Source organism: Cricetulus griseus, chromosome 9, assembly GCF_003668045.3.
Source record: "Cricetulus griseus strain 17A/GY chromosome 9, alternate assembly CriGri-PICRH-1.0, whole genome shotgun sequence".
Classification (NCBI taxonomy): Eukaryota; Metazoa; Chordata; class Mammalia; order Rodentia; family Cricetidae; genus Cricetulus; species Cricetulus griseus.
Window position 1 is genome coordinate 18124040 of NC_048602.1, and position 68472 is coordinate 18192511.

Genomic DNA, 68472 nt, shown 5'->3' on the forward strand with positions numbered 1-68472 from the left:
TAATTTCTTTTTTTAAAGTCTCAAAGTTCTTATTGTACAGGTCTTTCACTTCTTTGGTTAGTGTTACCCCAAGATATTTTATGTTGCTTGTGGATATTGTGAAAGGTGATGTTTCCCTGATTTCTTTCTCATTGGATTTATCATCTGTATATAGTAGGGCTACTGATTTTTTTGAGTTAATTTTGTATCCTGCTACCTTGCTGAAGGTGTTTATCAGCCGTAGGAGTTCCCTGGTAGAGTTTTTCGGGTCACTAATGTAGACTATCATGTCTCTGCAAATAGTGAAAGTTTACTTCATCCTTTCCAATTTGTATCCCTTTGATCCCCTGTTCTTGTCTTATTGCTCTAGCCAGAACTTCAAGTACAATATTGAAGAGATATGGAGAGAGTGGACAGCCTTGTCTTGTTCCTGATTTTAGAGGAAACGCTTTGAGTTTCTCTCCATTTACTTTGATGTTGGCTATTGGTTTGGTGTATATTGCGTTTATCATGTTTAGATATGTTCCTGTTATTCCTGTTCTCTCCAAGATCTTTATCATGAAGGGATGTTGGATTTTGTCAAAGGCTTTTTCAGCATCTAGTGAGATGATCATGTGGTTTTTCTTTTTCAGTTTGTTTATATGGTGGATTACATTGATGGATTTTCGTATGTTGAACCATCCTTGCATCCCTGGGATGAAGCCTACTTGATCATGGTGGATGATTTTTCTGATATGTTCTTGGATTCAATTTGCCAATATTTTATTGAGTATTTTAGCATCGATGTTCATGAGGGATATCGGTCTGTAGTTCTCTTTCTTAGTCATATCTTTGTGTGGCTTGGGTATCAAAGTGATTGTAGCCTCATAGAAAGAGTTTGGCAATATCCCATCTGCTTCTATTGTGCGGAACAGTTTGAGGAGTACTGGTATCAGCTCTTGTTTGAATTTCTGGTAGAATTCTGCAGTGAAGCCATCTGGCCCTGGGCTTTTTTTGGTTGGGAGGCTTTTGATGACTGCTTCTATTTCATTAGGGGTTATAGGTCGATTTAAACTGTTTATCTGATCTTGATTTAATTTTGGTAAGTGATATTTATCCAGAAAGCTGTCCATTTCCTTTAGATTTTCCAATTTTGTGGAGTACAGTTTTTCAAAGTATGACCTGAAGAGTCTCTGGATTTCCTCAGTGTCCATTGTTATATCCCCCTTTTCATTTCTGATTTTGTTAATTAGTATGCTCTCTCTTGCCTTTTGTTTAGTTTGGCTAGAGGTTTGTCTATCTTATTGATCTTCTCAAAGAACCAACTCTTTGTTTCATTGATTCTTTGTACTGTTTTCCTAGTTTCTACTTTGTTGATTTCGGCTCTCAGGTTGATTATTTCCTGGCGTCTACTCCTCCTTGGTGTGTTTGCTTCTTTTCGCTCTAAAGCTTTTAGTTGTTGTGTCAATTCTCTAATGTGACTTTCCTCCAGTTTCTTCATGTGGGTACTTAGTGCTGGGAACTTCCCTCTTAGCACTGCTTTCAGAGTGTCCCATAAGTTTGGATATGTTGTGTCTACATTCTCATTTAATTCTAGGAAGTCTTTAATTTCTTTTTTTTTCTTCCTCAACCCAGGAATGGTGCAATTGGGTGTTATCCATTTTCCACGCGAATGTAGGTTTTCTGCAATTCGTATTGCTGTTGAATTCTAGCTTTAATGCATGGTGGTCTGATAAGATACAGGGGTTATTTCAATTCTTTTGTAACTGTGGAGGTTTGCTTTGCTGCCAACTATGTGGTCAATTTTTGAGAAGGTTCCATGTGGCGCTGAGAAGAAGGTATATTCTTTTGTTTTTGGATGGAATGTTGTATAGATATCTGTTAAACCCAGTTAGGTCATAACTTCTGTCAGATCCTTTGTTTCTTTGTTACACAGTTTCTGTCTAGTGGCGAAAGGGGGGTGTTGAAGTCTCCTACTATAAGTGTGTGTGGTTTTATGTGTGTTTTGAGCTTTAGTAATGTTTCTTTTACAAATGTGGGTGCTTTTGTATTAGGGGCATAGATGTTCAGGATTGAGACTTCATCTTGATGGACTTTTCCTGTGATGAGTATGAAATGCCCTTCTTCATCTCTTTTGATTGCTTTCAGTTTAAAGTCTAATTTGTTAGATATTAGGATTGCTACACCAGCTTGTTTCTTGAGCCCATTTGATTGGAAATTTTTTCCCATCCTTTTACTCTGAGGTATCGCCTGTCTTTGAAATTGAGGTGTGTTTCTTGTAAACAGCAGAAGGATGGATTCTGTCTTCGTATCCATTCTGTTAGCCTATATCTTTTTATGGGTAAGTTAAGACCATTGACATTTAGGGATATTAATGTCCATTGTTCATTGGTTCTTCTTTGTTTTGGATTTATTGTTGGTGGTGTCATTGCATGTGGATTTTGCCCTCCTGTTTCTTTTTGTGTTTGGTAAAATTAGATTATCTATTGCCAGTGTTTTTTTGAGTGTAATTATGTTCTTTGGGTTTGAGTTTTCCTTCCAGAACCTTCTGTAGTGCTGGATTTGTGGATATGTATTGTTTAAATCTGTTTTTGTCATGGAATATCTTGTTTTCTCCATCTATAGTGATTGAAAGTTTTGCTGGGTACAGTAGTCTGGGTTGACATCCATGTTCCCTTAGTGCTTGTAGGGTATCTATCCAAGACCTTCTGGCTTTCAGAGTTTCCATTGAGAAGTCGGGTGTGATTCTGATTGGTTTGCCTTTATATGTTACTTGGCCTTTTTCCTTTGCTGCTCTTAATATTTTCTCTTTATTCTGTAGATTTGGTGTTTTGATTATTATGTGTCGGGGGGACTTCTTTTTGTGGTCCAGTCTGTTTGGTGTCCTGTAAGCTTCTTGTACTTTCATAGGCATATCCTTCTGTAGGTTGGGGAAGTTTTCTTCTATGATTTTGTTGAATATGTTTTCTGTACCTTTGAGCAGTGTTTCTTCACCTTCTTCTACACCTATTATTCTTAGGTTTGGCCTTTTCACGGTGTCCCATATTTCCTGGATATTTTGTGTTAGGGATTTGTTGGACTTGAGGTTTTCTTTGGTTGATGAATGTATATCCTCTAGCGAGTCTTCAGTAGCTGAGATTCTCTCTTCCATCTCTTGAATTCTATTGGTTATAGTCACATCTTTAGTTCCTGATCATTTATCCAACCTTTCCATTTCCAGCATGGTCTCGTTCTGTGTTTTCTTTATTGTGTCTATTTCAACTTTCATGCTTTGAACTGTTTCAAGAGCTTCCTTCACTTGTTTGGATGTTTTTTCTTGGCTTTCTTTAGATTCTTTAAGAGATTTATTTATTTCTTGAATTTTTTGGTTTTTCTTTTCCTCCATTTCGTGTAATTTTTTGTTTGCTTTTTCTTCTATTTCTTTAAGGGATTTTCTTGTTTCCTCTTTAAAGGTCTCTATCAAATTGCTGAAATAATTTTTGAGGTCCATCTCATCTTCATGCTCTGGTTGGGCTTTTCAGATCTTGCTGGAGTGGAGTCCCTAGATTCTGGTGGTGTCATATTGGCCTTTCTGTTGTTGAGTGAAATCTTATTCTGTCTTCTACCCATATCTTCTTTTAGTGGGTGCAGGTGGAGTCTCTCTGTCTCCTCTTGTGACGCAGTGGTGTGTGGGGGCCAGGAATTCAATGTCCACAACTCTGGATGGTCTTTACTCTCCTGGTAGTCTCCTCACTAGTTCGGGTCGGTTGGCGGAATGGACGAGTGGGGTGCTAGCAGCTTCAGGGAGCAGGGAGTTCTTCCCTGCCTGGGTGGGTTTACCTCAAGCCCACAGGCCGGGGGGGGGGTGTCTGGGTGAGTGATGTTCTGGGCGGGAGTTGGTTAAGGCCAGAGACTCACCTAGTTCCTGGGTGGATCTCGGAAAGGCTTGTGTATGGTCTTTTAGTGCCTGGGCTTCTAGTGTTGAATTCACTTCATTTTATGGTTAACTTCCCCTTTGATCACCTTCTTTTCTCTCAGACTTACACTCCGTGAAGGTGGGTGTAACATTTTAATACATACACTCTTGTCTTCCCAGCCCCTGGCATTAAGTGCCCCGAAATGACAGATACTTAAGTAAACATAGTTGAGTCATCTAGTTGTTCAGTTTTTTTTTTTTTCACTTAATTGTCTGGTTGAAAAAACAGCATTTTGAGGTATAAGGATAAAAAATGTTGAGCAAAAGAATGAGGTTTTTATGATCCTAGTGTTCTCAGCAAGGGAGCTAGGATGATCTATGAAGTCTAAAGAACATCAGTGCCATGGTGCCTATGCTGTAGGCCTCTCATCCCTCCAATAGAAGTATCAGTGTCATATATATTTAAACACATGTATACACACTCATTCACACACAGATGTACATACACCTGTGCACACTCACTATCGGTTGACACACATACACTCATACATATATACTCACACACATCCTCTCATACATTCACACATTCACATGTAGACACACACATCTGTGCTCCCCGTTGAACGTCAGTGCTAGTGGACAGAATCTTCGGTTGGCAGTTCCCATTCTGCACTTTAGGACAAGGTGATACATACCAGCTGATGAATGAATGATTGCTGTTCTCTAGACAGGGAAGTTAAGAGTGCTTTTGTCGTTTCTGTCTGCTCAGTTCTGAAAACCTGGAAGGGCTGGATGTTTACATGCACATCTTACAGCTACTTACCACAGTGGATGACGGAGTTCAAGCAATTGGTAAGCTGGTTTCTTAGAATACACTGTAGTTGCTGATTGAAGTGTTCACTATTTTTAAATTGCTACTTTTAAAAAATATTTCTTAAGTGCAGTGTCCTGATACTGGAAAAGACACGTGGGATTTACTTTTTGACCTCGTATGCCATGAATTCTGCCAAGCTGGTGACCCGCCCATCATACTGCAGGAGCAGAAGACAGTGCTAGCCTCTGTCTTCTCAGTGCTGTCTGTCATCAGGGCTTCATGGATGGGACAGGAACACCTGAAGACAGAAGAAGGCAAGTGTACTTTCCGTTCACAAATGAAACTGGCACCCACCAGATTACAAGTGCCAGGCCAGTGTGTACTCTTCATTGGACTTCTTTTTTGTTTTTCCCCATTTAAAAAGAAAATACCCTTATTCCCCTACTAACATAATATATTAAATGCTTAATACAAAAATATTGTAAAGTTTATTAAAAGGCATCAAATAGTTGGTGCCCCTGGTTCAGTCCCTAGCACCAAAAAGAAAGCAGTGCCAAACAGCATGTCTCTGCCCTGAGGTGCCGCCCTGCTTTTATTAGGAACACTCCCTAGAGTTGTACTCAGGATCAGTCAGCAGATCGAGTTATGTGTTTCAGTTCCCAGAGAGGACGGACAGTCTCTCTTCAGTTGGATGTCTCCCCATGTGGTTCCTGATACTTTCCTTGGGATTTTGTTCAATGTGGCACATCTAGGAATGCATTGTGTGGGCCTGTTTCAGAAGTGGCTTGAGGCTTTTTATCATACAGATCTTGCATTCTTACTAGGTTTATTCCTACACATTTTATCTTTTGAATTGCTGTCTCTGTCAAATACTTTATTCCACTGATGATTGTTGAACTTCATGGAGGCTGTGGATTTTTGGTTAATTTTGATTGCAGCATCTCTATTTACTGACTTGCCTGTAGTTTGTTTTTGCTGTGCTTGGGGTTGGATCCAGGGCCTTGCACATGCAGGTAGGAATTCTGTCACCAAACTATATCCACATTCCTGTTGTATTGTTTTTAAATTTATTTATTTATTTATTTATTTATTCATTTATTTATTTTATTTGATGTGTATGGCTGTTTTGCCTAAATGCACACATGTACACCAGATGCTTGGTGCCTGTGGAAATCAGAAGAAGAAGCTGTTGGGTGCCCTGGAATGGGGATTATAAAGGGTTGTGAGCTAACATATGGATGGTGGGATTTGAACCCAGGTCCTCTGGAAGAGTAGCCAGTACTCCTAACCACTGAGCCATCTCCAGCTTTTGTGTTGTTGTTCTTAGTAGTAGTTCCCATGATAATCTTGAACTTTATCTGCTATTAAATCACATCTGCTTGTGTCATTTTTCTATCTGTGACTTCTTTTTCTTATCTAATTGGATTGCTTAGTGTCTGCTGTTTTAAATAACTGCTGGAGACTCCTTTGTCTTCTTCCTGACTGGGGAATGGTGCTAGAGTTTCACCATTTAGTGTTACGGGGCATAAGGTGTTGTTTTTACCTCTCAATGATGTTTTGATCTCTACCCTTTTTTGAGTGTTTTGTTTTGTTTTGTTTTGTTTTGTAAATAAGCACTGTTTCTGAGTGTCAATTCTGTACTTATGGAGAGTTACCTCACTGACAAGGTGACACTGAGTACACTAAGCCTGAGGGACTTAGTGGAGGCTGCCATGTGAATACTTGGGAGGAAACACTGATGGAGACTAGCACACATAAAAGCACTGGGCACTGTAGGAGCAGGGGTGAGGCTCTGTATGGCGAGGGTGGCCTATGAGAGAAAGGAAGAAAAGCAGTGCAGCTGCCAGGACCTATGTGACGTGGACAGGTTGGACAGATAGAGCTGGCTATGGAAGGCCATGGGCTAGTAAATGTAGAGAGCCGTGGGTAAGAGGAAGAAGAGGCTGTGTGGCGCTCAAGACAAGCAGTGCTCTGGCTTTGATCACGGGATTCTACCAGACTGCTCATTTTAGAGACTGGGAGAGTGGCTGGGTAAAAGGGAAGGATCTCTGGTGTACTTGTCCAAAGCAGCTGCCACTTAACTGAGATAAGGACAACTGGCTTTAAATGTGCTACCTAGGGGTGTCCAAGTGGAGGTGATGAGGGGCGGTTTAAGTCAGGAGCTAGAGCGAGGTAATGGTGTCAGCTGTTAAGCTGCTCATCTCCTAAACCTCAGAGAATTCTTGGACTTGCTTTGATGTGAAAAAATGAGGGAGTCCTTATCTCTTACTGCAGATGTGTTTATCTTGTTCTTGGTTTTTATGCAGTTTGGCCAGTGAGTACTGCCATGCTGTTGTGTGTGTTATCTTTCTAGTAACCCATGGGGAGCTCGTCTGCGTGGGGCCAGGAGCATCCTTTTGTTGCTGTTGCAGGACTAGTTCTTACTGCTGCCTGCTGTGCCTCCCAGACTTGGTGTAGTTTTTATGCTAGGGCAGAATATGGACATCTTTGTTAACTCCTCTCACAGTTAGCTCTCTCTCTCCTTGCCTGCTTCAAGCCTTTCAGAAGAGCTCTGTGGATTATTTCAGCTCTGTGTGTGGCTATGACACAACACTGACCAAAACCATCTTGGATGTGGGGAAACATTTGACCATATAGGTTACAGACCATCACTGGTGGAAGTCAAAGTGGGAACTAGAAGCAGAAACCACTCTACCTATGGTCCCTAAAGCATAGGTAACACTAGTTCAGTGTGAGTAGATGGATAAATGAATGAATACTTATCTGGCTGGTTTCATTCTCTTGATTTGGTGCAGTGGATCTTCCACTAATTGACAGCCTAATTCGGGTGTTACAAAATATGGGCCATTGTCAGAAGAAACTAGCAAACTCTACAGAAGAGCCTACAAACTGTGGTTCAACTCAAGATGACTTCCATATGAAGATCCTGAAGGATATTTCATGTGAATTCCTTTCTAATATTTTTCAGGCATTAACAAAGGTACGAAACAAGTATTGGGGGTTTCTTTTTTTTTTCTTTGGCTGTCTTGGAAATCACATTGTAGACCAGGCTGGTCTTGAACTCACAAGCATCTGGCTGCCTCTGCCTCCCCAGTACTGGGTTCAGAGGCATGCACCACCGCCTGGCCATAAAACGTATGGATTATGGATTGCTTGACATAACTTCTAAGGAAGGGGCAACTGTGCTGCGATACAACTGAGAGCCCAGTCCATGGTGGAGAGACGACCAGGATTCAGTGGCCAGGCAAAGTGTACCACTTTTCTCCTCCCTTCTCCTCTCCTGTCTTGTATGATGATAGGCCAGTGCTATCCCTCTGAACTGCAGCATCAGCCCTGCTTTTGGTTTTTTGTTTTAAATGGAGACTGGTGCACATGTGTGGAAGTCAGAGGACAACTGGAAAGAGTTGATTCTTCCTTCTACCTGTTATTTTTTTATACATAAAAGTAATAGGACTACTTTACTCAATGTGGGAAAATTTTATGTTATTACTTGCAGTCTTAAAGTAACTGGTTCTGTATGTGTGCGCGCACACATGCAATAGGCATATCAACAGACTAAATTACTAAAATTTATATTGATAATTTCTGATGTGTGAAAATGTTAGTTTTGTTTCTTATTAGTGGATATTATAATTTTATATTGAATTCAGTGGGTGAAAATTTGTGCCCTATTTTGATTTACATTTTTTATTAGTGGGCTGGATTATCTTTCCATATATTTGTGTATTTTCCTGTTCCCTCTTTATAAAGATCTGGTTTTAAAATTTTGCAGTTTTGTGATGCTTAAAGTCAAACCTAGGGCTTCTCACCTGCTAGGCAATTGCTTCCCCATTGAGCTACATCCCTAGCCTCATGGATTCACTTTGACATGGATTTTTTTGGGTGATACTTATGTCTTAGTCAGTATTTTGTTGCTGTGAAGAGGAGCCATGACCAAGGCCACTCTTACAAAAGAAAGCATTCAATTGGGGACTTGCTTACAGTTTCAGAGGCTAGTCCATTATCATGAAGGGGACATGGCAGCAGGCAGACATGGTGCTGGAGAAATAGCTGAAAGCTACATCCTGAGCTGCAGAGAGAGGGAGACACTGGGCCTGGTATAGGGTTTTTTTTGTTTGTTTGTTTGTTTTGATTTGTTTCTTAGTTTTTGGGGTTTTTTTTGGGGGGGGGGCTTGTTTTTGTTTTTGCTTCTGTGGGGTTTGTTTTGTTTTGCTTGTTTTTTTGTTTTTTGTTTTATTATTTTTTGAGACAGGGTTTCTCTGTGTAGCTCTGTAGACCAGGCTGGCCTTGAACTCACAGAGATCTGCCTGACTCTGCCTCCCTAGCTCTGGGATTAAAGGTGTGCGCCACCAATGCTCAGCACCTGGTATAGGTTTTTGAAACCTCAAAGCCCACAGTGACACATTTCTTCCAACAAGGCCACATCTACTTCAGCAATGCCACATCTCCTAATCCTAATCCTGTCAAATAGAGCCACTCCCTGGTGACTGAGCATTCACATCTACGAGCCTGTGAGGGCCAGCCCCATTCATTCTACCACGGCATCTTTTTTATTTCACCTTAAGATATTTTTTAGATTATTTGTCATTGCTTTAGGTTTGGGAGGAAATGACAAATATGTTCCTTTGACTTTAAGTTAAAAGAAGATAGCAGGAAGGTGGGTTGATTAAAGACCCAAGGACATATCATGAAACTTCTAGGAATTTGGGGTTAATCTCAAGGAAACTGGGGTGCAGTTAAAGCTTTCTTTTTTTAAACAAGTGATAGGATCAGTCTGAAAAGATTCTTCCAAAACCAACAGGCATAAAGGAATGGAGTTGAGGGCTAGAGGCTAGGGGCCAGTGAATTGGCTCAAGGGTGGTGATCTACAGGAATAGTCTGGAAATGAGAGCCTGAGGGAGGGAGGGAGGGAGGGAGGGAGGGAAGGAGGAGGGAGGGAGGGAGGGAGGGAGGGAGGGAGGAGGGAGGGAGGCTGGCATGATAGGTGTGTGGGAGGAGTCAGCAGGAAAACAGGCCTAGTGGCCCTGTGTCTTGGCTTCCCACTCAGGCAGCTAGATGAGTAGTGTCCTTCACTGAGATTAGCTGTGTGAAGGTACACGAGGCTCTTCATGGCAGCTCAGTGCAGGGCGTTTGAAGTGCTGATGGGGCCAATTGTGATTGTATATACTAATGTTGATCTTTTTGCTAGATGACATTTTCCTTTTCTGCTATTACATTTTCTTTTGTTTGTCATAGGAAACCATGACTAAGGGACTGAAGGAGGGCCAGTTAAGTAAAAAGAAATGTTCTTGTGCATTTCAAAGCCTCCTGCCTCTCTACAGCCCTGTGGTGAGTAGGGTGAATGTATAGCTCAATCGATTGTCAAAAATGATGGTATACCTTATAGGATTTAATGTCCTGTGAGAATTTGGCTGGTGTATGTGTAATTCTAATTATGGACCTATGCATAATTTAATTCTAATCTCAAGAGGAAGGAATCAACATGGTTTATAGTGGCCCTTCCTGCTATGAAGTACACAGCCCATATAGTAAGTGAAAGCCTAAATGTTTTTAATTAAATTTTTTTTGTGATTTTATTTTTTTCTGTGTGTGTATATGAGTGTTTTCCCTGGATATATATCTGTGCACCATATGTGTACAATTGCCTACAAAGGCCAAAAGAGGGTATTGGATCCCCTGCAACTGGAGTTACAGATGTTTGGGAGCTGCCATGTTGGTGCTGGGAATTAAACCCAGGTCCTCTACAAGTTCTTTTAACTGATGAGCTTAAATTTTTCTTCTGTTTCTCTCTCCTGTGGGATAGGGCCTTACTGTTTATCCTTGACTGGGCTGTAACTGGCTCTGTAGATCAGGCTAGCCTTGAACTCACAGAGATCTGCCTGCCTCTGCCTCCTGAGTGCTGGGATTAAAAGTATGCACCACCATGCCTGGCTCACAAGCCTGATTTTTATGAATACATTTTATGGTTCTTCACATAACAATATTTATTACCATTGGAGATAATTTCAAAATAATAGTTTTTAGGAAAATGAGCTGTAGAGTGGAAGCATAAGGGGACCTGCCAGCAAAGAGGATTATAATAAAATGTTAGTATGCTGCCCTAAAAGGAGAGCAGCAGGATCTGACAGCTCAGGAGTGAAAGGAACTGGTCAGGGTCTGTCACTTGTAGAGTCACTACTAGAGTATTTTCAGGTGTCTCTGAGGCACATACTTTGGCTGACACCTGTGAATCTGCTACATGTCTGTTGCCTTTGAAAACCTCAGGAGGAACATTTTCATAGGTAACAATCAATGTCTTTAAACTGCCTTTTCCTCCACTACAGTGATTTGTTTCTTTGTGTGGTTCACAGGTGGAAGACTTCATTAAAGTCCTACATGAGGTTGATAAGGCTCTGGCTGAGGACCTGGAAGAAAGCTTCCCGAGTGTGAAGGCTCAGCTTAAAACCCAAGTTTGAGTTTCTGCTGTCCAGGGAATAAACTCTGTTTTCTATGTTTTGAAGTTGGCATTTAGGAGGTAATTTACATGAACTTTGTATTTCATAGACCATGATTTCTTCAGGCTTCCCTGATATTTCTTCCCACCCCCACCCCACCCCACCCCACTCCCATTTATCCCACTTTCATTTGCACTGGTCACTAGAGTTTCACCATTGTCACCTCCCTCCCCTTTGCACTGATTGTATGGTGCTAAAGTTTAGTTGAGAAAGAGGAAATTCAAGCTTGTCAAAACCGAGGTTCTTTTTTGAGTATTAGAGTAGGTAAGGATTGTCTTCATAACTGTTCTTTTGGCTTCTATTTGAGAACTTTGTGTTCTTTGGAAGTATATTTAGCTGCAGCAACAGAAACCCCTAATACGGTAGCTTCTCCAGTATCTTTGTGTATCTTATGCATAAGTGCAGACTGTCCCCTTTCCTGTCCCAGTGGCCCGCTCCGAAGGTCTTTGCACATACTTATTTGTAACAGTGAGAGCCGTGCTGTGTCTTCAATCCAGGGGTGAAAAGGAAGAGGCAAAAAGGCATTCTAGAAAGTTCTGCTAGCTTTTTCTGACCTCTGTTCTGTGTTAAATTTAATGTCCCAATCCTCCCTGCACTCTGTAAGAGGTAAAACATGTGACTAGCTTGACGAGCCAACCTGCTGATTAGCTGTAGTGGTTTTGTGAGAATCTAACAAGCTGTGTAGACTTCTCTAGATTGTTAGTGACAATGTGGAAACATTAGTTACTGTCTTAATTCAGATTTCTATTGATGTGAAGAAACACCATGACCACACAACTCTTATAAAGAAAAACATTTCATTATGGCAGCTCACTTACAGTTCAGAGATTCAGTCCATTTTCATGGTGGGACATGATAGTGTGCAGGCCAACAGGGTGCTGAAGAAGTAACTAGAGTCCTACATCTTGCAGGCAACAGGAAGTTTTGACTGAAACACTGGAATAGCTTGATCATAGGAGACCTCAAAGCCCAACACTGCAGTGACACACTTCCTTCAACAAGGCCACACTTCCCAATAGTGTCACTTCCTTTGGAGACCATTTTCTTTCAAATTACCACAGTTACTTTACCTTTGTTCCACTTGAGAGTTAGTCTAGTTCACAGATGGAGGTAGAAATGCTGGCGTTGAGTATAACTGCATGTGCTTGTGCCTCAGAACAGATTTGCTTGCGTAGATTTTAAATAAGATCACCTCTGCAGTCTGACTCCCTGGTGCTTCATCCCTCTAACCATTGCTTCCTGATGAGGATATTCGCACAGTCAACCAGGCACTTAGCATTCAGTCTGTATCACCTCAGATGCTAACTGGAGTTCTTGATTGTTTTTAAAGACAATCTCAGCTATGTACAATGAGGCCAGCTCTATAAACCCATCCCACTTTTCATCAGAGAATTTGAATTTAAGGGGCTGCTCTTACTTTGTACCTACTTCTACTTGAGGATCTGTGTTGATAAAGCACAGAGGATACTGTATGTGGGTAAGAGAACACAGTTTCCAGTCTAGAGATGTGTTTGGTGGTGAGTGTCACTGCTGAAAAGGATTGTCCTCACAGTTCAGCTGACTGACTTTACATCTGCCTGTCTTCAGGGTTAACTGTTATAGTAGACTGTAAGGTCATGTGCTTATTCAGTAGCAACCAGCTCTCACATAGTCCAGGCTGGACTTGGATTCCTAATCCTCTGTCTCCTTCAGTAACTGTTTAACCTCAGGCTTCAGCAGCACATCGAAGTCAGTCGCTAATGGTAAAGACTGGGCGTTGTTTCTCAAGGTGTAGGAAGAGGAGACGGATGCTGCACATGGAACACTTGGACCTATTGCTTTTGTTCACCATTGTGCTTGCACATTTCATGCTTTTGTAAAGGATATCTCGTACTCCACAACTGAAGTACAATTCTACTCTGATGGGATCTTTATTTTTGTTTTTTGTTTGTTTGTTTGTTTTGTTGTTGTTTTTTTCCTTTGTCTTCTCTAGCTCCTCAGATTGAAAAGGGTTTTTCTCTCTATCTTGGTATTTCCTATTGCTTTAACTTTGAGTTTCTGACCTTGAAAATGCTGGCATAAATGGGGAAAAGTTTAAAAGTTACCCCTCAGTGTGTGTGTGTGTGTGTGTGTGTGTGTGTGTATATATATATATATATATATATATATGATGGAGTACATGCAGAAACCAGCCATAGACATTGAGAATAACCTGATTCTGGGGCTCAGCACATCTTAAGTGAACATGTTTTCTGCTCTTTAGAGTTGAGCTGCGTGTATGCTGGCACAGAAGGAACCAAAGTGAAGGAAGAGGAAACTAAGGGCACGAGGCCTGCTTTAACCAGGGTTCTCAAAGCTTGTTAGCCTAGTTCTTCAAAGGGCAGACATTTCAGCAAAAGGAAAATAGGTAGACATTTCTTTGAACTAGCCTTTTCCTATATTTTTCTTGTTGCTAGTCTGCAATTAAAAGGGAAAACTGTCATGAACACCTGTGAGTCTGCAGTGAGTGCTCTGGCATCTTTGATGTGTTCAGAGAAAGGAAGTGGCTAAAGGCAGTGATGGATGGGTTGCTGTCAGTTGAGATCATATAGAGGTCTGATCACAGTCCCTGTTCTTGTGTGTTTATGATTTCCTACTGAAATTTTTTAAAAGCAAATAAATCACATAGAACTGTAAGCTTGAACTTAAATTATGACTTTTTCTATGTCAACAAAACTCAGGGTATCATAATTGCCACCAATTTGTACTCAAGACATTGAAACAACACAGATACTTCATACCAAGATTTTTATAACTATAAAACAAATATGTAAAAATTAGCTTCATTATCCCAGCTAAACTCAGCATGGAGGCTCTTGCCATGAGGAATGTTGGTGGCTTCTCACTATGGGAACTGAGCATGTGGTTAGCACCAGATAGGTATTCTTATTAACACAGTCATACTGGTGGTCTTTAATGGCTTTGTGGTACAGTACTTAGGGAAAGAAACAATCAGAATCTCAAACATGAAAGGTTTTTAAGATAAAACCTACAAACTGGTCAGACATCATCCTCATGACAAGACCTGACTTAGAATAGTGGGAACCACGAGAAGCCAGTGGACCCCTTTGTGGAGACGCTGCTAGCCTTTGTTCTGTGGTTCATTTGTTAACCTGCCTGCACTGATAAAATTCTTCTTAGAATCCAAGGCCTGCACTGATAAAATCACGTAGTATACCCTAGTTTCGTTTTTATGGAGTCAGATTTGCTTAGATCTCATCTTGGACAGCCCAGGGAGCATCTGTGATGCCAAGGCATCTAGATTTCTAGTACATTTCACAGCCAAAGGTGTGGGCAGACCTATGTGACGGAGCACCACAAAGCAACCAGGTTCACTCTGAGTTTTTATACCTTAGAGTTCTGGCAAGGGGCACAGTCTGAGAAAGGCTATGTGACTCTAGTCCCAGACCTGGAGGGATCTGTACTGGCTGACCTACAAGCCATGGCTACTCTGAACAAGTGTCTCAAGTACAGTCCACTAAACAGAACTTAATTGAACCTGTTACAGAATTGTATAAGGATGAAGAAGTGTGGCTGACACAGGTCTTAAGATTCATGATAGACGTGGTCCCCATTGGTTCAGGCTGTACCGTGCACCACCGTTCTACAATCATCTTTGTTATTCTACAATGATTCTAGAAGGTAACACTTGCCGTCTTATAGACGGGGAAAATGATGATGTAGAGTGTCTAGACACTTGCCTAGCGTCACAGTTAGCAAATAGCTACCTACTCTAGACCGGCCTGGCCCTGAAGCCAGCCCTCTTCATCACTGTACAATAAGGCAGCCTCTAGGTAGGCATGATTAGATCATGAAGGGTTTTTAAAGGTATCTGCCTATCCGTGTCCCCTTCTCTGTCACCAAGCTGCCTACGTTCTTCCTTACTGCCACGCCTGACTGAGAAAAGGAATGATGTCTGAGCAAAGCTTGGCAAATGAGGCTGGCTCAGGAGTGCTAGACTCAACATCATGAAACTTGTAAGGCTTGAGGTAAGGTCCAGGGCAGCCAGGCAGCCATTTATTGTCCACTGTGTGTGTATTTTGGTACTAGGAAGACAGATGAACAAAACACAGAGGCAGCATTCTGAAAATGCATAGCAGACAGAAGTCTTGCCCCAGTGAGGCTTGTACTCTTAGAGACGTGTAAAGACGCAGGAAGATGCTTCAGACTGCACAAGGGGACAGAAGAGGGTAGGCAGCTGGTGGCAGGTCCTTTCACTCATCTTGCCTCTGTATCTGTGTCCTTGCTATGCCTCCTTAGTGAATGGAGCATGCGTTCCTATCACTAGGCAACATAATGTTAGGATAGGATGCTTCAGGGCATTCAGCCTCTTGCGTTCCTGTCATTCACTGTGAGGAGAGCATGTCCTGGGTGACTGTTAGTCACTGCAGGGTGAGAAATAAATGGAGTAAATATGAACTTCGGTGTGTGGCCAAGAGTCCAGTGGTCCAGTGGTCCTCCATCTTCCTAACACTGTGATGCTTTAATACAGTTCCTCTTGTTGTGGTGACCCCCAACATAACATTATTTTGTTGCTGCTTTATAACTGCAGTTTTGCTGCTGCTGTGAATTGTAATGTGAACATCCGATATGCAGGGTATCTGATACTCAAGCCCCGCAGGGGTCATGACCCACAGGGTGAGAACCACGGCTGTGGTCCACCCTGACCCACATGCAGATGAACGAGAACTAAAACTCTTATTTTGAGGCAGTGAGTTTTGCAGTGGCTTCTTACTCAGTATTGATGAAGTGGCTTTCTGACACAGCCGGAGGGAGAAGCTGCCTTGGTGTTCTGCTGCTCTCTGGCTTCATATCCCAGCTTAGGTCATCAAAGAAGTTCCTGATTATGTGAGTATGAGGGGTCCCTGGTGTAGACTTCACTTGGGATGCGTTCTGTTCTAGACAGTTGTTTGCTTCCTTCCTTTTCTTTTTCTCTTTAGCCCAGTGCTTTGGCACAAAGCTATATAGTCCCAGCCCTCAGGAGGCTAAGGCAGGAGGGTCATGAGTTCAAGTTGAGCCTGGGTTATAAAGCAATAAGACCCCATCGCAAACAAAGTATACACACACATAATCGTATGTATTTATGAGGTACAGCATGGTTGTGATACATTTACATAAACTGTGCAACATAAAGAGTAATTGTTGTGTCTCAAATTATCATTGCTTCCTCTTGAGAATATTAAGGGAAAAATCCTTTTGATTAGCTAATTTGAAATAGGTAACTAAGTAGTTACCTTGCTGTGTCCCAGAACATTAGACATCTGTTCTACCTAATTGCACCCATCCATGAACCCTCTCTACTCCTTGCACCCAGCTTCCATCACCTCTGAGCACCAGTATTCCCTCTTTATTCATGTGTCCTTTGAGAGCTTGTGGTGTTTGCTTTTCTGTGTCTTGTTTATCCTAATGGCCTACACTCCATTCTTGATAGATACAGGAAATATCAGTAACAAAAAACCACCTTGGGAATGAGAAGGCAGTAGGGAGAGACCCCCAGTTCTGGATAAGATGCTACCGGACTATGATTCAGGTTCTGAAGAGCCACCACAGGCCTCAGGAGTCCCTTGTCCTCAGTGACACATCACTTCAATGGGTTTGACTGAAGCCTGACATCTCCATCACACCCTGGAAACTTTAGAGACAGATGTGAACCAACAGGATTTGGTCACTGACTTTGAGGCAAGGCAGACTGAACAGGCAATTCCAGATTTGTGTTTGGGTGACTAAGGAGGAGTTGGTTTCATGAACTGTGATGGGGCAGTAACTCCAGAAGGGCAGATATGGGAGTCAGCAGGAGAGGTTCCGTTTCGGGCATGTTGGGCTTCAAGTATCTGTTGGACATCAGGTGGACAATCCAGTTTCCACTTGGGCCTGGAACTCTGGTGGGAGAATGAGCAGGGCTCCTGAAGGACTAGGCCTTGAAACAAAGCCCAGAGAACACAGCCAGTTAAGGATTAACAATTTTAACAAAAGATATAAGTTGGAAACAGTGGACTAAATCAAGAGAGACATGTAGCTTGCCAGTGACTAAGGAGGCCTCAATAAAATGGTATTTGATGTTCATTAAAATAAGATCTGAAAAATCTCAAAAACCTGACTATTCTCCTGCCGTGTTTATTTTACACCAGAGAGGAACTAAGAGAAAGTATATTATAGTCCATATTTCATTGCGGAACACCTAGAGCTCCTTGACTGTGGTCTCAATGTATTTCTCTATGGCCCTACACGCTTTGCCTTGTGAGATGGCTTGAAGGAACCTTTAACACCAGCTTCGTGTTCCACTGCTCAGGAGGCAGTATATGTCATGAAAATGCCCCTGCTTGAGAGGGAGAAGTGATGAGCAAAGGGGTCAAGACCAGACTGGAGAAACCCACAGAAACAGCAGACCTGAACAAGGGGGAGCTCATGGACCCCAGACTGATAGCTGGGAAACCAGCATGGGACTGATCCAGACCCCCTGAATGTGGGTGTCAGTTAGGAGGCCTGGGCCATCTGTGAGGCCTCTGGTAGTGGATCAGTGTTTGTTCCTGGTGTACGAATGTACTTTGGAAGCCCATTCCACATAGAGGGATACTCTCTCAGCCTAGACACACAGGGGAGGGCCTAGGCCCTGCTCCAAATGATATGACAGACTTTGAAGGTCCCCCATGGAAGGCTTTACCCTTCCCCGGGAAGCAGAGAGGGGATGTGATTGGGGGGGTTGGTGGGGGACAAGGGAGGGAGGGACATGTGGGACAAGCTTGTTTCTGATTTAAAATTTAAAAAAAAAGTCTGCTTACAAAAGAAAGAAAGAAAGAAAGAAAGAAAGAAAGAAAGAAAGAAAGAAAGAAAGAAAGAAAGAAAGAGAAAGAAAGGAAAACTCCCCTGCTTGCTAGGCACCCATTGATTACTTACCAGCCTTGTATCAATATTGAGCCTGTTGACCTGCAGGCTCTTTGGAAGTGGAAGACCATCTGCCCAACACTGTCTCTGGGAAGGCTTTCCCTCCAACCTTAATGAAATCACTAAAATCATTTCCTGCTCTCAGCCCTTATTCTAAGCCTCTATCTACTGTCAATAAGAGGATATTAAAATGCTCAGTAAAGTCCACATGTCCTTTTCATCCTGTCCCACAAAGCTTTGTGTTCTAGTGATGGAAACAATAAATAACAGGTGGCGTCAAGCCTATTGTAATAAAAGATGGTTGCTTATTAAACTGTCTGTTCAAACTGTTTTTCCTTTGACATGGGATCTGTTTATAATGACTTTTATGGTTTCCCCTTAGCATTCAACACTCATATGATTACAGGCGAAATCGAGGTTTGGAAACAGTCTCTTCAAGAGAAATAGCACCTTCCTGCTCAGGCCCAGTTGAATAGACTTTATGGGTAGAATACGGGAAGAAAGGATAGAGAGGCTGTGTGTTTTGGAGGAGTTTGGCTTCCTCAGAATAGGCTTTCTGCCTGGAAGGAAAGTGCATTGAAAACTCAGTGCATCATGGGGATAGGCCTGGCCCAGGATGCTGTGGTGGACTTTGGGGAGCCCCTTTTGAGGGCCTTACCCTGCCTGGGGAGTGGAGGGGCAGGTGGGATGTTGGGGGGAGGGGAGAGAGAGGGGGAAGGGATTGACATGTGAAGCAAGCTTGTTCCTAATTTGAACTAATAAAAAAAAAAGAAAAGAAAAGAAAAGAAAAAAAATCAGTGCATATGCAGCCACAGTGGATGAAACCATTAACCATGACCTTATAATGCCAATCACCGTCTCCATCAGAACCAGTAAGCACTAGGTCATGAAGCTGCTGCATATGGACACTTCACATTTGAAGAACTCAGATCTCTGGGGAGTCCCTCTTCCCTGAGTCTGTATATGGGAAGGGGGTGTGTGTGTGTCACTCTTATTTTGGGTCTGTACTTGGAGGTGATGGGGAATTTGCAAATCTAGGAGCATGCTTTCTTTAGAGTGCAGCTCTGTCCAATTTCTGTCTGCTTGTAACCACTCAGTTCACAGTCAGCCAGCAAAGCCAGCACTTCTCTGAAGGAAAGAAATCCTCTAGCTTCCCCCACAGAAAAGGGAAGAAAAACCCACTGACGTTTGGATCCTGAAACCAATTCTCTAGATGAAACTGTCATTTCTATTCATGTCTGTTTTAGGTGTGAACAAAATAGATGGCTTGATGTTTTTAAATGACCTCAATTACTTCCATTTTTGTTATTAGAATATTATTAGAATATTCAATTTGCAAAGAAATATAGATGGCTTACTCCAAATACTTTCTATGACACAGGAACCAACTTGAACAATGGAAATTTCACATTTTCATTTGAGTTCTGAGTGGTATAAGACCATAGGTAGTTAGATTTCCTGTTTGACTTGTTTTCACATGGGCTGGCTGTTTCTTTAGAGCAGGTGAGGGGAAGCACACAGAGCAAATACCAAGTCCTGAAGATACTTTTATCTTTTAGGACATTGCTGATGTCATGGAGGGGTATTCTTGAGCACTGTGGCCCCCAGCAGCCCTTTGGAGGAATGTGCCAGCTGCTCTGTAACCAGGAGCTGCCTCTGCCTTTATGGGGAGATTAATACATCCCATAATTGTATCATCCTGCTTACTCTGGACCAGTTCACTCAGGCTTGAAAGAAATGGAAATTAATTGAAAGAAAAAACTCCCTTATTTCCTCTCTGAACTCATCCAGAAAAATGATTGAGAAAGAGACTCATGGGTTTGTTACTGAGCTGAGAGATTTGCTTACTTTTTACAGTTCTGGATATCTTGTTTTTTTAGTATTTATTTATTTTATGTATACAAGTGATCTGTCTTCAGGCACACCAGAAGAGGGTATCAGATCCCATTACAGATGGCTGTGAGCCACCATGGGAATTGCACTCAGGACCTCTGGAAGAGTAGCCAGTGCTCTTAACCACTGAGCTATCTCTCTAACCCAAGTTCTGGATATTTTTAAAAACTAGAAGAAAGCCATTAGATGGTGACTAAAAGGGTGGGAAGAGCTGAGCTCACTTCATCCTCCCAGAACAGAAACCCAGAGGAGTGTTGTCCCATGGAGGGCAGACTTTTGGCCCTAGAGTTACATTTGGAGGGTGCAGGAAGCAGGTTACAGCTGATGAACTGGTTACACCAGAAGAACTGGGCTGGTCTAGAGATGTCCTCTGTCTGACTCTCCCACACAGAAATGTCTGTGAGTTTGTTTGCCATATGCTGAAGTTTAGGGGAAACTTAACTTTGGTGTTTGTTTTTAATCTTACTCTAAAATTTAAGTTCAGGCTGTTGTTGTTGTTGTTGTTGTTGTTTTTTAAAGGTCCTGTCACCAGCTTTTTTTTTGGTGGAGGGCAAGTGAGACAAAGCCTTGCTACATAGCCCAGGCTGACTTGAACCCCAAATCCTGCCTCCATCCACTGAGTGGTGGGATTCTAGGTGTGCACTGCCATCTCAGCTTTGTCACTCTGGTCTAGTTCTCTCCAGCTACACCTTAGCACTGGTTTTCATGGAGCTTTATGAGTTTCTGTGGGCAGAGGGTTGGTCCACTGTGGGAGAACTGGTTTATTATCAGAACATGGATCCTGTGAAGAGTGTCACCTCTTCAGAGACTCTCTCAGTGTGTTGTCCCTAAGTGTATTGTTAAGATGGAAACTGAACTCTAAGGGACACTTATTCATTCATTCTGCAGTCTGTAGTGATCTGGATTGACCATGTGTGAAGTATTATGTTCAGTTTGTGGGACTAAAGAGGTGGGAATTCAAGATAGGAGATAAACAAGGGTACTAGTTAGCACTTCCTCCATCAGTCTTTGAAAGCCAAGGTCCAGACCACTGTCCCTGAAGCAGTGCACACTCATCCTCCAGGTTACATATCAGTTGAATATCTAGGGCTCTAAGAGTTCCACATGTCCTTTTGTAAGTGCTATCTCCCTGCAGCCTGTGTGCAGCCCACCACCATCCCCTACCACCTCCAAATTCATGACAAGACCAACACTATCCTCTACTGTCTCCATCTTCATGACAAAACCCAATACCATCCCCTACCACCCTCCATCATCATGACAAGATCAACAGCTAAATGTATACCCCTACTCAACCAGCATAGAGACCAGCTCTCTGCTGCTTGCCAGGGCTCATCTGTAAAGGGAAGCTCCCTCATTTAGCTTTCTAGAAGTTCTCATGCTGTATTAGTACTGAATTGAGATGTAGTGGTGGTGCTAACAAGCCTGCCACAGCAGGGCCTGGTGATGTCACAGCAGAAGTGGAAGGAGAAAAGTCAATCCAGGTTGTGTGCAGGGGACTCAAGGGACCTTAGTGGAAAAATAAATCAAAATCTGGAATTTATCTTTGAAAGGGGCAAACTAAACTAAAAGGCTTTACTTCTAGGAATGAAGGGACCAGTCCCTCACTAAGCCCCTGCTTTAGCAGCCATGACTACAGAAAAGACACATAGGCCTCTGACAAAAGGAAACTCCAGATCCTCCCGGAGCTTAGAGCCAAAACAGAACACAAAGAAACTCCAGACCTCCCCCCACCCCCCAGCCTCCTAGGTACTTGGTTCCTGGGAACTGTTTGGCACAAAAGAAACTCTAGGGGAGACCAAAACCTCCCCTGTAGTCTCCAGGATACAGTTCTGAAAACTATTGGTATCTATTATGTATGACAGGCCACTTGCAAGTAACAAGACAAAGTCATAGAAACCACCAAATGTTGCCTCTCAGCACTGACCAATGAGAATACCTGGTACACAGGTATTTCATGCCAAAATATGACTTTGAAAAATTCTCCTGATAGTTTCCAAATGTCAACCAATCAAAAACCAACCCATACCTACTGACGTAATCCTGTAACTTTTGTCTTTAAAACCTAGCAGTAGACAGGGAGCTTCACCCCCTCTGGAGGCTGCTTCGTCAGCTTGCTAGACGGGGTCCCTCCTGAGGTGTAGGATAAACAATTTAATAAACCTTATGCATTTGCTTCGGTGGTCTGTCTCCCTGGTCTCTTTGGGGATCCTTGTGACTCTGGCACAACAATCTTAACTGTAGAACACAACCTTAAGTGACCACAACCCTCAGAGTCATGAAAGGGTGAAGGAGGTCACAGTGGGTCTCATGAGGTGGGTCTCTTAGCTGCCCTTCTCCTGCACTTGACCCCATCGTAGGAAGAAGCCATTTGAAATATGAAATGCTTTTCAAATTAAACACAAGACTCTTCTTAAAGTGTATGTTTAAATTCTTGGATCTGAGCAAATTAAAATGGATGGAGTCTCTGTTTTGTTGGTTTTGCTATTACTCACAGGCCCGGGAGGAGCTCAAAAGAAATATCTGATGTGTTGTGGAGCAAATGCAGCTGTTACCTTCCATCCCCACATCTGAGAATAGTGTGTGGAATGTTGAGGCCATGCAACATGAGTAAGAGTAGTAGATGGAGTTGCCAACACTGGAGTGGAGAGGTGAGAATCTTCCAGGCAAGGTATACTTACCTTCCCTCACTCCAGGCAAGATGTACTTACCATCCCCCCATACACAGAGATTCATTCCCAAGAAAAGGATTGATCAATGACAGACTGACATATCAAGAGGCTTGTTGGTTTCTCCCTTCTCCTTTGCCCTTCTCCTTACTCTTTTCTAGTTCCCAGGACCTGTGACAGACTAGCTTCCTGTATACCTCTAACAATCATTTACTAATTGTTGGCTGTGTGTACTTAATGCTGGGAGTACAGTGGTTGGTATATGGTGTACCTCCTTGAGTTAGCTAAATAAAAGAATGAACACTGTACCTCCCGCCCTCAAAGCAGATTCCCAAACTCCTATGGGCCTGGAACAAACCCCTCCCCCCAGGGGATTTCTAAGACCTGATGTCTACTCTACCCTAGACCTACTAATACTAATTTAGTTGGCATGGGACACAAACTGGACCTTGATAGTTTTCTTTTTTTTTTCCTTTTTTTTTAAAGATGTTTATTTATTGATTGATTATATGTACAGTGCCTGCACAGAAGAGGGCATCAAATCTCATTTCAGATGGTTGTGAGCCACCATGTGGTTGTGTAAGGTCTACCCCCGAAAGGGAAGATCCTCACTCAAGTCTCGGGATGACGCAACGCCCCAAGTACTCATGAGAGACTGTCCTTGCTGCAATCGCACGAGGTTTGTTGACAGGAGCCAGCACGCTGGGTCCGAGACTCATACCCCACGCAGGGGTAGAGGAGCTTTGACCCCGAATGGCTGGGAATAGGGGGTTTTTAAAGAAAGAAACCACAACCCAAAATACCACGAATACCAGTGAGGGAAGAAACCCCAACCCAAAATACCAAGAATACCAGTGAAGGGTCCCGAGGGAAAACACAAGGGGAAACTCCCTATTCCTTAAGATTGTTTGTAAGATTCTAATCTAACTTTTTATGGCTAGCCTTTTCCTGGAACAGAGTTGCTGAACCAGCTAGCCACCCTATATCCTAGGCCTTATTTTGTCTGCTGAGGGGGTCTTCTTTATCCTGGCCTTTCATCTCCCCACTTCTTCTAGTAACTAGTTCTAACCATAGAACTAGATATCAATGTCTTCATGATATTGATTCTCTTGACCTTGTAAAGAGCTACATTGCTGGCGCAGCATCAAAATCTGAACAGCATTTATTCTTTCTCTAATGAAGGTAACTAACCAATTTAACACACATGGACCTAAAATCAGAAGCAGAAGCAAAATCAAGAAAGGTCCCATAAGGGAAGATATCAGAGTAGTCATCCAAGAGGATCTACTAAACCAGCTTTCATACCATCCTTGATGTGTTTCTCTATCTCTCTGTCTTTTGTCTAACCTCTCTTTCAGTTTGCTCATGGAGTCCTTAATTACTCGTGAATGGTCTACATAAAAGCATCATTCTTCTCTGAGAGCAGCACATAATCCTCTGTCTTAAAAATAACAAATCTAATCCCCTTCTATTCTGCAAAACTACTTCTGATAGGGATGTCAGTGATTCTTCCACCTGGGAAATAGATTGTTCTAGTGCCCTTAAGTCTTCATCCATGGCTACTCCTAATTCATTAAAGTAGTGAGGAGCCTGTATTAGAGCAGTGGTACCTGTTCCAATGCCAGCAGCTACCCCGAGGCCCAAGATTGTTGCTAACGTCAAAGAGATGGGTTCTTTCTGAAAGTGGGTTGGGTGCTTGTCAAATTCATCCTCAAGCGTGTTGGCTGGATGATAAAAGACTCTAGGCATTAATTGTACAAGCACGCAGTAATCTTTGGTGTCATTGAAGACCGATGTGGACACGCAAGGTGTCAGGCCTGTACTACAAGCCCACCATTTATCTAAGCCAGGAACCAAGTACCGGGTGTCAGGAGTCTTAGGGCTCTTATGAGTCTTATAACGTAAACGTTTGTAAACAGCTGGTGGGTTTCCCAAGCAGGGAAACCTATGACTAGTCCCCCCATACACAAGCTATCTGGACTAGTGGTGCTGTTAAAGGTCCCGGACACTGCAATTCCTTCATAATAAGGAGGTGCTGGAGCAAGGCAGAGCCAACAAGACTGTCATGTTAGGGTTAGAACTGTTTAGCACAGAGAAAGCCCCCTCTATCAAATTTAACAATCTCTGTCCAGTGGAAGGCATCGCCAGAAAAGAGTTACCTAAGGTGCAGGGCTAAAGGGTAGATTCCTAGGAGGAACATGAGGTCCTCTGGGGAGTACCGGAGGACCTTGATCAGGCAAAACTTTGTTAGGCCCAACTGGTAAGGGAGAGGGGTTCTCTATCTTAAGTCTTACTGTCATAACCAATCCCGGATCTTCTCCTGACACATGGAATCTTAATCCCCAGCTCAGGCCCCTACCCCAATTCTGCCATCTCTTTCCAGAGTCTGTAAAGGTTACCTTTAGAGGATTACAGTAAGGGGTTCTGCTGCAGGGTCCATTTGTTATCTGTTTGACCCTAGAGCTTATGGAAGAACAGATAGGCCTCTTAGTATGGTTTTTCTTAACCGTAATTAAGTCCCAAGACGAAGAAGGTTTCCACCAGGCGTCTCCAGTAGTCTCACATCCCCATGCCTTACAGTAGAAGAACTCAGGACCCCCACACTCCATTACTTGTGGTTGAGACCTACCTTCCCTAGGGCACACATACAAATTTGCTTCCCGTATTGCACAGCGGGTGAGCGGATTACTGCATCCTGGGCCTGTGCCAGTTCTTCCGACAGTGGGTAAATTAGTTGGGAGATAATCAGGTATATCCCAATTGTCCAGTCCAGCTACTAATTGGCATACATCAGGGGTTAGAGTGGGCCACCATGTCCAGGGTGGGGCACTCTTGGAAATTGACCAGACTACATTCCCAGTTTGTGATATCACCTGCCAAGTTAATTTTGGGGGAGCATGGGGGTTGTTATTCTTTGCCTGAGCTATGCTCACGACGAAGGTGCAGCTTAAGAGGATCCATAGTCTTTTCCAGTTTCCATTCATTTTTTTGGAGTTCAGGGGGTTGCTTTACCTGGGAGGCATGGATCCAAGCAGAGATGCCTTCAACCTTCACTGCTGTAGGGGTCGTTAGGAGCACTAAATATGGTCCTTTCCAACGAGGCTCTAGATTCCCAATTCGGTGCTGCCGTACAAAGACCAAGTAGGTGTCCCCTACTTGGAACTGGTGTGGCACTTGTGAATTTTCAGCCTTATACACCTCTTTTAGTTGTTCCCAGGTCTGGTGTCTCACCACCTCAAGGGCCTTTAGGCGGGCAAACAAAGGTTTAGAAAGAACAGCATCAGGATTATTTATTCCATCTGATTCAGTGAATGGTGGCGGTCCATCACACAAGATCTCATAAGGGGTGAGTTTAAATTTCCCTGGGGTGTTCCTAACTCTGAACAGGGCAAAGGGAAGGAGAGATGTCCAGTCATTCCCGCCGGTCTCTAAGGCTAATTTTGTTAGGGTCTCTTTTATTGTTCTATTTACCCTCTCTACCTGGCCTGAACTCTGGGGTCGGTAAGCACAATAATGTAATTTCCAATTGATCCCCAGTTGGGTGGCCAGTCCCTGGCTTACCTGGCAACAAAGGCAGGTCCATTATCAGACCCGATTACCTTGGGTATCCCAAATCTCGGGAAGATTCCTTCTAGAATCTTCTTAGCCACCACGTTGGCCGTCTCAGCTTTGGTGGGGAAAGCTTCCACCCAGCCTGAAAAGGTATCTATAAAAATTAATAAATATTTGTTACCATGTCTGGCTGGCTTGATCTCTGTAAAATCCACCTCCCAGTAGGCTCCAGGCCTATCGCCCCTGAGCCTCTTGGAGTGCCCTGCATTAACCATAGCACAGGCCTTGCAGTTCTTGGTTATTTCTTCTGCCAAGTCAGAGAGTCCTATAACATAATAGTTGGAGGACTTAACCATATCTTTTAGTTTTTTAGTCCCCAAATGGGTTAGGTAATGTAGGTTGGTAACATATTCATGTCCTTCCTTCTGTGGGAGGACTAGTTGTTTTCCTTCTTCTGTCTCTATTGCCCCACATGGGGCTTCCTTTGTCAGCCTTAATTTCCCCATAACTTGATAGTCCTCGGGGGTGTATTTGAAGTTGGCTTTGTTGGCGTCATACAAATCTCTAGAGTTTTTGACTGCTGGGATCATTGCTCCTTGAGCTGCTTCTTTAGCGGTTAGATCTGCCATCTGGTTTCCTCTAGCCACAGCGTCTCGAGCTTTCTGGTGCCCTGGACAATGTATGATGGCTACCTTCTTTGGTAAACGTATGGCCTCGAGGAGACTTAGAATTTCTTCTTTATTTTGGATGTCTTTTCCTGCAGAAGTTAACAGCCCTCTTTGTCTGTATGTTGCTCCGTGTATGTGGGCAGTGAGTGGCAAAGGCATACCTGCTATCAGTGTAGATGTTGATGGACTTCCCCTCTGCCATCTGTAGAGCTTGTATCAGGGCCACAGGTTCGGCTTTCTGGGCTGACGTCCCTTCAGGGAGGCTGCTGGCCCAGATCACTTGCTTTCCATCCACCACTGCTGCCCCTGCCTTCCGCTTACCCTCAACCACGAAGCTGTTGCCATCTGTGTACCAGTTCAGACTCCCAGGCCAAGGCTGGTCCCTTTGGTCATTTTGAATACCGGTTTCTTCCACCAGAATATCAGCGCAGTGATGAATAGGTGAGGAATTATCAGTCTCAGGCAGTAGGGTAGCGGGATTGAGGACAGCAGGGGGTGCATAGGTCACTCGTTCAGTCAACAAGAGACTCTGATAATGTGTCACACGAGCATTGATCATCCATCGATCCGGAGGCTGTCGAATGATGCTTTCTAGAGCATGGGGTGCCACCACAGTTGTTTGTTGCCCCAAAGTGAGTTTATCAGCGTCCTTAACAAGCCGAGCAAAGGCAGCAACAGCTTTTAGACAAGACGGCCACCCACTGGAAACAGGGTCTAATTTTTTTCATAGGTAAGCGACTGGCCTCTTCCAAGGTCCCAAAGTCTGAGAAAGGACTCCTCTGGCGAACCCTGCTCTCTCATCCACATAGAGAGTAAAAGGTTTGGTTAGGTCAGGCAAAGCTAGAGCTGGGGCCGTTAGTAGAGCCCTTTTAATTTCTTCAAAGGCTTTCTGATGATCTGGGGTCCACATAAAGACTCCCCATTCCTTGGTTAGAGGCTACAACGGGGCAGCCAAGGTTGCAAACCTTGGTATCCACAGCCTGCAGAAGCCAGCAGTCCCCCAAAATTCTCTTACTTTTCTAGGCGTAGTCGGGGTAGGGATCTGGGTTACAGTCTTTTTTCTGGCTTCTGTTAACCATCGCTTTCCATCTCGGAGTACGTATCCCAGATAAGTAACGTCCGTTTGACACAGCTGAGCCTTTTTAGCCGAGGCTCGGTACCCCAACTCACCTCACTCCATTAGCAGTTTCTCAGTCCCTTGACTGCATTCGGACTTAGTAGGTGCTGCCAAAAGGAAATCATCAACATATTGGAGCAAGGTTACCTGGGGATTTTCAGCTCTGAAGGTGGCCAGGTCCCGGTGGAGGGCCTCATCAAAGAGAGTAGGAGAATTCTTGAAGCCTTGGGGTAATCTAGTCCAGGTCAACTGACCCACTATTCCGACGTCTGGATCCCTCCATTCAAAAGCAAAAATAGGTTGGCTGGAATGATGTAATTTTAGGCAGAATAAAGCCTCTTTCAGATCTAGAACAGCATACCACGTCCTGTCTGGTGGGAGCGAGCTGAGGAGATTGTAAGGGTTGGGGACAGTCAGGTGTATGACCTGGACCCTCTTGTTGATTTCCCTTAGGTCTTGTACTGGTCTGTAGTCGTTAGTGCCTGGTTTTTTGACCGGTAACAGGGGAGTATTCCAGGGAGACTGGCAAGGTACCAAAATACCTTGTTGTAGTAGCCTTTGGATGTGAGGCCTGATTCCTTCCCTAGCCTCACGCTCATTGGGTACTGACGTACACCCATAGGGGTGGCACCAGTTTTTAGTCCTACCACTATTGGGGGAACTCTTATTGCCATGCCCATTCCTCCAGTCTCCGCCCAGGCCTTAGGGAACGTTGTCAACCAGCCTTTTATGTCAGAGGTTTTTTTCCTGACTCGGGAGCTCATGTAGTCTATACTCTTCTCCAAGCCTCAGGGCCAATGCCATGGAAGTGGGAGTTTCCCATGTCACCTCCCGTCCAATCCGAGTGAACCTGATCTGGGCTTTTAACTTTGTTAACAAATCTCTTCCCAGTAAAGGCATAGGACACTCAGGAATTACTAAGAAGGAATGAGTCACTTGTCCTCTTCCCAGGTCTACAGTCCGTGAGGTGGTCCATGGGTGTTGTTTCTGTCTAGTTGCCCCAATTACTATCGTCTTTGTATTTTCTAGCTTTCCCAATGGTTGTTTCAGCACAGAGTGCTCAGCCCCTGTGTCCACTAAAAAGTCCATGGGGGTCCCCTCCACAGTTAGGGTTACCCTAGGCTCGGGGAGGGGGTCTGAGCCCCGACCCCTCCATTCATTTTCTTCTAGGGCCAGTACCTTAGGGGCCCTTGCTTTTTTCTTTGGACACTCTCTTGCCCAGTGTCCTCTCTCTTTACAGTAAGCACATTGATCTTTATAAAGAAGGCGCCTTTGTCCGTCATTGCTCACCCTTGGTCTCCTGTTGCCCAGGTCCCCTATCTGTCTAGGTCCTGTCTTTTCCTTTTCTCTTACCACTGCGCCCAAAATTCTAGTCAAATTTCTTTCTTGCCTACGCTCTCTCCGGTTCTCTCTTTCCTCTGCCTCTCGCTTCTCTCTTTCTCGTTTCTCCTCCTCAGTCTCCCGCTTATGAAACACTTTTTCTGCTTCCTTCACCTAATCCTGCAAGGTATAATCTTGCAGCCCTTCTAGCCGTTGTAACTTTTTCTTAATGTCTGATGCTGACTTCCCTATAAAAGCTATAGCTATCGCTGCTCGCTGACCTTCAGAGGTTGGGTCAAAGGGAGTATAACGCCTGTAAGCCTCCATTAAATGTTCAAGAAACACAGATGGCTGTTCGACGGGCCCTTGGAGAACCTCTCTTACCTTAGCCAAATTAGTGGGTCGTCTAGCGCCCCCTCTGAGACCTGCCATGAGAGCCCGGCGGTAGACAGTCAGCCGCTCCCTACCTGCCGCTGTGTTGAAGTCCCAATCAGGCCGGTTAAGGGGAAACCCAGCATCTATTTCATTGGGAAGATTGGTCGGTGCCCCATTTGCTCCAGGAACATTTTTCCGGGCCTCCAACAGGATCCTTTCTTTCTCTTCAGTAGTGAAGAGGACCTCTAAAAGCTGCTGGCAGTCGTCCCAAGTGGGTTGATGGGAGAACATTAAGGACTCCATCAATCCCGTCAGGCTGGCGGGATTCTCTGAAAAGGAGGGGTGGTTAGTTTTCCAATTGTAGAGATCAGCAGAGGAAAAAGGCCAATACTGGAGGGGTTGAAGGTTGGGTGGGTCCGCAGGAGGTCCATAGGCTCGCAGTGGCAGCGCCACTGTCGAATCTGGTCCTCCAGGACCCTGTGCAGGGCTCTGAGTGCGCCGGCTTCGGGTACCTGTCGCAGGCTGCTACTGGCACCAGAATCAGGCATCTAGCGTGGCGGGTAAGGAGGTGGTGGAGGGTTCGGCCACTCAGGGGGCTCCTCTATCTCGGGATAGATTTTAGGAGGAGACGAAGGTTGATTCTCGGGCGGAGCTTTAGGTTGCGGTTTGTGCTCTGACTTTCGGAGAGCCAGGGCTCGGGAGCCTGGCCTCTGTCCTCGAACCCAGGGTTTTACCCAAGGTGGGGGATTCTGGACCAAATCCTGCCATACAGTAATGTATGGCTGTTGATCGGGACGGGATCCGGTCCTTCCTGAAAGACAATGGTTTTAACTTCAAGAATAATGGTTAGGTCAAAAGTGCCCTCTGGAGGCCAGCCAACATCAAGCATCGGCCATTCTGAGGAGCAAAATGTCTGCCATGGTTTTTTCTTAATCTCAACTAACAAATTGTCAGCTCTTGTCCTAACTTCAGTCCAATGGTCCATAGTCAAACTTAGGGGAGTCGTTATAGTCTGTCCCATCGTCAAAGTCAAAACATAAACCAAAGACACAGACAAAAACTAACAGATGTCTGTCTCCACCTAGACAGACAAAACCACTCCAGAAATTCAGACGGCCGGGAGGACAGATAACTTCCCCAATCCAGGAGAACTACCGTACCCTCACCGGCTCCCAGACGGGAATCTCCCAAGCGTCCCTGAGGTTCCCACAGACTTCCTGGAACGTCTTCCACGGTGGCAGTCGGTGATCTCCTACGCACGTCTGCTGATCACACTCTGTCTCCTCCTGAGACCAGAGCTCTTGTCTCTTCCCGAGACACGAGTGACTGCAAAGCTCAGAACCAGATTTCAGACAAAACCACTCCAGTACAATAACAGAAAGACACAGACAAGACAGACAATATGTCTCACCTCCAAGTGGGTCTTCGGAGACGAGGGTGGTCGCAAATCCCGGACGAGCCCCCAAATGTAAGACCTGCCCCCAAAAGGGAAGATCCTCACTCAAGTCTCGGGATGAGCAACCCCCCAAGTACTCATGAGAGACTGTCCTTGCTGCAATCGCTCGAGGTTTATTGACAGGAGCCAGCGCGCTGGGTCCGAGACTCATACCCCACGCAGGGGTAGAGGAGCTTTGACCCCGAATGGCTGGGAATAGGGGGTTTTTAAAGAAAGAAACCACAACCCAAAATACCACAAATACCAGTGAGGGAAGAAACCCCAACCCAAAATACCAAGAATACCAGTGAAGGGTCCCGAGGGAAAACACAAGGGGAAACTCCCTATTCCTTAAGATTGTTTGTAAGATTCTAATCTAACGTTTTATGGCTAGCCTTTTCCTGGAACAGAGTTGCTGAACCAGCTAGCCACCCTATATCCTAGGCCTTATTTTGTCTGCTGAGGGGGTCTTCTTTATCCTGGCCTTTAAGTTGCTGGGAATTGAACTCAGGACCTACTGGAAGAGCAGCCAGTGCTCTTAACCTCTAAGCCATCTCACCAGCCTGATAGTTTTCTTTAGGACAGTTTTTAAACTTGCTGTGTAGCTGAGGTTGGCCTTGAGCTACCACACCCCCTGCCTCCACCCCTGACCATCGTGATCATAAGTATGGGTCACCCTCCCTAGCTATGCACTAGGTTTGGTTTGATTTTTGTTTGTTTGTTTGTTTGTTTGTTTCTTTTTAACAAAGCTGCCTGAGTGCTTAGCAAAGTTTGGGGATCATTGATTTAAGGACCTCTTACTTCTAGGAGCCCCCAAGGCCCTGGGAAGTGCCTTGTCATTTTGAACTTGTAAGTTTACATTATTTTTTACATTATTTTTCTTAAACTGAATTATTTTTCTATACCTAATAAGCTTCAGTCGGCAATAAGTGCAGTCTGACCTTCCCTGTCCTTGAGTGTTCAGTCCAGAGGCTGGTGACTTAGCCAGATGAGCTTTTCAGGAGTGTGACTTGGCTGTAAGACACAGATTTACATCCTCTTATGGTGCTATTATGAGAAACTAAGCCTTTACAAGCCACAGCTGACCCTTCTTGCATCCTTGACTTTATCTTTGGTTAATGACCTTGACAGTGTTTTTTGCAGTACTTTCAGAAGGAACTGAACTGCGTTCGAACACTTGGTTGACTGCAAGTGTCAGGGTTTTACAGTTTCACTGCATGTTATGTTTTATGAATTGGACTGTGTAGTTAAATAACAATTTGTCTCTCAAAGCATTTCCAGTACACAATCTTTGGTAGTAACATGATGGTCTCTTCCTGTGTCCCTGCAGCTCTTCTGCACCTCACTTGGCCCCCACATTTTCTGGAGGAGTTGCATGATGACACTTATGAGACTGATTTAAAACACTACAAAAATGGATTTCAGTGACTTTATTCCACAGGCAAGCAGCCACTTCTGCTGCCCTTGGGGTGGGTTACAGACAGGCTGGCAGTTGAGGAGCTTCCTCTTCTGCCAGGTGTCTCTGGGTGAATTACCTGGCACTCAATGGAGTGAGCATGACACAGCCTAAAGAGGGAAAGTTGGAGCTTTAGGTCTAGAGACCACAGGAGGCTCTCAGTGGCTCTAGCTCATACATTTACTCATGCCATCTACAAAGCACTAGGGCTGGTCTGGGATACCCAGAGGCTTCATTTTCTTGGCCACACTTGGCTGTGAGTTCCCTTGGCCCCTTCTGAATATCAGTTACTTGGCAAGTCATGTCCAGGTTGTGTGTGCATCTGACTTTTAGTGACTGTTGTCCAGTATGCCCCTTGAAGAGACTTGTACTAGAAATGCTACAAAGGAAAATGTCGTGGCCCAGCTTATCTCAGCTTTAACCCACGACAGCCATGAGGTTCTACCTGAGTGGGGGTGTGTGAACTTAGAAGCTTCTAGGAACGCAATGACGATAAAGACCAAACACAGGCATCTTGTCATCTTTAGAGAGCTCTCAGTTCCATGTTTTGGAACTAGAGCCATTAGTTTATTAACCATCTTTTCTGGTGTCCCTTAATATCCTGCTAACACTACGAGGCAGCCATTTCTCTCTTGTTCTCTCCCTTGCCTGCTTCGCTCCTAACCTTCTGTCCTAACTCACATACCACCAGCCCCTTCTCCCAGGTGAGGGCCTATTCAGATGCTAGGCACATACAGATGCAAAATAAGAGACATATTACCCTCAGGCCAGGTAAACAGTAACAGCCTGTGTTAATTAACAATACAATAGTGGGCCGGAGTTTCCTGGCGCCACCGCTGCTGACAGTCAGAACCTGGGGCCCAATATTCGGTCCCACACAGGAAAACAAAAGAAACCCCAACTGTGTTGAATGTGAAGTCCAGTCAATATGCAAAACTCTATGAACTAGAACCCTGCTGTATATATCAGGCAATTCTAGGCCACTGGCTTCCCTTCTAAAAGCATTACAAGTGCTTCATCATATATAACTAGAGTTTCCTCCTCTAGGGAAGAATAAAGGTCAACTAAGTGCTTAGCTACTACCCTCTGTGGGGAATGGCTTGGGCTGTATCGATTTATTTTCCCCACACTGAAGTCTGTAAAGCATCCAAATATCTGGCAGAGCTGGGAAAGTGCCTCATGAGCCTCTTCTAGGTGGATTCTGGGGTTAGGGTTAGCACTGTAGATTGCATTTTCCTGGGCATGAGAAGAGATTCCTTTTCTGTATTTGGTTCTCTGAGACTATTCATCCTTGTCTCCACAAGGCACATTTTCTTCTCTTGGCCCTTCTAAATGGTCACATTTTGCTTCCCTTAGAGTCTTCCTGAATGTCTCGGAGGTCACTGCTCACTCACAGAAACCATGAAGGGAGGCTAATCATGTTGGCTCATTCCCCCTTTTACAAAAGGTGTTAGACCCCCAAAAACTCAAGTATCCGGGTCCCAGGCCACGTTCGAGGTCACCCCAATCACCAGGCGGATTCAAGAGCTTGCTGCAAACTGCACTAGGCTTTATTGTAATTTAACGAGCTAACCCCATGTCAGCTCGGGTCTTTCACCCACCCACCAAGGCGGATGGCTAGAAAAGTCAGTTTGAAGCCGCTGTGCACAGATCTTTATAGGGCAGCATAAGGGGAGTGTCTAGGGGTATGCACAGGCTCAGGATTGATGTGCCTCCAGGCTTGGAGGGCTTGCCCTCTGTTGATTGGTCAACTGGTTGTTATGGCCCATAGGCCCTCCCAGGGTGGTTGCTATGCTCTCTATGTCATTGCTGCGCGCTTGTCCATAAAGCACTCCCAGGGTTGTAAAGCATAGTGCCACCAGCTAACTTCTGATTGGTTCCTTGTCACGAGACAGGCATCTGACTTTCTAGTGACTAACTTCTGATGGGTTCCTTGTCACGAGACAGGCATCTGACCTCTAAGTGACCAAGGCAGGTTTATGGAAAGCACTTGTTCGGCTGTTATGGCTGCCGAAAGGGAAGCTGGTCCCTTCAAAGGTACTCTTCAGAGATCATTAAATTAGAAAATGGCCCAGGCTTTGTGCTCAATGGTCCCTGTTTGACTTGCTGCTTGGAAAAAGGATTGGCAGCCATGAATGAGATGGTGGTAATACCTCTGTACACAGCACAAAGCAAACAAGACGGCAGACATGGGTATATAAGCTCAAGGCCCATTTCCTCTGGCATAGTCAGTCCTCAGAGGGCAGCCTCTCCCGTCTTCAAAGCCCAAACAACCACTTTCCCAATGATTCCCATAGGCAGAGTTATTTTCTCCATTTGCTTTTTCACCTGAGCAGAACAGCGCATCTTGGGAGCCCCCTCTTGCTACCTTTCATCTAAATGGGACACCCTAAAGCTACAACAGTGTCTTAGTGAAGGGACCAGCTTCCCTTTTGGCAGCCATAACGGCCGAACACGTGCTTCTATGACCTTGTCCTAGACACTAGAAAGTCAGATGCCTGTCTCGTGACAAGGAACCAATCAGAAGTTAGCTGGTGGCACTATGCTTTACAACCCTGGGTGTGCTTTACGGACAAGCACACAGCAATGACATAGAGAGCATAGCAACCACCCTGGGAGGGCCTATGGGCCATAACAACCAGTTGACCAATCAACAGAGGGCAAGCCCTCCAAGCCTGGAGGCACACCAATCCTGAGCCTGTGCATACCCCTAGACACTCCCCTTATGCTGCCCTATAAAGATCTGTGCACAGCGGCTTCAAACTGACTTTTCTAGCCATCCGCCTTGGTGGGTGGGTGAAAGACCCGAGCTGACATGGGGTTAGCTCGTTAAATTACAATAAAGCCTAGTGCAGTTTGCAGCAAGCTCTCGAATCCGCCTGGTGATTGGGGTGACCTCGAACGTGGCCTGGGACCCCGGATACTTGAGTTTTCGGGGGTCTAACATTGGCTCTTCCAAGTGCCACTGAGTACGTAAATTTGTTAAAAGATTTATTTTTATGGTATGTGTATGAGTGTTTTACTTGTATGTATATATCTGTGCACTACATGCCTGTTCTCCAAAGAGATCAGAAGTAAATGTTGACTCCCCTAGAACTGGAGTTACTTGATGGTTGTGAGCTGCCATGTGGATGCTGGGAATTGAATTCAGGTGCTTGCAGCTGCTGAACCTGCTCTCTACCTCCTTGAGTACTTATACAACTGTCTCAGTAATGTTAGGAGGTGTCTGTAAGATTCAAAACACAAAGTTAGCAAAGCCTACACACTCCACAAAACTGTAAAATGAAGTAATCCATTTATTCTTTAGCCTGGATTTTGAAAAATCTTCAGCACATTGGTGTAAAGTGTTTCCTGGGCTGAGGAGGGGGAGCCTTGGAAGCCTCTCCATCAGTGTGTTTTTAGACAATTGCAATACACAGCAAATGGAAGGCTTTGTCCTGACTCATTAATTAGGCTAGCTTCTCAGTGAGTTTGGAATGACCGTTATTTGGGAGGAGGTGTGATGTGATGGAGCCGAGATACTCACATGGAAAATATGGTTTTCAGTTATAATTTTTTAACTACTGAGAAATGAAGTGGATTTCAAATGAAATGTGCATAGCATTACATTTAAGAAAGCTTGCCCCCAGCTCCTCCCAGTAAGCCATGAGGCCTTATCTGCCATGAGAGCCTGCTGAAGACATCATGTGAGGGTTACTGTACTCCCTTGTGTGTGTGGCAGCGGGGAGTAGATTTGGATCTGGACTCTGGTGTATAAGCAGAATTACGCCTAGATCTTCCCACAAAAGCCCTGGGTATTATCAGACACAAGCACTTGCCAGGAGCATCATGTGAGAGTTACAGGGTAGGAACTTCTTAGATTTGGATCTTGAGAACTCCTGAAAGTTTGTCTCAGCCTGACCTCTCCTACCAATCACTTTTCCTCTTCATATTAATTCCCATTTGAATCCGACATGACTTATAGTGCTTTGTGGTATTTTCTGTAAAAGTGTGTTTTGTGCTCAGACCTTACTGGTGAAGAACAACAAAAGTACACATGCACTTTTTTGTATTCCTTCTGAACAAATGAGTGTGGATTGTTGTTGGTCTGAGAGCAATCTCTCACACAACTGCGCTGTGACCCAGACTGTCACAATAAAGTCCACAGTTCTTGCCCTGAGGGAGTTTGTAGCACTGAGAGAATGGAGGAAGCCAATACTATGTCAGAGCCAGAAGCTGCAAGAGCACAGCACACAACTGTGACTTCTAGGGTGGCACGGCTTGTTTCAGGGTCTCCTTCAGTTAAATGAAGAAAGTTAAGCTAAGCATCTGTAACTCAAGGCCCCTTTTGTCTTAGAAGAGGTAAGGGCCCAAGAGTAAATGCCACAGAGCTAAGCACAGCAGCTCCTTCCAGCCTCTGTCCTTCACAGAGCCTTTGGAGGTCACTCAGCTGTTCTCAGTCCCTGTCATTTAAGAACCATTGTAAAAAAAAAAATTACAAAGATACCATGTTAAATGAAAAACTCTAAGTACATTTCAGAGATTATCAAGCCCATGCACTCAATAGGCTGTGTGTGGGCACATGAGCCCACTATATAGATGAAGAGTACATTTAGATCTTTTGTTTTGAAACATATTTTTATCTGAATGGATTTTCTTTCTTCAATTGTCACCAAAAATCACATTGCAATATTATAAATTATTTTCTTCAAACCAAATCTCTAGGCTCAAGTCAACATGGATATTGGACTATGGGTCTCTGTGTAACATGGTGAAAGACCTCAAAAGAGGTACTTTCGTAGCAGGAGACCCGCACCCAGGAATCAGCGAGACCACATTTGGATGCAAAACCGCAAGAGGTTTTATTGATGGCGCCGGGCACCCGGGGACTTAGCTTTTTGTTAGGCTAAGCCCCGAGCCCCCCGGAAGGGGAGTCCTTTTATAGGGGAAAAAGGCACCGTAATAGTCAGGCGAAACGGCCTTTATCTTTTGCCGGTCCAGATGGCTGACCTTGGGACTGAGCGATCCGGCGGCGGCGGGGAAGTGCCGGCAGCTGTGGGGATCAAGGGTCGGGGAGTGCAGGGGAGGATGTATTCCCCACGCGCTCCGCCAGCTGCCCGCGGGGAAACTTAAAAGAAAAAGCTAAGGGCGGGGGTCTTTCAATGGTATTAAATCTCACCAGGGAGCTGCAGGAATGGCTCAGATTAAGAGCTCTGCACTGGCTGCTCTTATAGAGGACCCAGGCTTGGTTCCCAGCACCCACATAGCTGCTCACAATCATCTTTAACCCCAGTTCCAGGGTCTCTTTGCCTCCACAGGCACCAGGCATGCACACGGTACACAGACATAAGCGTGGAAAACATCCATTCACATTAAATTTTCTTTTAAAAAAATTCTGAATAGCTCAGTCTGAGAAGGACCTCACTACGGTGATTCTTCTGGGTCTGAATGCTTCGTAGGAAAGAGACACACTGTGTTATCTGTACCCACATTTTATTATTTAATGGTTCAACACTCAAAATTTGGCAATTAGAAATTCCAACATATGTGGGGGAGGAGCTCTGAGACCCCGCCCCAGATGAGGAGCCTTTGCCAGCTGGTGGCTCTAGGGGAGGGAGAGTCAGTTTTCTTCATGGGTGCGGTCCCTGGTGGGTGGCCTAGACTCCAGTGGGTGGTCCTGAACCAGTGTGCTTATGGGCAGAACTAATAAGACTCAGTATATAATTTTAAAAGAGGAAGCATTTCAAGTTGGGGATGTGTTGGGGATGGAGGGAATTTGAGGGAGCAGATGGTGGATGTGATCAAGATAGACTGTATACATATAAGAAAGTAAAAGAAAACAAACTAAACACAAAATCAAAAAATTTTAGCTGGGGATTTACCTCATTAGTTGGAACTTCCCTGGCAAGTGTGAGGCCCTAGGATTGATCCCTAATTCACAATAAAATGAAAAGATACATAATAACAAAGTCAAGTATAATGTCTTGGTGATAACTTAAAATTTACTGTATAAAATAATGGGTCTTACTAGGATGTATTCATGAGAGTATATAATGTACTTTGATCATTTTTATGCCCTCCTCCCATCACCCTCTCTTGACCCTCCTCCCCTTCCCGTGACCTTTTCTTCTTCCTAATTAATTAAAAATGAATTAATCATTAACATTGGTCGACTTGATTGGATTGGAAAATGCCCAGAAGAAGATTAGGAAGAGCTCAGAGTGTGACTGAAAATGTGCCCAGAGGCAATTAGATCATAGGACTCTGGCCTAGTCAGTGGTTTACTTCATCGATGAATTAAAAGTCTGAATTTACTTTGGAAGGTAATAGAACTGTGCAGGGTGGGGCCTACTTGGAGACAGAGGGTAACTAGGGTTGTGACTTTGATGGGTATGTGCGGGCCCTGACTCCTTCCTGTTGCTCTTTGCTTCCCAGCCCAACATAAAGTGAGCACCTTGGCTCTCTTACCCCCTTGCATTGTGATAGGCTGTCTCACTGTGGCTCAGAAACAATGCCTGAGCTAACAAAGCTAGGCTTGACACCTCTGAAGCTACAAGCCAAGAGAGACACTTGCACCGTGAAGTTTTCCCTCTGGTGTTTGTCATCATGGAGTTAAACTCTATATTGTAGCCCTTGGTACGGGTGGGGTAGTTCACATTATTAAAGGGTGAATGTTTTCCCTGACAGTCTTATGCTGATCACAAGAGAGAGAGTTAAGACAGTGCCAGAAGGCATTTGACAGGGAGAGAAACCAAGGTATGGGAAACTAAGCTGCCTATTGTTGCACAGCTAAAGTGGCTGTGTTTGGCTCCAGGGTCCTCTTGGAGTCCTTATGCTGTCAGCGCACATGGAGAAAGACTTTTGCATCCTATGGAGATGGTTCTCAACTTTCCATATTTGCTTCTCACCTTTTTCTTGGCTTATGGGGAGACAATTTACAGCTCTCTTACAGTAAGGGTGATATGACTGAGTGTAGCTAGCAAATGTCAAAGCATTTAAAAATGGTATTGCATCTCAAAATTACTATTGGTTTCAGTGATGGGTATATTTAGATGACAGAACCCTGCAGCGGAAGTTTCCCAAATCCCTGAGTAACCACACAGATCACACAGAGAAGCACAGCTCTGGAGAGTCACTCACTGGCTGTTGAACAAGAGTGAGAGAGAAATAAACCTTTATGATGTTGACATAACAAAGAGACAATTGAACACTGCCTTGGCTGTCCTTGCCATATATTAATCAAATGGAAAAAATCACCTTGTTTTACATTTAAATGGGACACCCACAAAACAGGTGATTCAGAGCCCCACCCCCACTCCTAGAAATCATATTGCACTTTCTCTACCTCCTTTGCAATAAGCAATAAAACAGGCAAACACACACACACACACACACACACACACACACACACACACAATGTGTCTTAGTCATATCCTCCCCAGCAACCCCCTCTCACTGGTCTTGACTTCTCCAACACATGTCCCTCCAGAGTGGGATGTTGTGAACTCATTCCGCACCAAGATGAATCTTATTCCAGAAAGTCAAAGCAATTTACAAATCAGAAAAGAACTGTGCAACCATTCCAGAAAATGTCAATAGCTTAGTTAATAAAAATTAACATGTATTTCTGCAAAGAGAGAGGGCCTCCTTTGTAGACTGGGGGAAAAGGAAAATCTTGTTAATATGATACTTATAGCAGACATGGTTCTTTTAAACTTTTAAAAAATGATTTAATTGTAATTGTGTGTGTGTCTGTGTGTATGTGTATGTGTGTGTGAGTGTGTGTGTGTGTAATTGTCTGAGAATAAAAAACAGTTTTATGTTTTAAAAGTGAAGGTTTCCACAGAGGCCAGAAGAGGGTGTCAGGTCCTCTGGAGTGGGAGTTACAGGCCGTTAGAGCTGCCTGATGTAGGTGCTGGAAACCAAACTCAGGTGCAAGAACAGCAAGTGCTCTTATCTGATGAGCCATTGATGCAGCCCCCAGGGGACAAGGGGCTGCTCACTGGAATGTTAGAAATACAGAAAGCTGGGATAAGGGACCTATGGATCTATGAACTTGCTCCTGACAGCCCTAACTCTATTCTGAATTCTCTCTCTGCACCTCTCTGTCACAGCCCCTGCCTTACCTACGAGCCACGAGCCACGAGCCACTGCCTTGATGTTCTCAGTGCCATTTGCCTGAAGAGCTGTGATGTCCTCCAGGTGTGTTTCAGGTGATCTAATTTACACACCTGGGAAGTCAAAGGACTTTCCAACTGACCAGTTAGAACTGATACTAGGCAGCCTCCCTCTGCTTTCCTGTCTGTCATCTCTCTTGGTGGAATGTTGCATCTTACCTTTAAGAAACTGATCTTTAAAATCCTCCCTTAGCCTCACAACTGCTCCAATCTCTTCCTGAATTTTTCTGCTTCTCATTTGCAACTCGAGAAGCAGCTAATCAGAAAATCTTTAGCTGTAAAAACAATAAAAAATAGGTTGTGAGGTACAAGAGAGACAAGCGGAAGGCTTTGGTGGCAGCAACTGAGATCATAAATCATGTGTGGGTCCCTCAGGGCTCAGGAGGCTAAGGTTCCAGGAGTCCAGGAGTGTGAAAGACCTGCTCAAGTGACATAGCAAGACCCTTCTAGACAATTTTTTTAAAAGATGAGAAACAAACTGTTCCTGCACCTGTGAACTCGAGTCTAAGATCTCAGCTCAGCTAGTGATTACAAAGGGCTGCTGAATAAATAGCTCTGCTGGTCACATGGCAAGGCATGTAGGAACATCCACTGCTGGTGAGGGTGGAAAGGCCCTAGACCCCTTCCTTTGGGAAGGTAAGCTGGTGTAATACTTTAGAAGGCAAGTGGGCCTTCCACCTCTAGAATCCACTCTTCAGAAGTGTTGGGATAAAAGCATTTGTTTTTGAGGCAGGCTTTCCCAGTGAGACCAGGCTGGCTCTGAACTTGCAATCTTTTGCTTCTGCCTTTGGTGTGCTTAAATTACAGTGCCATCATGCCCAGGATATATGCTTTTATTTAAACACAGCATCTATCATTAATTCATTTTGTGTGTTTACTTATATGGATGTGCTTCTATGTATGTGTGTATGTAAGATATAAATGGTGTGTGCATTTTACATGTGTGTGTATGGGTATGTATGATCTGTGTGTACAGGTCTGTATGGTGTGTGTGGGAATGCAGACAGTGCAGCACATATAGAGGTCAGAGAACAACCTCCTCTTTGTTTGATGCTGGGTCCATACTCCAGGGCAGGGCCCATGAGTTTGTGGGATTCCTTTGCCTCTGTCTCCCAGCTACTGCAGAAGCACTATGATTACCGTTGTGTGCTGCTGGGCTTAGTGTCACCTGAATCCCGGAGGTTTAAACTCAGGTCCTTACATTTGTGGCAGACACCTTTCTCACTCAGCCATCTCCTGAGCCCACCATCCTGCTTTTCTGAAACAGAATTTATTTATTTATTTATTTATTTATTCATTCATTCATTCATTATTAATTATGTGATTTGGAGCTCCTAATTCAGCTGGGGAGGCTTGCAAGCTCCAGGGATCTTCTGTCTCTCCCTCCCCAGAGCTAGGATGACAAGCATGTGCCACCACCTTGGCTTTTTCCTTGAATCCTGGGACCTGAACCTAGGTCCCCACACTTACAGGGTAAGTGTATTACTGACTGACCCATCTTCCCGGCATGTTATTAATTTGAACTACGGGAGTCAAATGACTCCCGTGTCCTCAGTGTCCCAGGATGCTGGGATGACAGATGTGCACCACTGTGCCCAACCTCCCACACATATTTATTGAGAAAAGCAAACCGCATGTCTCAGCTTAGGCACTGGACTAGCCAGGGAAGATTTGGCATAAAAACCATTGTTTTACCTTCGGGAGAGGTGAGTAATAATTACATAGATAACTGGTGTATTTACAAATATTCTATGGGAAAGGATAAGGTATGCAAAGCAAGGAATGAGGGGCCTGACTCTAAAAGGCTAGTCTGTGCAAAGCTGTCTCCAGCTAGTAGGTTTTTCCCTATGTGTCTCGAAATTTTGAACTTTATTTAGAAATGTCCCATTGAGCCCAATGACAGTTCTTAATATGTGGACTTCTAGACACAATGTTGAGCTATTTAGAAAGGGTAAGAGGCCAGCAAGATGGCTCAGCTGGTGAAGGTGCTTGCTGCCAAGCATAGTGATCTGAGTTCAAGTCCCAGAACCCAGTGGGAGAAAGAGAAATGACTCCTGCAGGTTGTTCTCTGACCTCTGTATGTGCACCATAGTACACACACACACACACACACACACACACACACACACACACACACACACACACACACGGGCTAAATACATGTAATAGAAAAATTTAAAGATTCATGGCAGAGAAGTGAGGTGGTGGTAGATGCCTACAGGTCTTCTCGAAGAGACTTGGAGAAGATTCCAGCTTTTTTCAGCTCTACAAGGTGACCTAATGGCTTCTCCACCTCAGGCCCAGTGCCCCCACCCTGTTCTCCTGACTTCCCCAGGGACAGGTTCACTAAGTGAATTCTCTCTTCATCATAGACACCCAGCTTGGGACCCCAGTTTGGTTCCAGGGCTCTCTGATCACTCTTTTCATGGTATTGAGCAAGAACACTAGACTTAGAGTCAAAATGCTTTTGCTTCATTCTTCTCACGAACCTATGCAATAGGAAGCTGTAGAGTCCCCGTGTGCCTCAGGTTTCTGATCTGTAATGCAAATATGATTTTCCCTCATAGAATTGTTATATAGATAAGAGGAAAAGATGGAATGGAGGTTAAAATTGTAGGCACCCTGAATTTGATGTTGGACAAGTTGGATCTGGTGAGGCATGTCCATAATCCCAATTGGAAGGCTGGGGCAGGAAGCCTGTGTGGGAGTTCAAGGCCAGCTTGGGCTCCAGAGCAAGCAAGACCCTGCGTGAAGTCTCACACAGCACTCTGTGATATGTGCCTGGAACAAAAGCCCCATTAGACTCTGCAGAATAGTTTTTTCTCATTCCAGAAAAGGTAAAATAATAGTGGTTGTCCCTGGGTAATGGGTGCACTTGGGGAGAAGATTGAGACAAACGAATTATTTTGGGTGGTGGAAATATTCTATATTTGATTGTTTGGTGGTCATGTACTATTTGCCAAGACTCAGAATTTTACACCTCAAAAAAGTGGATATTTGACCATACACTGTGGCTTATGATCACTTGAGAGGGAGTGGCAGGAACATTGTCAGAGTTCTAGCCCAACTTGAGCTATGTAGGAGTTCCAGGCCAGCCTCAAATATAGCATAAGATTTTGTCTCAAAAAGACCCTCCCCTCAAAAGAGTGGATATTTCTATGTTTAGTTTACACATTGACCATTTAACCCAAATTTCCAAAAACTGGAGAAAAGAATACCCTACAATACTAAGTGTTACATATATAGCAGGCCCTCCTCATCCAGGGGTTACACATCTGATGATTAAATCTCTTATCCTGTTCTTAAAGAGGTGGCTGGGTGGGGAGGCTGTGGGTTTGCTTCTGCAGGCTTTTTTTTTTTTTCTTTGTCGTTAGCCAATACAGCGCTATTGTATTTACACAGCAGTAAAATTGTGTTGGATACTGTAAATAACCTAAGGATGATTAAAGCCTACAGAATATATGCATATTATAGTACATTCCTTATAAAACTGGAACATTTCCCAGACACTGGGGTCTGTAAGCATCCTGGAAACAATTCCCCAGTATACAGAGGGGCCATGGTTTGGAGCTTTAGTATAGTGCCTAATAACGGATCACCAATAGATAAATGCTATTTGGATTCTGTGCCACGTTTATATAGCAGGGAGAGTGATATTCCACTAAACACATCTTTGTGTGCATCCTAAACTTCTTTTTTAATTGCCGGAGTACCGAGCACTTCTGAAAAGTTCAGTGGTTGTTCTGCTTAAAGAAATAAGGCTCTGCACTAGAAGAAAGACGAGGAAGGCCCAGGGCTGTCAACCCAGAGGTTCAGGGATAGGCCAGACGCAGAGTTCTGCTTTAGCTTGTAAATCCCAGAGCCGGGGTCCAAGCCTGCGCGAGGTCATTGTATCAATAACAGGTGTGATGCTGGTTTGGAGGGAAGTTCTAAAGGCTTGTTTAATCTTATTCAGACTTTTGTGGCTGAGGATGAGTCAACATTAGCTTAATTAAAACTCCAGGAGAATAGCGTGAATGAGACCGGCGCCTGGGCTGCAGCCAGAGACGAGAGGTCAGAGCTAGCGGCTCCCTCCCACACCAGCTCTGCTCCCGCCCACATCCTCACTGCTCCATCCTCATTAGTCGCTGCCCCGTGCGCCCGGCGCCCATTGGCTGCTCAGAAGATGCTTTTCTCCCATAAGAGGTAGCCCCTCTGGTCCGCAGGTGACCCTCTGAACTCCGGTGCCCCTGAGGTAAGTGGGTGAATCGGGTGGCCCCTTCCCGGACCCCCGGCAGGGACAGGACCAACCTCCAGTAGGAGCCAGGTGGGAGTCCTACCCCTGTGGGCTCCATTCTTCTTTCCTTATAGCATCTTTGGGGACAGCAGACTCTATTCTTGAGGACCTCCTATGTGTCAGTAGAGACACTTTGCCACGTCGGATTTTGGCTTTGGAGGGAACCCTGTGAGGTGGATGCATCTTGTACTTTATAGATAAGGATGAATCTTGGAGTTCCAAGTGGGAACCCATGTCTGTGTGACTCCTTGCCAGTGGGAACACACACATTAATCTTTCTTTTCCATTTAAGGGGGACATCTCTTTCCCTTCTCTCTCTATGAAGGAAGCCCTCTCTTAAGCTCCACCAAAGGAAGGGGAGTCTCAGATGCTAGGTCTCTCAGCACCTCACCTGCACTCTGTACACCATCCCATCACAGTTGACAGAGGCATAGGTCCTTGAGATTCAGAGCTAGTTTATAGTCCAGGTGCATGTAGCCATGACTGAATGTGACTTTCTGATTTGCGCCCTAGCCATCTTGGAGTGGAGGTGGATGAGATAAGCCCCAGATGTTGCCAGGGTCACATACTCAGTCACTGGAGTTTGCCTGTCCATGCATTGTAGCTACTGCCCTAGATCATTCTGCTCATCCTGGAGGGAGGCAGCGTCTGCCTGGCCTTTCTGGAGAGTTCCTTTATCTCCTGCATGCTTGCCTGAGCCTTTTGTTTGTATTTCATCTCCACTTCTTTACCACTTCCCATCTGGAAAAGAGAATGGAGATCCCTTGGGATTCTTTCCGAACCATTCCTCCTTGTAGCTTCCAACCCTGCCTTCTTCAAACTGCTCACACCTTCAGAAGCCTCGGCTATGCTTCCTAGGTGAGAGAATTCCAAGTTTCACTCAGTGATGATGAAGCCGAGGAAGCAATTAGTTGGTGTGCATGCAGCCTTCACTATGCTCTGCCAAATACCAATCAGCTGACCTCCTTCTTGGCAGGTCTTATCTCCAGTGCCAGGTCCTGTCCACTGGGACATCTTCATGCAGATGAGCAGGATCCCTCCCTGCCTTTGAAAATGACTCCTTACCTTTCAGGATGACCTCCTGCCTTTGAAGGCAAGCCTCTCCCTTTGAGGGTGACTCTCCCTTTTATTTTACCTGGCTGCAAAGGGGCTCAAAGGGGGAATAGAAGGCTAAAGGGGGAAATAAGTACCAGAGAAAATCCTGAGGTTCTGTTTCACCAGGTCAGGCCGAAAGTGTTCAGAACAACAGAAGGATGTGTGCTGTCCTCACCTACTACAGCTGTGTGACCGTAGGTATGTTAGTCTCTAGTTGAGTTTACAAAGAAATCAGAAGGCCTGGTCTCCACTCCGAAGGAGCTTTGCAGCATTTTAGAGTGCAAGACATATATGGATGAAGTGTGTGGGAAGCTACCCAAATCCTGATGGGAGATGAGGTAGACCTTCACAGAGGATTTCGTTCAGGACTGAAATAACCAGAAAAACTGCCAGAGGCTGGCAAGCTTGACTGGTGATCTCAATGGTCAGAAAGAAGCAAATGTGTTCTGAGACACATCAGGTACCTTTGCCATTCTGGGCACTATGCTAGGGGGTGTCTCAGCTTCTGGTCCCACTGCTCCCTGGAAAAGCCTGCTAAACACATGGGTTTTGCAGATGAAGGAATGGGAGAGGGGAGGTGGGTGAATTTACTGCTGCTGCCCCTGCTGCCCAACTCTGTGCTCAACACTCATGTGAGCTTTCATATTTCAGATTCACCATGATCGAAGACAACAAGGAGAACAAAGGCCATTCCTCAGAAAGGGGGAGAGTGACTCTCATTTTTTCCTTAAAGAATGAAGTTGGAGAGCTCATAAAAGCACTGAAAATCTTCCAGGTATGGATTTCTCAGAAAGCTCATCAGAAAACAAGTCTCTGAAATTCTATTTAAAATGTAAGGTACTGTCAGTCAGTTCCTCAGAGACAGCCTTCAGAAATCTCTTAACAACTTACCTTATTGGGCAGGGAGTGGACACAGCTCAGTTGCTAAAAACACTTGCTGCTCTTGCAGAAGACATGGGTTCAGTTCCCAGCACCCACACCAGACAGCGCACAGTCATCTCTAACTCTAGTTCCAGGGGATCTAATGTTCTCTTCTGGGCACTGCACACTTGTTGATGATAAAATATTGTTCAGTTCTGGGAAATGGGTAAGGAATACAACAACACAGTTAACTAAGAAGGATATTGGGGAGCATAATTTTGAGAGATTTCAACTAAATAAAATGCTTTACATTTAATGAAATACCTAACCATGTAATGATATTGTTTAATGATATATTAAATATTTTCAGGTGACAAAGTATCAAGGATTCTGCAATTATGTCATTTCCTACTGTCAGAGCCTCAGTGCATATGGTCCTCAAATATGTTTTCAGTGCAGCATAAGGAGACTGTGGGCTAATGTGCACTTATGAGCCTTAACATGTTCTTATTTAAAGTTTTTTATTTTATTCTCTCTCTCTCTCTCTCTCTCTCTCTCTCTCTCTCTCTCTCTCTCTCTCTGTGTGTGTGTGTGTGTGTGTGTGTGTGTGTGTGAGTGATATATGCACGTGTGCAGCGGCTGGTGGAGGATGTCAGGTGTCCTCCTCTATCATTCTCTGCCCTATTCCTTTGAGAATCTAGGCTGGCAGCCAGCAAGCCCCAGAGATTCCCGTCTCTATCCCCACAGTGTGGAGTTAACCAGCAAGTGGCTGTACCAAGCTTTTATGTGGGTGCTGGGGATTCAAACTCAGAACCTTGTGCTTATACAACAGGCACTTTCACCCACTGAGCCATCACCCCAGCCCCTCTTAGGCTGTTCTCCTGATGAAATATGTCTGAATCCGGCAGAGCACAAGTATTTATGGAGCACTTACTATGTGCAAGGTACTGGACTCTACACTAAGCGTATGGATCTGAACAAACTAGACATGTACCTTTCTTCACAGAGAGTATGGTCTGGATAGGAGGCAGACATTAAACAACAGTTTAGTAAGTGCATGACACACACGAATGTTTCAAGTAAAGAGAGACACCAGACACAGTGACATCACTGAACTGGAGGCTCTAACCCAGTTTAAGGACCCAGGAACACAAACACTGATGTCTGACAAACTGTGTGAACAGACTGTGTTATGGTGCTTGCACACCGCGTGGCTGGGCAGGTTCTAGAAGCAGACTGCCTGTGTACAAAGCCCTTGTTAGCTGGATGGTCATTGGGTGTTAATCTCTGCATGTTTCAATAAAATAAGAGAGAACCCAGCCCAGATCATATCATTAAGAATTAATAGTTAAACTGTTCAAAGTGCTTGGGGTCATACAAAATCAACAGTCAATAAATGTTGACTGTCATTATAAAGCAGATTTGTCCCTCCATGACATATTATCCTCAGCTCTGTTTACTTATTATTTTGAAAGAAAGTCTCACTAAGTTATCCTGGCTGCCCTCAAACCCAAGATCCCACTGCCTCAGCCTCCCAAGTAGCTTGCAGTCCTATACCAGCAAGCCTGGCTTATATTATTACTTCTATTGTATTGACTGCCTTTGGACCCCTGACATGTACTTTTATTTCTTCTTCCCACCACCTTTCATGTTTATTTATTGTTAGAGTTTCTGTATGTGACTTAAAAACTCAACACATTCTGTAACTTACAAACTATCAAGTCTTCTGCTCTATCTCTTTGTTCCAAATGTGTGCTTTTGCTTATTTATTTTATATAGACAGAGTCTCCTTCTGTAGTTCAGACTGGTCTGGAACTCCCTCAGCCTCCTGAGGCTGACTACAGGTGTAAGCCACCATAGGAAGCTCATCCTTAAGTGTTGTCCCATTTCTCTGTGAGTCTCAGGCGTATACAGAGCATGGACAGTGCTTTATCCATGGAGTCTTCTCCCTAGCCCCACATGGTTTCTTAGCTTGGTCTACCCTTCTCTTCTGTCTTCTTTATCTCTATTCCATCCTCAAATGTACCATGGCACCTTCTGTTCCCCTGGACTCACACTTTGTCTCTTCAATGAGTATCTGGGCATCCAAACCTGTTTCCTTGTTTCCCCCAGCTAGACTCGAGGTGGTGATTGGCTCCCATGCTTGACTTTTCTGTCTGAAGCTCTTTTCTCAGATGCTCAAATGCTCTCTTCACTGAGGTTTGCATACGTGGTACCCAGATCTCAGACTGACATGGGAAGGGATGGAAAGAAGCAGTCGGCTTACACTGGTCTCAATGGCCATTCATATCATTTTGATATTTCAGTATGTTAAATTTTTTTCAGATCTACAATACATTTTTATTTTATTTCCTCTTTTTTTTAAAAAAATTAATTCAAGTTAGGGAACAAGCTTGTTTTACATGTAAGTCCCTTCTCCCTCTCCCTCCTCTCACCCCCATCCCTCCTCCCCCACCCCCAACCTACCCCCACCCCATCCACCCACCACTCCCCAGGCAGGGTAGGGCCCTCAACGGGGGCTCTGCAAAGTCCACCAAATCTTCCTGTGCTGTCCTGGGCCCTTCCCCATGTGTCCAGGGCCAGAGTGTATCCCTTCATGTGGGATGGGCTCTCAAAGTCCCTTCTTATACCAGGGAAAAATACTAATCCACTACCAGAGGCTCCCTGGAGTGCAGAGGCCTCCTCATTGACATCCATGTTCAGGGGTCTGGATCAGTCTTGTACTGGCCTCCCAGACAGCATCTGGGGTCGATGTGATCTTCCTTGTTCATGCCAACTGTTCCTGTGGGCTTCTTCAACCTGGTACAGACCCCTTTGATCTTCATTCCTCTCTCTCTTCAACTAAATTCCAGATTTCAGCTCAGTGTATATCTGTGGATGTCTGTCTCTGCTTCCATCAGCCACTGGATGAGGGCTCTAGGATGGCATAAAGAGAAGTCATCAATCTCATTTTAGGGGAAGGGCTTTTAGGTTATCCTCTCCTCCATTGCCTGGATTGTCAGATTGTATCATCCTTGTAGGTCTCTGGAGATCTCCCTAGTTCCAGATCTCTTCTCGGACCTATAGTGGCTCCCTCTAATATGGTATCTCTCATCCTGCTCTCTCTCCTCTATTCTTTCCCCTACTCAATATCTCTGCTCCTCCATTTCCTCTCCTCTACTCCCCTTCTCATGCTCTTATTGTGGCAGCACCCTCTCCCCTACCCTCATGCTCCCAATTAGCTCAGGAATTCATGCCACTTCCCATTCCTGGGGTCTATTTATCCCTTAGAGTCCTTCATGTTTCCTAGTTGCTTTGGTGAAGAGGATTGTAGGCTGGTAATCATTTGCTCTGTGTCTAAAGTTCATATATCAGTGAGTACATACCATGTGTGTCTTTTTGTGACTGGGTTACCTCACTCAGGATGGTTCCATCCATTTGCCTGCAAATTTCAAGATTCCGTTGCTTTTTTCTGCTGAGTAGTACTCCATTGTATAAATGTACCACATTTTCTCAATCCATTCTTCAGTTGAGGGGCATCTAGGTTGCTTCCAGGTTCTGGCTATTACAAACAATGCTGCTATGAACATGGTTGAACATATGTCCTTGTTGTATGAACATGCACTATTTGGGTATATACCCAAGAGAGGAATGGCTGGATCTTGATGTAGACTGATTCCCATTTTTCTGAGCAACCGCCATACTGATTTCCAGAGTGGTCTTACAAGTTCGCACTCCCACCAGCAATGGAGGAGTGTTCCTTCTTCTCCACATCCTCTCCAGCATAGATTGTCATTGGTTTTTTGATTTTAGCCATTCTGACAGGTGTGAAGTGATATCTCAGAGTTGTTTTCAGTTGCATTTCTCTGATGGCCAAGGATTTTGAGCACTTTCTTAAGTGTCTTTCAACCATTTCAGATTCCTCTGTTGAAAATTCTCTGTTTAGTTCTGTACCCCACTTTTTAATTTCATTGTTTGGTGCAGTATGTGAAATTTTTCAAAGAAATTTTTTTTAGTTTTTTTTTATACTTTTTATTTTTTTATTTGTTTTTTGGAAGTAACAATGACATCTCCTTCTGAAAAATAATTTTATTAAGAGAATTTAGCCAAGATTCTTTTATGCAAGCAATTTGGTATCTGAGATTTTTAAAAAATTACTAAAAAAGGAAATAGCAAGGTGGCTCTTTGGGCAGTGGTGGTGCACATCTGAATCCCAGCACTTGGGAGGCAGAGGCAGGCAGATCTCTGTGAGTTCAAGGCCAGCCTGATCTACAAATCGAGTTCCAGCACAAGCTCCAAAACTACAAAAAGAAACCCTGCCCTGTCTCAAAAAAAAATACTATTCTTAAATTTTTATTTTTAAATATTCTCTCTCTCTCTCTCTCTCTCTCTCTCTCACTTTCTCTCTCTCTGTCTCTGTCTCTTGTGTGTGTGTGTGTGTGTGTGTGTGTGTGTGTGTGTGTGTGTTGGTGTGCAGGAGTCAGTCCTCTCCTTCCACCTTGTGGGGCCCAGGCTTTGAATGCAGTTCCTCAGTCTTGGTGGCAAACATATTGACTCACTGAGCCATTTTGTCGGCCCACGTTTTAGTTCTTTTTGAGAAAGGGACTATGGGAGCCAGGAATTTAGCTTAGTGATAGAGTGTAGAATGTACAAGGTCCTGGGTTCAGTACTTACCTCTGATTGAAGACAGGGAGAAAGAGAGAGACGTTGTAGCCAGGGTGACCTCAAAAATCTCTATGTAGCTGAGGAAGACCTTGAACTCAGGATTCTTCTACTTCTCCAGTGTTAGGACTATAGGCATACACCATCATGCCCAGCTCAGCACTTGGTGTTTAGATCCAAATTCTAACCAACCCTGGCCGTCGGGAGGACCTGTTGTGGTTGTCACTCTATTGTTTTGTGAAGGGTTTGATGAGTTTTCACTTTCATTTAATCTTTCATATTGCAGGAGGGAATTATTTTGTCATTAGCAGCACCAAAAACACCTTCTTCCCACTTTTGAGCTAATTCTGATAAGTGTTAAATTGTTTCTAGTGCTAATGAAAGTATTCTCTCAAAGATCATTAGCATCCTAGGCGGGTCCATTCAATCCTTGCCCTCTGCTTCACCCAGGAGAACCACGTGAACTTGTTACATATCGAGTCCCGGAAATCAAATCGAAGAAATTCAGAGTTTGAGATTCTTGTTGACTGCGACATCAACAGAGAACAGCTGAATGACATCTTTCCCCTGCTGAAGTCCCACATCACGATGCTCTCTGTGGACTCCCCCGGTCAGCTCACTGTAAAGGAAGATGGTACGTTTGAGAAGGCAAAGCCCCACCTCCAAGAACAAGCACCCAATGTGTGCAGTAGTGAAGGGAAAACAAACAGCCACTTATCAGAATACTAGAGAAAAATTATGAGGCAGCGTTTGATGGAGGGTGGAGGAGTAAAAGAAGCCTGGCTTGAGAAGGGGTGGGTCAGAGGTTAATGCTCTCTCCTAGCTCCTCAAGTACTTCCGGATTCCACAACCCTGATTTCTGCATCCCCTCATTCTTCAGAGATCCCTCGGGACTTAGTGTCAGTCAGATAGTAAACAGATATTTGAATTTGGGGGGAACGTTGGCAGTGTTTGACATCTGTGATCTGAAACCTGTTATATTCATTCCCACCAAAAAACAATGGATCAGGCAATATAAAGCGTTCCAAGATTTCAGATACTCAGATTGAAAAGACTGAGGCTAAGATCTCCATTTCTGACAAGAAATCGTTGTAATTTAGTTAAAACAGAAGATAAATGGATTCATTTAGCTTCTTTATACTCAATGGAGTCTTCAAATTACATCACAATATTTGGAGTGTGGCCAGGACTGCTTGCTGTTCATCTGCCATGCCTTCCTGTCATTGTTAAACTGTGGATTCACCTCCTTTTCTGGCTGACAGGGAGCACCTCCCTGAGCCCCTGAGTGCTCTCCCTAAAACAGAAAGGACAAGGCAAGGAGGAAGGTCTCAGTTCCAGGCTCCTGCTCCGGTTGGGTAGACTGCCTTGATATCTACAATCTGCTTATGTCACCTATGAGTGAAGTTTTCTAGAATGCTAGATGGCTCCTTTCGTTTTTAATGCAAACCAAATCAGGTTAGATCACACACACACAGACAGACAGACAGACAGACAGACAGACAGACACACACACACACACACACACACACACACACACACACTGAATTAAAAATAATAATATTTTTTTCTTTAAGAAAGGATTTTTTCTTTATGTAGCTAGGCTGTCCTGGAACTCAAAATGTAGACAAGGCTGGTCCTCGAACACACAGATATCTGCCTGTCTCTGGCTCCAGAGTACTAGGATTAAAGATATGCACCACCACTGCCTGACAAATACTTTGTAAGTCTAGAAATTAGGTATTTAGATATGATACCCTACCTCAAACAAACACAGATAGTTAGATATGTGACTTAAAGCATTTAAACATTTGGTTTGTTACTTAAGAATAGTATTCTTTAGCAACTGGGAAATTAACCTGAAGAGTAAATTTTTTTTTTTTGGTTTTTCGAGACAGGGTTTCTCTGTGTAGCTTTGGAGCCTATCCTGGCACCCTGGAGACCAGGCTGACCTCAAACTCACAGAGATCCACCTGCCTCTGCCTCCTGAGTGCTGGGATTAAAGGCGTGCACCATCAACGCCTGGCTAAGAGTAAATTTTTTAAGAAAATAAAGCTAATGATTTTAATTTAAATATAATTCCTAGAAATAGAGTGGTTCACTTAAGTCATAATCATTTTCCTTCAACATACAAGTTTCAGTCTCATCCAACTGCACTTGCTTCTGAATTTCTCTTTGCTTATGATTGTCTCCTCAAACCTCAGTGGCTTTGGGGTTTTATTTTTCAGTTTTGGAGACTGTTCCTTGGTTTCCAAAGAAGATTTCTGACCTGGACTTCTGTGCCAACAGAGTGCTGATGTATGGTTCCGAACTCGACGCGGATCATCCTGTAAATATTTTTTAAAAATAGTCTAGTAAAAATACTTTAAGGCGTACTAAAAATTAAGGGTAATTTTAAAACTTTTTTAAAAAAGATTAAAACTTTTAAAAAGGATTTATTTATTTTAATTTTATGTGTATGGGTGTTTTTCCTGCATGTGTCTGTGCCTGAAGTGTCCCTGGAAGCCAGAAGAGGGCAGTGAATCCTCTGGAAATTGAGTTACGCATGGTTGTGTGACACCATGTGGGTGTTGGGAACCTAACCCTGGATCCTCAAGGACAACCATTGCTCTTAACTGCTAAGTCATCTCCCTAGGATCTAGAGGCAGCTTCTATTTTTTAGACCTGCTAATAGCATATGTTAGTTATATAAACTACTGAGTTTCATTGTGTTATTTCATGCGTATATAAGACACTTTAACTAAACTCACTTCAATTGCCCTGTTTTGTTCCTTCCCTCAAATAGCAAGGGCAATTTCTTTGTGAGAAAATACATTTTCTCAACTAGATAGAATTTGTTGGTATAGGAATTTCAGGTATCAGCATCAGCCCTCCACAGAAGTAGAGTAGCACTGAGTCAGTGGACAGGAGAGTACCCAGCTTCACTAGCTGGGATATCTGCCCTGTTCCTTGTATTCCCTTATTAAGATATCCCCAGAGCTGTGCAGCTGATTGTGTCAGTAGTCAGTTCCTACCAAAATGGACCTGGGTGTTTGAAATACAATAAAGGTGTTTCAGAAAAACCCTACCACCCTGCTGCCCAGTTGATTGACTGATTAGGCAGCTGATGATGCAAGAAGTTGTTTTCTTGGAGAATTTTACAGTACAGCCATGAGCTCGAGTGTTGGAGTCCAGAGCATTGGACTTGTGTTTGAATGTCTAGGTTCTTGGGAGGGATGAAGAGGAGAGAATGCAATCGTGGAGTCTCAGGTCTGGCCTATGCATTAGCGCCTCCTGCTTTTCTAAGCTGGAGGAATATGGCCATATAACACTCTCCATAGATATCCTCCAGAGGACCTATCTGTTTACCAGATTACCTTACCAAATGACTCTTGCAATGAGATGGGCTGCTTACCCTAAAGGAGCTTGCAGCCTAGTTGAGAATGAGCATGTATTAGCATATTGCAAGATAAAAGGTACAAAGTGGGCCAGATGACATTAACAAGTTGAACATACACACAAGAGAGCAAATGCTTCCGGCTGAAGCCATCAGAGAAAAGTGATATTTCAACTGGATCCCAAAAGATTTCAGTAGGTGAGAGATGGAAAGAAAGGGCATTTGGGGGTGGAGCACAATCTGAGCAAAGGTTCTGAGGCAAGAAAGCGTGGGGATGTGAACAGAAAGATGAAATGCCAGTACTGTAAGATGTCTACCACTAAGGATATTCATCTTCATGCCTTTAAATTTTGCTTCTCATTTATTATGATGACCACATCTCTCAGCAGGTTTCCCTGCCTTCAGCCTTGCCACCTTCACACACATGCTCAAAACCATTAGAATGTAAGCCTCAGTATGGCCACTTTCTCTCTTCTTCTATACATCACCAGTGAGACCATGTCTCACAAAACAAATGGAAATGGGCATGAAATACCATGCTACCACACGATTGAACCTTGGATGAAGCTGGTTACAAAAGGCCCTATGTTTATGATTCCATTTATTGAAGCATCTAGAAGAGGCAAATTCACAAGGACAGAGACAGAGATTAGATAACTGAGCGGCAGGGGCTAGGTTTGGGAGGAAAATGAGGAAGAGATGGTTAGTATGATGTTTCTTTTTGAGATAACACAATTTTTCTGAAACCAGATGGTACAGTCTATGGCCATACCATCCTGAACACACCCAATCTGGTCTGAAATTATAGGGTAAGGATGGTCACTGGGCACAGTGGCAGATGCCTGTTGTCTCAACCACTTGCAAGCCAAAGGTGGGAGGATTACAAGTTTTACGATTAGCCTGGGCAACATGGCAAGATGTTGTCTTAAAATAAAAAACAAACAAAAAGTATGGTCATGGTTCCTATGAATGGCTGTTTCATGGCATATGAGCTGTATCTCAGTATAGCTGTTAGTCTAAGAGCACCATTATAGCCCTGCAGTCAAAATCCAAGCTCCTTATATGACCTACAACCATGAGCTAGTCTTCAACATGATCCATGCACTGTGAAAGTGCCAGAAACATGGCATGGCTTGCATTTTTGTATCCTGAACATGTTTTCCTTCTCTGTGCAAGTTCTTGTGCCCCCTCTGTCCTCCACCAGCCCTCTCCACATGGCAGACACAGCTTGGGGATCAGCGCTGGCAAGTTTAGTTCAGTTAAGTCATTATTTTAAGTTTTACTTCCTATTTTAGTATTATTTACAGTACTGGGTCTCAAGTGTCCTAGACAGACTATTGCTGAATGACACCTCAGTCTTTATTATCAATTTCTGCCGTAGGTAGACATAACTGAAGGCATAGTCAAGTGATTAAAGAAAAGGAAACAAGAGCTATGTGCTTAACTTGGATGACATTCTTTAGTCATCTTTGTAGTCACTGTAGGATCTTTGTACAAAAAGTATTATTTCCTTTGTATCCACAGGATGATAAAACTGTCATGTAACTCCAGACTTCAAAATAAAAATGGTCACATATCTCTAAGCATTGCTTTTTTGTGATAACAATTATGTAGTTTTTCAGTATCTCCAGTCAAAACAATGAAATGTTTTCTAAATGGCATTTCCAAGTACTTTTAGTTTCAATATTTAATTACTTTTAATTATCAGGGCTTCAAAGATAATGTCTACCGTAGAAGACGAAAGTATTTTGCAGAGTTGGCTATGAACTACAAACAGTAAGTATATTACAAACCAACATAACTAACTTTGAGATAACAAAATAAAGGAATAAGCTGTGTTTATAGTAAATACAAAGTCAAATAAGTGTAACTACCTAAATACAATGCAGAATTCCTCATCTTGATCTCATTAGTGGGGATCCCATTCCCAAGATTGAATTTACGGAAGAAGAGATTAAGACCTGGGGAACCATCTTCCGAGAGCTGAACAAACTGTACCCGACACACGCCTGCAGGGAGTACCTCAGAAACCTTCCTCTGCTCTCGAAATACTGTGACTATCGTGAAGACAACATCCCACAACTGGAAGATGTCTCCAACTTTTTAAAAGGTAATAAGCCAACAGAGCTGTAAGGGAGGGTTTGATATGTTTCAACTGTGACAGTTGTCTGTAGAGGAATGAAGTCTAGTTACATGGGGTGTCCAGAGTCTCCTGAACTCATCCTGGAGTATTGGATCCAGGCCAGGGCACCACATTGCAAAGACAGTCCACATACCTTACTTAGGGCATGACAAAGTGAGCTGAACTGCAAGGGAATTTGAAAACATGTCACATGAGTAAAATCTGTAAGACACTTTGTGTGTTAACTTGGGGATAAAGAAGAAGTTTGCTAAATGTTAAAACATTTGACAAATTGGAATAGATTTCATAGAGTAGAGAGATCACTATATGACCCTTAAAGAAAATGGAGACCTTATTAGAAGAGCCATGTGAAACCAGGCATGTAAAGTGATTAGTGTTCATCAGTGAGGGTGTCTGTACCAGACCTTTGCACCTGCTTTCGGGGATGTAGAGGAGACAGGGCATCTGCACAGTCTCTGATGCTGGGTCGTCACTGACACTAGGTCTCTGATGCTGAGGGCAGCTGATACTAAGGGGGTCTTTGATGTTTTGGGGAGTCTCTGGTGGCTGAAGGATTTCTTGAGCCTTTTTCCACACTAAGATTCTATGATTTTTGCAAGATAGAAGTGTGTGGAACTAGAAGAAGAAACAAAAGGTAAAGACAGTTTTGTTTGATTGAGGCCTCTATTTTCTCTAGCTGGTGTGAAGAGTAAAATGATCCAGACTCTGCTGTGCTTAAGAAAAATCAGTATCTCTCTGTGTCTCAGCAATTCGGAGACTGTGTTAAGAAGTGCTGCTTTGCAGTGCTGGGGACTCAGTACTGGGTCTCAGGGACACTAGGCAAGAACTCCTCTCTGAGCTCAGTACAGGGTCTCAGGGACACTAGGCAAGAGCTCCTCTCTGAGCTGTCCCCCCAGCCCAGAAGTTATGATTTTGGTTCATATTATTAATCTTTCTTTCCAGGCTTAAAGTGTTGTCTGAGTTTCTTACACAAAAACTATGCATAAAAACCTAAAGGGGACCAGGAGGTGGTGGTGGCACATGCCTTTAATCCCAGCACTCAGGAGGCAGAGGCAGTCGGATCTCAAAGTTCAAGGGCCAGCCTGATCTACAGAGTGTGTTCCAGGACAGGCTCCAAAGCTACACAGAGAAACCCTGTCTCGAAAAACAGCAAAACAAAACAAAACAACAATAACAAAAACCTAAAGGGACTGAACAGGAAAACACAGCATCATTTCATGAGGACAGAAATAATGTATGTGTTTCCTATGAAAAACTAAGCTTTTAGCACATGGTGCAGAAGCAGTATGGGTCCTCACTGGACTCACAGCTGCATGAGTATGTGTCACAGGTGTTGTTCAGTCAGGCTTACAGGAAACACGTTGTGGATATAAAACTGAGAGCTGTTCTGCTTGGGTCTGGAAATGAGCTGGCCACAGAGCCATTTTACTGTTGCAAGGGCAAATGTCAGAGAAACCAAAATTAGAGGACAATTCACATGGAATGTCAGATGAGGATACCAATACTGTCAAACATCGTGGCCATTGGATACATGTTGTTTTTTTATGCTGTAAACAATAAAGTGTACTTCATCAAAGTATTAGGGCCTTGGCCACACCAGCCACGTATTAAATGCTCAGTAGTGACATATGGCTATTGACCTCTGGGCAGCACAGTAGGGAGCATTTCCATCCAGGAATGTGGAAGACACGGTTGGATGGTCTTCTGCCTATCAGAGTGGAGGCAAACTTGCAGAGCAACTGGATGGAACTGGAATGCCAGCATGGTGAGGGTTTAGTGGGAGGTACAAGACAGAACACATAATGATCTCTTGGGCTGCTGAAGCCCAGTGGCCCATTTTCTAATACACAGAAGACAGTTTTGGCATTTGGGTGGAAGAGAACTATCCAGCTTAGCTGAAATAAAAAGAACTATAGAAGATAATAATGTCTAAACATAGCTTAGATTAAAAATGGCTATGATTGAAAAATAATTTTAAAATTAACTTCCAAAGTATCATAACAAGTAATAGGCTGCATTATGGTATTTTATACTTCTGTGCCATATGTCAGAGGCCATTGCCCTCCACTGCCCCTTTCTTCTGAACAGTGCCTCTTCTGCTGTCATGTCACATGAAATCTATTGTTCTCTCTTTTCCCTCAATCCCCCTCCCCTGAGATTCCTTCTCCCTCCTTGTAGTCCCCTTTCAGTTTCATGAGCTACACACAGAGAGACATAGACACACATACAGAGACACAGACACACACAGAGACACAGACACACATACAGACACAGACACACACAGAGACACAGACACACACAGAGACACAGACACACATACAGACACAGACACACACAGAGACACAGACACACATACAGACACAGACACACATACAGACACAGACACACATAGAAACACAGACACACACACAGAGACAGACACACACACAGACACACACAGAGACACAGAGACACACAGAGACACAGACACAGACGCACACAGACACACACACACAGAGACACACACATGCACGCATGCACAGGGATTTCATCTTGGTTCCATATATAAGGGAAAAATTCAGTATTTATCTTTCTGAGCCTGGCTTATTTCTCTTACTACAAGGATCTCCAATTACATCCAGTTTCCTGCAAATGTTATCATGTCATTTTTCTTTATGATGGGATGCAATCCCACTGTGTATGTGCTGCTAATGGACATCTAGGCTGACTCTTTCTCTTGTCAGTGGTTTGTGTCTAAGATGAATGTTTTCTGTTTTCTACTTTGCTTTGCAGAATGTACAGGGTTTTCCATCCGTCCTGTTGCTGGTTACCTCTCACCAAGAGATTTCCTGTCAGGGTTAGCCTTTCGAGTCTTTCACTGCACTCAGTATGTGAGACACAGTTCAGATCCCCTCTATACTCCAGAGCCGTGAGTACTTCAGTCCTTCATTCATCAAACAGTTGTTTATAGTAATGGTACCCACTTCACAAAGCATCCTGTAAGTGTTCAATGAAGCAGCATATGTCAAGCCTTTAGGATAGTGACTGGCATTAAAGCATATACCATAACATATGTAACCAGTTATTATTATTATCATTGGAAACTTGTTAGATGCCAGGTGCAGTTCTGTGCACAAGAGATGTAAAAATCAGATAAAATTATTGTCTTCATAAAGTTTGTATTTTGAGGGAATAGATAGATAGATAGATAGATAGATAGATAGATAGATAGATAGATAAGCAAGTGAATGTAGTGTGTGTCATGTCAGATGATGGTGTGTGCCGTGGGGGAAAAGAATGGAATGATGCAGACATGTGTATGGGTGTCGCATTGGAAGTGTGATCAAAGAGGGCCTTGCTGAGAAAATATGGGAGCAGAGACTTGATTTGGGTGGGGACTTGGAATATCAGTGGATTCGTGTCCAGGGGATGAGATTTGGGACCAATGGAATTTCTTTATTCAGTTAATATCCTTTATGATAAATTATTCATGGTCAACTAGAGTAAAAACAAGGTTGACTTTGGTTTGTATTCAACACTTATTTATACGTTTGTGCCCAGTACCACAGTGTGACAGACTGTGTCTCTGTTTCAGAGATACCTGCCATGAACTCTTAGGTCATGTTCCTCTCTTGGCTGAACCCAGTTTTGCTCAATTCTCCCAAGAAATCGGCCTGGCATCCCTTGGAGCTTCAGATGAGACTGTTCAAAAACTGGCAACGGTATACAAGTGAAAACAGTTGTATAGTCCAGGATTCTACATTGGGTGTGGTTGGGAGTATTTGGGTAGTGTGAAGTCCATGATCAAAACAACCATTAGATTTGTTTTTGCTTTAAATATTTATGAATTTAAATAATGCTAAATGGAGTTATAAAAATTTAAGGTTTCTCAAAAAAAATCCCCACAGCTTTAAAACAAGACAGAGAAGCACAAGATTGCTTTAATATACTAATTTTTAGATTAAAAAGTGAGTGATGTCTTATGAAGCAGGGAAGGAAGGAAGGACATTTTAGGATGAGGCACAAGACAGATGAGAAGGGGCTTGGTACCACTGGGAAACAGCTGAGGGTGGAGAAGGGGTGTGAAGTAGGCTAACTGGTTATGTAATTGTGGTTTGGGGATGCTAGGGCCCCTGAGACCTTTTGTGGAGTCCTTCAGGACAACATCATTCATAAGTAAAAGATACAAAAGATATATTTTTAATGTGACAGACAGGGCTCAGATGCCACACTGAGTCTGAACTTTAAGCGACTGTCATATGCTGAGCGAGGCAGTTTAAAGAATATGCACATTTCTTTGAAGAGGAGAGTCAAATAGCCACCTCTTTTCTAACTACATATCTGTGTGATGCTGAGCTTTCTTCATATACTTAAACCAAAACAACACATTGCAAGAGATTAAATACAGCAGCAGATATGGTAATCCATCTGCCTTCCCTTCAGACATTAAATACTGTCTAGCCAGGCATGGATAAGATGTGAGCAGGGTGGGGTTAGCTGACTCAGTTGCTCCTCACTATAAATCCATAGGATTGTAATTGTCAAAAGTTAAAATTAGGGCCAGCAAGAAGCTCAGTGCCACCAAGCCTGAGGACCTGGTCAGGGTGTCCCCTGACTTTCACAGGAATGTGCATAAATAAACACACAAATAAATGTAACAGAAATAATTAAAGTTAAAAAGATGATGGCTACACAGTTGGAAGCATTCTTCCTGCTCTTCCAGAGAACAGAACTTGGGTTCTGTTTCCCAATGCCCACACTACACAATCACAGCCTCCTGTAACTCCAGCTCCAGGGGATCTCATGCCCTCTTCTGGCCGTTGTAGGTGTCTGCACATATAGACACAGAAATAATCAAAACACATTTAAAAAGTGAATAACAATTATAAAACAATGCTACTCTTTCGTTACTCTTTGTTTTGTAAAATATATTTTCATTAGTGTGTTACTTACATTACCATACAATGGGTTCACCATATTTAAATTTGATTTTTAAACACCTAAATTGTTTCTTGGTTTTAACTGTAAAATGATCAATATAGCTGGGGTAATCTTTGGACTCCTCAGTAATTTGCAACTGTATATTAGAGTCTTTACATCAAGTTTAGAGACTCCTGATGCACAATAGGACCAGACTATGAAAGGACTTAGGATGTGGGCTGGAAGCCTTGGGCTTAATTCTAGGTGTACTTTGGGCCAGTGACTAAGAACTGGAATTTGCCTTATATTGAGAAGCTCAGGATGTAAACATGATGCTGACATCCTTTTGCAGTGCTACTTTTTTACTGTGGAGTTTGGTCTGTGCAAACAAGATGGACAGCTGAGAGTCTTTGGCGCTGGCTTGCTTTCTTCCATCAGTGAGCTCAAAGTAAGAGTCATCAGTTGGTCTGTTTACCAACATGATCAACATACCTGCAGGCAGAACTTGTAAGCACTTACTATGGCAAATATTTGAGGTGGCAGTAAACATACTTTGAGAACATTTTTCTCTACAAATTTCTAGAAAAAATTGTCTTTAAATAGAAAGTGTTTTAAAGCTTTAAACAAATTTCTGGGATACAAGCAGTAAGTTCTGTACCAAGTAGGGAAGTGAGATCTAGTTACTAAAGCTTTAAACAAATTTCTGGGATACCAGCAGTAAGTTCTGTACCAAGTAGGGAAGTGAGATCTAGTTACTAAAGCTTTAAACAAATTTCTGGGATACCAGCAGTAAGTTCTGTACCAAGTAGGGAGTTACCTAAGAAAGGAATGAGTGAGGTCTGTGGGGTGAGCTATGCTACAAACGCTGTCCAAGGAACTACGTTGTGCTCAAGTAGGCTGCTCTCTGGTGGTGGGTATAAGCTAAGTGTAAAAGTGACCAGTAGAGGTAAATGGAAATATTTGCATAAGTAAATAAGCAAATAAATAAAGATCCTTGGGTACCTCCTATGTGATGAAGAGAGTTAAAATGAAACCACTGATATGGCCTTGGGTCATTTACCGGGGACAGCAAGCCTTTTTCAGTTGGGCTAGACTGGATGAAGCAGAGATGAAGTGAGTTAGTCTGGGGCTGCAGACAGGTCCCTTGCATAACTCAGATCAGAGGCATGCCAGCTGCTGCAGTCATGCATTTGGTGATGACAGAGGCAGTATTTGATCGCCATTCTTTGTCCCCCAGCATGCAATTTCTGGACATGCCAAAGTTAAGCCCTTTGATCCCAAGGTTGCCTGCAAGCAGGAGTGTCTCATCACAACCTTCCAGGATGTCTACTTTGTATCTGAGAGCTTTGAAGATGCAAAGCAGAAGATGAGGTAAAATCTATCCACTTTGAGCTTCCATTTGAGGCAAAAGTAATGTCCAAAGATCCAATAATCACAGGCATAAGCAAGTAGGTAACTGGGTGCCCACGAGGAGCCTTCTACCTGGGACATATCCATTGTTTATATAGAGTAGGTTGAATGCTGTATGTTAAATAGTTGCATATGGGAACGGGATACATTGGGAGATGGGCTCCTCCCCATTCCTTCCCAGCAGAGTTTATAGTTCAGCAGAAAAAAGAAACTAGAGACACAATACTCTATGGGGGAGCGACAAGAATAGAGACAGAGAGGAAACACTGCCTCGCCTCCACTGGTCTCCTCTCCAGCTGGAGAGTCACAGAAATCTTAGAGGCAAGTGAGGTGGGTGGAAGACTAGCTAGAACTTAGATGTGTCCAGTTTTAGGCTGAAGTGGCCTGGAAAAAAGACAAAGCAATAGAAATGTGGGGGTATTTCAGTGCAGTCAGATCTCCCGACTTGTCCATCAGGTAAGCATGCAGTCAAGAAGGGAGAACTGGAACAAGACACTTTTTAGATTCTTGAGAAGTTCAGGTGAAAGTAAAATCTGGACAAATATAGAGGTAGTGACTATGGAAGCAGGATCCAGAAAATTGCATGTGATGAGGGGAGGCGTGAAGCCACACTGTGAGGACAGGGGAATATGGGGGTTGAAGATAACACTTCTCTTCTAGGGGCTTGCCATGCACAGACTCAAATAAATAGTAGCTGTGCTTTCTCTAGCCCGGATGGCATCCTGGTGCAAATCTATAGAGGTCACCGCTTAGGAAACCAGAGGGATGAGAACCTGGATCCCAGTCCCCAAGCATGTACACTTGTTCTCAGCCGTGCAGTTATCCTTTGGGGTCCTGCATATGATTGTTCTGTAGGGTACCAAGTAAGAGTTCCAAACGTTTGCTTGATAAAGGAGACAGATTTTAAACCATGAGGTGCACAGGGGGTGGGGGGATTCAAGTTATTTGAGAGGAAGCTAGAAACATTCTAAGCTGAAAAACTCCCAAGTACAGGAAGGTAGGACTCCCTCCCCTTCTCCCCTCCCTGATCCCATCTCATCTTTTATTATGTAAGGCATAGCTGAGGGGGTCTGTTACTTTGTGGCTCAGTCTTGCCATTATCTCTTGTCATACTGACAGATAAAGGTGCTGTAGTTGATGGCCTTAGTGAAGCCAAGAGGTCAAGAGATGAGTTGCAGATCACTCGGTGTGGGAGAATGGAGAGGGGGCAGAGGGAGGGGGGGGAAAGGAGGGATTGAGCTTCCCTCCAAGGCTTCAGTAGATGGTGTTCACTTATGTTAGGACAGAGAGAGCTGTGTGTGTGTGTGTGTGTGTGTGTGTGTGTGTGTGTGTGTGTGTGTGTGTGTGTGCGCGCGCGCGCGCGCACGCGCGCGCGTGCCTGTGTGTAACCAGGTCTTCATAGAAATTAACACTGCCTTATTTGTTGTCTTAATAGAGAATTTACTAAAACAGTGAAGCGCCCATTTGGAGTGAAGTACAATCCGTACACTCAGAGCATCCAGGTTCTGAGAGATGCCAAGAGCATAACCAGTGCTGTGAATGACTTGCGGTATGACCTTGATGTCATCAGTGATGCCCTTGCTAGAGTCAGCAGGCAGCCCAGTGTGTGAGTGTCTGCAGTCGGAATCCAGAAAGCAAATGAGCATCAGTTCAGAGCCAGGGCTGCCTCTTGCTTCCCCAGAAGACCAAAGTCTCTCATCTGTCTGTAATAAACCACTCACTGTCTTTGCAAATGTACACCTGGATTCTTTAGCCACTGCTAACTTCTTTCATTTTGTCTTTTGGCACCTGCTTAGGTAAATATAATTCACACACCATGTGACTCACCAAATGCCCATTTAAAATATTTTATTTCATTAAAATATAGTTAAATCATTCTCCTCCTTCCCTTTCTTCCCTTCAACCCTGCTCCCCAATATCATGGCCTTTTCACTGATTTGCATTTTTATCGAGCAAGTTGTGTGACACTGGTCAGAGCTGGTCTCATCTTGATGCTGTTTCCCCAGTTTGTCATTAGCAAATGGTTACTTTGGATGCCCTGGCGATCATATCTGTATTTGTTCTCTGTAACCAACTTTGTGACAGCTCAGGCATGTTCATACACTAGACTTATAGGAGACTAGCTGTCCCCATTGCTAGCATGGACAGAAGTGTAGAGGACTTGGTCCTACATCATGACTAGTAAAGAGCAAGCTGACTTCTAGTGCAGTGTCTGGCAGGGACATAGAAGTCACCAAGACTCAGCCAGGCATGGCAGCGCCTGCAATCCCAGTTCTCCCTGGCACTTTATTTCAAGGTGCCACACTAGAGCATAAATGAGAAGGCAGTGAGAGAAGGGTCAAGGGGAGCAGTTTGGGTCTGAGAGTGTAATTATGTGAGGACTGTAAGGACTGGAGCACAAGTGGTGTCAGCTGTGTAGCCTTAACATAAGCAGTTGTGTAAACTTTTCACTACTGTAACAAAGTGCCAGAGGCAATCGGCTTATAAACAGGAAAATTTCATTTTGGCTCATAGGTTTGGATGCTTTGATCCATTAGAGGTCGTTCCTGTGTTTTAAGTTGTGGTGAAGCAAGGCATGGTGGGAGAATGGGGCAGAGCAAAGCTATAAACTTCGTAAAGGGTAGAAAGAGAAAGAAGGAAGGATTGAGAGAAGGAAGAATGGGGAAGGAGAGGGAAAGAGGGAGGAATAAGGAGAGAGACAGAGAGGGAGAGATAGATGATAGACAGATAGACAGATAGAGGATAGATGATAGATATCCTACAGTACAGTTTAAGAGTTCACTACTACCAGGGTAGGATAGAGGACTCAGAAGTTAAGAGCACTAACTGCTCTTCTAGAGGGCCTGGGTTTGATTCCCAATACCCACGTGGTGGCTCGCAAACATCTGTATCTCTAGTTATAGGGGATCCAATGTTTTCTTCTGGCTTCCATAGATAGCAGTCAAGCATGCAAATGGTACACAGACATACATGAAGGCAAAACATAAAATGAAAAATTAAAGACCTCACTTCTGTTTTTCACATTAATAGTAAAAATATATACCATTGATCATGCTTCATTTAGAGCCCACTAGATTTTTTTACACTAGATATTTTTTAATCCTTTTAAGACTTCAGAGGAAATTGTGAAAAGCTGTGTTGTTGTTGGTCTTTCTTGTCAGATTTTCTTTGGGACTGCCAGCCCCAAATAATGACACAGAGACTTATTATCAATTATGAAAGCTTGGCCTTTAGCTTAGGCTGTCCCCAACTAGTTCTTATACCTTAAATTAACCTGTTTCTATTAATCTACATTCTGTCTCTGGCTTTTTACCGCTCCTCCATTCTGTTCGTACAACTTGCTCCACATCTGAGTGGCATCTCCTGCCTGCTAGATCCATCCCTGAGTTCCTCTTTGCTGCCTGGAAGCCCCCCTAACCTCTCCTGATTGGCTATTGACCATTCAGCTTTTTATTAAACAAATCACAATGACACATCTTCATGCAACACTATTTCATCCCATGCTATACAAGGAAGCAGACTGAGGAAAGGTAATTCAGCCATCTCAGATCTTTATAGACAACTCACAATAACAGCTACTGAGCATACACATGGCAGTGAGTAGATGCTAGTTCATCTTAAATCATTTGAAATACAGACCAGCTAGTTTGTAGACTGCTGGATTACCAGGAAAAGCACTGTGAAGAAATTTCAACAGAGAGCAAATAGAGAACCCATCTGCTGTGTCTGGTTGTTTTCATAGGACTTTGATGAGGCTGGAGAATCACAGTTAGTGGGTTTTAAAATGATGGTGCTGAATATTTGCTCTGACTAAAGCACTTTAAAGTAAATGGTAAAGCCACAGCCATATCCTCAGTAGCTTCAAGACAACAGAAATGTTTAGTGATGGAATTGACTTTGTCTAACCTCTAGATCATGATATTTGACAAATCAGAGATCCAAGAGTCTTAGAATTTTAAAATATCTAAGAATTTTTAAATAATTATTCAAACACCAGGAAGAATGGAATCAAAAAGCATGATTTGCAATTCTTTAGCAGAGAGCCATTCCTTGGCAACAGAAGCATGTTTGACTTTTTGAAGAAAACACAAATGTGAATTGTCAAAATGCCTATGTTCCGTAACTTCATGCTTTGACATTTGGAGTTACATAAGTAGCAAAATCATTGATCATTTGAAAGTTGGCATCCAGAGAAAGAAAAAAGCCAGGGCATCTCAAAAGCAATAAGTAACAGAGACCATGTGTTAATGTCCATGAAGTAGATAAAGATAGCTATGATCCATTTTACCATTGTCTTTATCACATTATGTAATGTACATTTATAATTTAAAAGTTTGTTATCCCCCTGGACAATAAACTCAGAATTCATGTTCTCAAAAGTGTGTTTTTAAAGTGCATTTTAAATTTTCATTGTGTTTGTATGTGTGTGTATCTGTGTGTGTCTATTAGTGTCTCTATGTGTGTCTTTGTGTGTATCTGTATGTGTGTGTGTTGTCTGTGTGTCTGTATGTCTGCATGTGTGTCTGTGTGTGTATCTGCATGTGTGTGTGTTGTCTGTGTGTGTGTGTCTCCCAGGAACCAAACTCTAGTTGTCAGGCTTGGTCACAGCACCTTTAACAGCTGAGCCATTTTGCTCCTCAAAAAGTATTTTATTTTTGTCAAACATAAATTAAAAACAGATTCAATTTTATGTTCACAGTTTTATTAGTTTAGAGACTAGCAGTGGTGATGGTTGGATCGGGAAGTACAATAAATTAGGGCAAAGGATGAAATATTCCACAGAGGAACCCATTACATTGTATATTAACTTAAAATTTTTTCAAGAAAATGAAAATTATAAAGTAAAAACTATATACTACTTCTTTAAAGTATATGGCTATGAGCTACATTAAACTTGATCCTCATCACTACTTCCTGGGAAGGCTTCCCTCTCATATTTCTCCTCTGAATGTGAGCTATGTCTCCTGTACTGAGTTACTGGAGAAAATTAAGTCACAGGGATTCTTAACACAAAACATTAGGAAATCTCAACACCATGAAAAGACCAAAACCTAAGAATAATAGGAGAAGGA

General features: G+C 43.6%; 2 protein-coding genes and 1 pseudogene across 3 annotated transcripts; 2 read left to right on the forward strand and 1 right to left on the reverse strand.

The window, feature by feature from the left end:
- Positions 1-4622: 4622 nt before the first annotated feature.
- Positions 4623-11171, forward strand: LOC100766485 (protein SAAL1; the record flags this gene model as incomplete). The annotated part of the gene is given in 5 exon segments (XM_035449352.1): positions 4623-4705; positions 4793-4981; positions 7463-7647; positions 9903-9995; positions 11018-11171. Coding segments are annotated over 5 exon segments (655 nt in total), but the record flags the coding sequence as incomplete, so codon positions are not given.
- A 17515-nt stretch (positions 11172-28686) lies between these two features.
- On the reverse strand, positions 28687-30676 carry LOC113836302 (annotated as a pseudogene).
- Positions 30677-42934: 12258 nt separating this feature from the next.
- On the forward strand, positions 42935-67746 carry Tph1 (tryptophan hydroxylase 1). 2 transcript variants are annotated; one of them, XM_035449531.1, is made up of 11 exons: positions 42935-46533; positions 46725-46848; positions 52026-52209; positions 53801-53901; positions 56657-56724; positions 56862-57058; positions 59864-59999; positions 60666-60792; positions 62343-62438; positions 63228-63361; positions 64836-67746. In XM_035449531.1, the coding sequence occupies exons 2-11, from the start codon at positions 46732-46734 to the stop codon at positions 65008-65010; spliced, it is 1335 nt and encodes a 444-aa protein (XP_035305422.1). In that variant the 5' UTR covers positions 42935-46533; positions 46725-46731; the 3' UTR covers positions 65011-67746. The 2 variants fall into 2 exon arrangements, with proteins under 2 accessions (XP_035305422.1, XP_035305421.1); XM_035449530.1 differs by having other exon boundaries at positions 42935-46848.
- Positions 67747-68472: the final 726 nt, after the last annotated feature.

Bases quoted from the DNA above. Each gene is read 5' to 3' on its own strand.
- Tph1 (XM_035449530.1), top strand. From the start codon at position 46,732: ATGATCGAAGACAACAAGGAGAACAAAGGCCATTCCTCAGAAAGGGGG. The intron at 60,000-60,665 runs GTGAGTACTTCA...TCTCTGTTTCAG, and splicing joins CCCCTCTATACTCCAGAGCC to AGATACCTGCCATGAACTCT. The intron at 60,793-62,342 runs GTATACAAGTGA...ATCCTTTTGCAG, and splicing joins CTGTTCAAAAACTGGCAACG to TGCTACTTTTTTACTGTGGA.